The 60,948-nt window shown below is 37.1% G+C and overlaps 3 protein-coding genes across 4 annotated transcripts; all 3 read right to left on the bottom strand.

Moving 5' to 3' along the window:
* Positions 1 to 9,850: 9,850 nt before the first annotated feature.
* On the bottom strand, positions 9,851 to 13,602 carry LOC142636776 (tyrosine-sulfated glycopeptide receptor 1). Its single transcript, XM_075811072.1, has one exon. The coding sequence runs from the start codon at positions 13,174 to 13,176 to the stop codon at positions 9,952 to 9,954; it is 3,225 nt and encodes a 1,074-aa protein (XP_075667187.1). The 5' UTR covers positions 13,177 to 13,602; the 3' UTR covers positions 9,851 to 9,951.
* Positions 13,603 to 16,247: 2,645 nt separating this feature from the next.
* On the bottom strand, positions 16,248 to 23,432 carry LOC142633890 (uncharacterized). Of its 2 annotated transcripts, none has more exons than XM_075808146.1 (8): positions 22,873 to 23,432; positions 22,704 to 22,756; positions 20,492 to 20,551; positions 20,306 to 20,383; positions 18,885 to 19,014; positions 18,464 to 18,516; positions 18,000 to 18,185; positions 16,248 to 16,763 (listed from the first exon to the last, which is right to left on the bottom strand). In XM_075808146.1, exons 1-8 carry the CDS (start codon positions 23,267 to 23,269, stop codon positions 16,614 to 16,616), a joined length of 1,107 nt encoding a protein of 368 aa, XP_075664261.1. In that variant the 5' UTR covers positions 23,270 to 23,432; the 3' UTR covers positions 16,248 to 16,613. The 2 variants fall into 2 exon arrangements, with proteins under 2 accessions (XP_075664261.1, XP_075664262.1); XM_075808147.1 differs by having other exon boundaries at positions 16,594 to 16,758.
* A 4,721-nt stretch (positions 23,433 to 28,153) lies between these two features.
* LOC142636511 (protein RETICULATA-RELATED 6, chloroplastic-like) lies at positions 28,154 to 38,610 on the bottom strand. Its single transcript, XM_075810763.1, has 8 exons — positions 38,053 to 38,610; positions 34,498 to 34,662; positions 34,302 to 34,394; positions 34,111 to 34,226; positions 30,205 to 30,303; positions 29,814 to 30,119; positions 29,526 to 29,690; positions 28,154 to 28,813 (listed from the first exon to the last, which is right to left on the bottom strand). Exons 1-8 carry the CDS (start codon positions 38,428 to 38,430, stop codon positions 28,531 to 28,533), a joined length of 1,605 nt encoding a protein of 534 aa, XP_075666878.1. The 5' UTR covers positions 38,431 to 38,610; the 3' UTR covers positions 28,154 to 28,530.
* Between the last annotated feature and the right edge of the window lie 22,338 nt (positions 38,611 to 60,948).

Raw genomic sequence — 60,948 nt, 5'->3', positions numbered from 1 at the left:
GGCAAGAGCAAGGTGCTTACTGCTACATTAAGTGACACCGAACCTAAGGATGATTCCGAAAATGAGGATGGCGGAATCCTGAATGCCTTCACCACCACTGTCAATCCTACTGAAGGGATTGTAGAAGATGTGGAAGAAGAAGAAAACTTGGTGGAGTCAAAATTTAAGAAGATGGATGAGCAAGATAACATCCACACTGCCTATGCAAAGTTATACAAGATCTCGGAGAAACATGAAAAGTTGTATAGGTTGACCACCAAGAAGCTTAGTGATGTGGAGCTTGAACGTGAAGAACTCTCCACAAAGTTTGATGAAGCCAATCAGACTATAGGAGCACTGAGGTTTAAATACAATTTCCTAGCTGAGAAGACCAAGAAGGTTGAGGCAAAACAGTTCCAAGTTAGAGCTCAGCTGGAAAGAACTTCAAGTGCTAAGCTCAATGAGATGCTCAGTCTTCAGAAATTAGCTTCTGATCGAACCAGTTTAGGGTATGATTTCTCTTCTTCTAATATTGCTTCTACTAGTATTACTATTTTTGTTCCTCCTAGTAATAATGTTGATATTGAAAATACTAATATCAAAACTGATTTAGCTAGTAAGAACATAGACAATGATAAATCTATCTTAGGAGTGCCCCTAAGTAGGATAAGAAAGAGGCTAAAAACCCTAGGGCTAAGAAGGCTAACTCTCAAAAGCCTAAACAGAAGAAACAACATCTTTGTCATCACTGTGGAGTAGCCAGTCATATTCGAACTAATTGCTGTAAGTGGTTAGCCACTCAATAGAGCAACGACATGATCGCATCGGGAAACCAGAATCAGTTTCCATCATCTTTTGCTTCTTTTGGAGATCTTCTCAAAGCTCTCATGTTCCTTTCAAACTTGAACGGTTTTAATTCTTCCCCCTTTCTGCCAGTTCAAGGCTTTGCTCAAAGGAAAGGTTCTTCCAAGGTGTGGAAGGAAAAGGGCTCCAAGTGATTTTGTCACTTCTTCTCTCTTTCCCTTTCTTGTTTTTGCATTACTTGTGTGTTTTACTTTAGTGTTTTTGAGTCAGTCTACTTTTATGCTTTGCTTTGATTTGTTTGACATGTTTTTGTTTGATTTTGTTTTCAATTTTGCTTTGTTTTATTTTTCATATAAAAATAAAAATAAAAATAAAAATTGAAAAATCAGAAAAATACAAAAACAGTGTGTGTTTGTGTACATTGGTGCTTGTGTACCTTGGATGGCCATTGAAACAAAGTTCTTTGAACTTTGTACCTCTTGTAGCTTAGATTAGCATCTCTATGCACAACTAAGCAAGTGAGTTTTATGGCTCGTGTTTGTGATGAGTAAGGTTAAGCAATCTCTTGTACTTAACACTCTTATCACTCTTTTTGACGGGAAGGACTAGAAAATCCTAAGAGAAAGGCATAAATAACCATCTCGCCATTGTTGCCCGTCAATCATGAAATGACATCTATATGCTTCAGCGTAGCAAAAGTGCAATGTCAAATGCTTAACATAATTGGGTATTTCTTTTCTATCTCTTATATGCTCATGCATGGTTTTCTTAAAAGAAAAATATGCAAAGAAAAATAAAAGCAAAAAATCAAAATGCTTTACAAATGATTGCAAGCGTGTATTCTAGGAGATGTGAGAGTTATAGGATGTACCTCGAAAGTGATAGTCCCCATCAAACAATTATGATTGTGTGTGAGTTAAAGTGATTTTCTCATATTTTAAATCGTCGTAACATGTATACACTTATGCAATCTTGCGATGTTTTTCACACACAACACGCAATATTCTTTGCTACTTTTGATACATGTGCAGATACAATGTGGTTTGGCAATCACATGGTTTACATGTGTTAATGTATGCTCACTAAACTGTTTTGACTTGTTTTTGAAATATAAAATTGGTTAGACTTGTTTAGTGTGTGTGCGTGTGTGTGTATTTTGGGATCTATGTGCTTACCAATTTTTTGGTGAGAGATGTATTTAAGAGGTTAAAATGTTGTTTGGATATCTGGTTGAGTAGCATGCTTGATTGCATTCATATCTGTGTTTTTCTCCTCCTTGAAAAACTGTTTTTAAGCAGTCTTGATAGTTCCTCGATAGCTCTCGACAGATAGGCTATCTATTGAGACTCTTCAGCTTTTCTTTATCGTAATCTCGATAGCTATCTCAATCTATTGAGAAACTTTCTGTCTCCTCAATAACTTCTTTATAGCTACCTCGATCCATCGAGCTTCTTTGTTGACAAACCTCTCATTTGATCCTCGGTAGCTAGTTCGACAGCTGAAAAGCGCCTCTTTAAAGCTCGATTGCTCTCGATCGATCGAGCTTTATGAGGATGCTATATAAGGAGTCTTCGCGATTTCAGATCTCACTCCCTCGATCTCTCTCAACAGACTTCAAGCTCTTCACCTCCCAAAATCTCTTTTCTCTCTCTAAACCTTCACTCCACGTGATTTTTAGCCTATCCTTGCTTCTAATCACTTTGTATGATCTCTCTATCTCTCATTCTTCATGCATTTCATGCATTTAGATCTAGGTTTTGAGTTGTTTGAAAAATTTTGGGGTTTTTCAAAATTGATGAAGGTTATGTGCAATTTTTGGGATGAGTATTGCTTAAATAAGTTTAAAACCTCATGCATTGCATCACACTAGCATTATAACAATGTTTCATGCATTTAGATGTGTGTTTACTTTGCTGCTATATAGTGTGTTGGTAGGTTTGGATTGGGCTGAACCCATGGTGTTTTAATTTGTGCATGTCACATGTTCATGTATTCTTATGCATACGTACCTTCAATTCTATATATTTGGATATATGTGTTGCTTAGTACTTTTCTGATTGTCTCTCTCTTTCTCTCTCCCTCTTACGATAGTTGCATCATGGCACCTAAGCGTAAATCTGTTTCGTCTCGGAACCCTCTACGTTCCGGGGCATCTTCATCTTCTTCTCCTTTTGACCTTACTCCTTTTCACGTACGGTTTCGTGATGAGAAGGCCTAATCGAACTTCTTTGAGAACTTTTCATGACGAGGCATTCATTCGGAACGCCAAGTCATTCTGTTCGATTTTTCAAACATTAACCTACCCACTGTCATTCACAGTAGGGGTTGGGAGTCTCTTTGTGGCATTCCTGTCACATGTCCTTCTGTGATCATATAGGAGTTCTACTCCAATATGCATGAATTTGACACCTCTATACCCCAGTTTGTCACTTGTGTTTGGGGTATACGCATGGTAGTTACTCCGGGTATTGTATTCGAGGTACTACACATTCCTAGGGTAGAGTTTCTTGACTATCCTGGTTGTAAGCGTCTGAGGACTGTGTCCAAAGATGAACTCTCGTCTCGAATTTGTGAGACACCTTCTTTTTGGGGTGATTGTCAGTTCACCCATTGCACAACCTTTGCTAAAGGTCCACGGTTTCTTAACATGGTTATGACTTTTGTTTTTCATCATCTCTCTCATTATAACACTATCATAGAGCCTTGTGCTTGCCTTTTGCTTTCCCTCATTAAGGACCTTACCATAGATTTCCCCTCTCACTTCATTCTATCCCTTATAGATGTTTATAAGGATACGACGACCCATGATAAGCTCATCTTCCCTTCAGCTATCATGTGATTCCTTCACCATTTCTCTGTCTCCTATCCTAAGTCTCCCCACTTCTCTTACATGTGTGCCATTGATGCCGCTGTCGTTAAACAGAGTTTTGCATAGCTTCGCTTGAGGCAGACTCAGACTGAAACGACTGCTCTTCCAGCTTCTACCGCTCCATCCACCTCCGCTCCTTTGTCTTTCGCAGGTGGAGTGATTCTTGAGGCCATCATGGCACAGCTTGTGCGCATGGATAGTCGCCTCGACACACTTAGTGATGAGTTGTGTTAGGTGAACACTCGTGTGCGTCGTATTGCATGACGACAGGCTGTGATGGGTGGTTTCACTGTTGCTTCTTCTCCATCTCCACTGGCGTCTGAGGATGAGAGTGACGATGGCTCTAGCAGTGATGAGGATGAGGATGCTGGCTCGCCTAGTGATGATGAGATGTCTACTTGATGTACTTACTCCTTTGTCACCCGTGACAAAAAGGGGGAGTATTTTTGAGATGAGAGTAGTCATACTCATAGGGGGAGGGTTAGTTAGGAGATAGGGGGAGTGTTCTTGAGTATTTATGAGGGATGTAGTGAGGTTTTTTATGTATCTTTTTCCTTTCTCTCTACTTTAGATACATTCTTCTTGTACCTTAGGTCTTGTGACCATTTGACATACATTGTACTTATATTTTCTTTATTTATATATTGATGTATGTTGTTCACCTACCCTTACATGTGATGTTTCTTTTCTCTCTTTATGCACATGCTTCTTATATCTTGTATGAAATATATTATTTCTGTTTCACACAAAGATGCCTTGATGAGTTTTATTTAAATGTTTTAGAAATATAGGTTGTCAAAGTCTTTCTTGCCATGAACTCTCTTCTTGCAAAGTTTTTCAAGAGTTTGTGTTAGGATAGATTTGATTGTACTTAACAAGTGAGTATGAGTTGAGTGATTTATGACTCCTTCATATGTTCATTTGTTTGTTGTGGTTTTGTCACGGATTGCCAAATAGGGAGATTGTTAGGACATATGTGATTTAATATTAGGAACATATGTCACTATTTTATGTAGTTGGCGAATCCTTTGACAAAACGCACTTTACTTATAATTGGGTAGATCTAGGATGTGTTTGATGCTTCAAGAAATCTTGTTTCAAGTTTAAGTGTTAAAGCCATGCAAGTTTGTCCAATATTCAAGTGTGAAAAGTGTTGTTCATTAAAGCTTGACAACAACTCGACAGATAGGGTATCTGTCGAGGTTTATGAAACTCAGAATTTTTGGTCTGTTTTTCATCTAATCCGTGATTGTATGTTTGGGCTTTCTTTTCTCACAAACCTAGATATAGAAAAGGATTATTTTAAGGGCCGTCAAAGGTGACACAAGTTGCACAAATGTTGAGCAAAGTTTGTTCATGCAAATTTTGACCGAAGACAGAATTTGCCCTAGTTCATCTTTCTTGTGAAGAAGCTACTGTGTTTGTACACTGTAAGGTTTTGTAACCAAGGAGCTTCTCCCTCTTCATCGTGTGATGAACTGAAGAACTTTGCAGCCAACAACCTTCTCTAGTTGGTGATTGAAGTCATGTACTGGGATCTGCGCAATTGGTTAGTCACGTACTAGGAGCCGTGCATTAAAGGAGAGATTGTCACTATAGAACAAGTCCAATTGGGTATTAGGGTAAGGGTTCAACTTTAAGTTGGTATAAGGTACTGGGATTCTTTTACTTGTAACCGCTTGTTGTGATAATAGTGAATTCTCAGGAGTGGTGACCTTAAAATCACCCAGTGGGGTTTTTGCTATGTAGGTTTTCCCCATTCGTAAACAAATCACCATGTAAATTTAATTTCCACTGCATACTTTAGTTAATTGGTGATTTGTTTGTGCTACCACGCGTTTGCATGTTAATTTGATTAATTAATAAACTTGGCTAATTAATTAATTAATTCATCACAAGGGGTCAATAAATTCTTGGCCTATCAAATGTACTCAAAGCCCATTTTAGGTAATGGCATGGATTATAAGTTGGTAGGATGAACTTCGGAAAGTCTTGGCCCAAATTGAGCCTCCACTTTCCCACTCATCACCAACCATGGCAAAGAGACAAAAGAACCAAGTGAAAGTGCGTGCAAAAACATATTAACAAGCCTTTATCAAGATTAAGAAATGGAGCACATAGGAATAAAACTCTCTATCCCCATCGGAGTCTCCATTATGGGCGTAAGTGCCTATGACCGTCCTTTTTGGGATGTACACCTTGGCCTAGGGTGGACCATCACGGAGGGTGTAAATGGAGTCGTCACTTAGTTTAGGTTTAAGAACCATAAATATAGCGCTCTTTGTGGAAGGAGTGATCTTTACTAGAGCACGTGTCTGAAGTTTAGGTATGGGGATGGGAAGGTGTTAGACACCCAACCCTCAACCCTTGGGTCTGCTTCTACTCATTGTGTTCCAAGTCTTAATCTTATTAAAGGCATATTTAACATGTTATTCTAATTCACTCACACTCTAACATGCATCTAAAAGCAAATAATCATGGCATAATCATCCCAAGCCTAGCATTCATCTATCATGGCATTGAGCATACATTACCAAGGGCAAAAACATCACAAGGCAGATCTGGATAGGCACATTTAAACATTCAAATCAACAAAGCTCATGGCATTAACCAAGTACATTCATGTTCATCAACCATATCTTATTCACCATTCAAATCAAATGCATGTTCATGTGATTATGTATGACTTACCTCATTGCACCACAACACCTATGCATCAATGCATGTTCATGGTATATGCATGTTCATTGTATTCAAATAGTTTAAAACCCTAATAAACATCAAAGAGATAAAAAAATGAAAAAAAACAAAACATAAAGACAGAGACTTAAAGATATGAAAACTAGGTTAACTAGAGACTAGACATGTAAGGAAAACAAGAAAAGATCAAACAGGAACGAATTAAGGTTTTTGGTCATGAGTGTGCGTGCGCATCCCAACTGTATGCATACGCACACTTCGAGTATGCGTACGCATGCATGAAGCATGCGCACACATACACACCTGAAACTCAGAACTAAAAAACACAGAAAACAAGAAATCTAACAACCTAGCATGCTTTAGACATAAACGCTATGCAAATCTAACTAAACAAATATATTAAAGCATTAAAACATATATACAAACAACAACAAACAAAGAAAAGCAAAGAAAAATGAAGAGCCAAAGATAGACCCTTTACCTCAACACTAGAACTCTTTAGAGATTTTGACCGTTCCCCTCAGTCAGTTTATTCACAACCAAATCAAAATGTATTAGTAAACTTTAGAACTCAAAGATTAAGACCAGAAAATGTCCCATTCAAGTAAAATTTGACTTGAGGATGTTTTGTTAAAAACTCCCTCTTTGATTCACTATTTTCTAGTGAATCTTGTGTGTTTTGCCACTGTTTTTGTCCTCCTTTGAGAAAGTGCCTTCTATGTCTTTATATAGTCGAAAAATAGGGGTTTGGGGCAGCTCTTAGACAATATAATATTCAATCCAAACCAGAGAAAGAGATCAACTAATTCTCAAATTCTTAATGATTAAGGGTAGCATCAATATATATTACTGTAATATTTGGTTGCATTAATTTTAGTATGCAAGCGTCAGTTGTTTGTAAAAATTTGTATTTTGTTAGTACAAATAAGTATATGAAAGAAGCTAAATTTTACTGAACCAGGGGTCTTCACAAATAACATCAAATTATTTACACATTCGTGTAGTAAAGCATGTTGTAGCAAACTTCATATTATTTGTAAAGTTCAAGCAATTTAACAAACCATGACACTTTTAAGAGAAAATTTTATATTTGTAAGTTTTACAAAAAATGGGAAGATAACAAGGCCACTAAAATATACAAGTGATGTCCACACATCCATGTACCACAAATTCAGAAAAACTCTTTTAACGTGAGACAAGAAACTGTATTATTGAATTAGAATGATGATAGCAAACAATTGTGTTAGGGACATATTTTATGTAATTAGCTAATCCTTTGACATAATGCATTTTACTTATAATTGAGTAGATCTAGGATGGGTTTAAGACTTCAAGAAACATGTTGTTCAAGTCAAGTGTTAAAGCCATAAAAATCTGACCAAGAAACAAGTGAAGAAGAGCTGTTTATTAAAACTCGACAAAAGTCTCGATAGAATCCTTTCTATTGAGATTTAATGTTGAAGCTCAACAGAAGCTCGGCACAAGTTGTTTTTGTCAAGACTTACGAAATTAGAATTTCCAAATCTGATTTTTGGCCTATAATGAAATATTTGTATAGGGTTTCTTTTTTCACAACCCTAGACATATATAAGGCTTATTTTAAAGGTCATCGCACAAGAGAAGCACAAGGGTTTTGTGAAGCTAGTTCATTATTCTCTCTGTAGAAGCTACTGCGTCTTTACGTCAAGGGTTTTGTGACTAAGGAGCTTCCTGATCTTCATTGTTGATGAACTGAAGAACTTTGCAGCCAACAATCTTCTTCAAGTTGGTGAGTTAGTCAAGTACTGGGATCTGTGCGTCATTGGTTAGTTACGTACTAGGATTTATGCATTGAACGGAAAGATTGCCGCTATAATATAAGTCCAATTGGGTATTGGGGTAAGGGTTCAACTGTAAGTTGGTATTTTGGGATAGGCCAAAGGGTTTGATAAAATTCCTTATACTTGTAATCACATGTGATTGATAATAGTGGATTCTTGGAAGTGGTGACCTTAAATTCACCCGGTGGAGTTTTGTCTTGGTGGTTTTCCTTATTCGTAAACAAATCACCTGTGTCAAATTTATTTTCCGCTGCATTTAGTTTAGTTGGTGATTTGTTTGTGTTACCATGCCATTGCATGTAATTTAATCTAATTAATTAACTTGGGTAATTAATTAATTTGCAAGGGACAATATATTTTTGCCTGGGACAATATATTTTTGCCTTAACAAATTGGATTTTACTCAGATCCTCATAGATTTATTAGAATCATAGTGGGATCCATTGCATAGTTACTTCATTGGAGAACATGCAGTACTGTTCAGGAATGCTTTTTATTTTACGATTACAGTCAAGAAACATATTAGAAAAACACTGATATTCATTAATTAGGCCACAATTTAGTCTCTTGGGCCTCGCTTTGCACATCCAGCGGGGCCCGTGACCATCTCTTCTGGTGAGATCTCACAAGGTATACCACTCCCCCCCCCCCCCCAAAAAAAACCAGATTCGTTTTTTCCCTTTTGTTGTATTATGTATTATTGTTTTGTTTTTGTGTTGTTTATTGACTGTTTTTTAGCAAAAAAGGGGGAAAAAAATCCAGTAGTCAGATAGAGAAGATATAAAATCTGCAACAATGCAGTTACTTGGATAGTCTCCACAATTAGAAAGCAAAGAAATTTGGGAGACCCAATTCAGAGTGTTGTACCCAAAATATCAGACCTGGGAATCCAGAAGGAAAAAATTAATCATGTCATTGTTTACTTCAATGTAGGTAGCATACTTGGTTCTTTAACTGACAGGTTATTAGAACAGTAGCAAAACTCTAAAATGGACATCGTATCCTAGAGGCCGAAAGCTACCATTTTAAGAATGAATAGGTCACTGCTTTATCATTACACACATTTGACAAGTTCTTACAATTCACAATTGTAATCTAGTTATTACAATTTACAGTTGTGATCATATATCTACAGTTTCTACTTCAGGGTTCCTAAGGAGTGTAGCACGTAATAATAGTTTCTTAATACATCTTTGAAGCAACATGACAGAAAAACTCATTTCAACAGGTAAACTAAGATAAAATCTGCATTAATAAATGTAAATTTTTTTTTGGTAAGTATATACGTTCAGGGGATGTGTTTAAGTGCAATATATACTAATCCTTATTTTGTTCTTGGGGGGCTGCCCCTACATTGTTCAGCCAATCAACAACTTCCTGAATGGTTGGTCTCTTGAAAGGATTTGGATTGACACACATACAGGCCACATCAAGCACCTGTAGCATTTCTTCCTCATAACCCTTCCCTCCAAGGAGAGGATCGAAGATTTCATCTTGTTTGCCCACTGCTTTATCATTACACACATTTGACAAGTTCTTACAATTCACAATTGTAATCTAGTTATTAAAATTTACAGTTGTGATCATATATCTACAGTTTCTACTTCAGGGTTCCTAAGGAGTGTAGCACGTAATAATAGTTTCTTAATACATCTTTGAAGCAACATGACAGAAAAACTCATTTCAACAGGTAAACTAAGATAAAATCTGCATTAATAAATGTAAAATTTTTTTTGGTAAGTATATACGTTCAGGGGATGTGTTTAAGTGCAATATATACTAATCCTTATTTCGTTCTTGGGGGGCTGCCCCTACATTGTTCAGCCAATCAACAACTTCCTGAATGGTTGGTCTCTTGAAAGGATTTGGATTGACACACATACAGGCCACATCAAGCACCTGTAGCATTTCTTCCTCATAACCCTTCCCTCCAAGGAGAGGATCGAAGATTTCATCTTGTTTGCCCTCTCTCCTCATTTGCTGCACCCAGATAACCAACTCTCTTGACATCTTTGGTTTGAATACCTCCATAGGCCTCTTCCCGGTGAGCAGCTCAAGCATGACAACCCCAAAGCTGTAAACATCTCCCCTCAAAGTGGCTACCCATGATTGCCCGTACTCTGGGGGAATGTAACCCAAGGTACCAACAAGCTCAGTAGTAACATGAGTCTGATAAGGATCAATCAATCGGGACAATCCGAAATCTGCAACATGTGCTTCAAAATTGTCATTAAGGAGGATGTTACTGGACTTGATGTCACGATGCACAATATGTGGCTCACATATCAGGTGCATGTATGATACCCCACAGCTTGCTCCCTGTGCAATTTTCAGCCGAGTTGGCCAATCCAGTTGAGATGCACCATCAGCCTTCTCATGCAACCAGTAATCTAGACTTCCATTCTCCATGTAGGTATACATTAGTAGCCGAGAGCCCTCAAGCATGCAATAACCTTGCAGGGAAACCAGGTTCTGGTGTTGGGCTGTGGAGAGAGCCTCTACCTCAGCTTTGAATTCCCTTTCCATCAGTCCCAAGTCTCCTGAGAGTTTTTTAATAGCCAGCTTGGTGCCGTTTGCTAATGTTGCTTTATAAACCAAACCAAAACCCCCACAGCCTATGATGTTTGCTTGACTAAAATTGTCTGTGGCTTTCAGGATTTCAGATATGGTAAGATCTTTGATTTCGTTGGCCTTGTTTGGGAACAATACCACTACGCTGGTATCCTTGTCAACCTCAATAGGAACCAGTGGATTAGAGTTGCTAGAAATTGAATCCAAATCAGTCTTGTCAGTGTCCCCTTTCGGAATAATCCTCCTCTTGGACATTATCCACAGTGCTAGCATGGTGATGATAAAACCAGTGCCAAAAATGATTGCAATGATGACTCCAGCAATAAGCTTTCTGTTTGAGCCTTTATGAGTTTCAATTCCTTGTTGACTTTGACAAGAGCGCAGCATGACTGTGCCACACAACCCTGGATTCCCTTCAAAACTGGAAATGGTGAAGGTATCAAACTGACCACTGGTTGGAATTGGTCCTTGAAGATCATTGTATGCAACACTGAATGAAGATAAGAAATTTAGACCTGTAAGTGAAGCAGGGATTTCACCAGATAGATGGTTTCTTTCGAGAATCAATCTCTCCAAGTTAGAGAGATTAGAAATTTGATCCGGAATGTTGCCAGAGAAGTTGTTGTAGCTGAGATCCAACACATGAAGAACCTTCAATTGGCCAATACAAAAAGGAATATTGCCACTTAGGCTGTTGCTTTTAAGGTATATAGCCGGAGGAAGGTTGGAGAACTGATTGTACTGTTGAAGGGTAGCATTGCTGGGCATGACAAAGACAGGCAATCCTAGAAAAGGCTTTTCCACTTGATCATAAGCCTGTTGTGACACAAGAGCTGGAAATTGGCAGAGCTCCTGGGGAAATTCTCCTACAAGTAGATTAAAAGACAAGTCTATGTAGAAAAGATGAGGCAGGCTACTCAACCAACCAGGAATTGTACCTGTGAGATTATTTAAAGACAAATCCAAGACCTCGATTTTCTTAAGCTTAGCAATCCAGTTGGGCACTTGACCAGTGAATTGGCAACCACCCAAACCTAAAATTTGGAGATTTTGGAATCCATATGCATCCATGGTGTTGTCATCATAAAAAGGTATTGGTTCACCGAAGAAATTATCAGTGAATATGAGAGTACTGAGATTCTTGCAGCCCATCAGATTCCTCATGGCCCCAGTGATGTTTGTTAGGCTATTGATTGAAATTGAGAAGAAAGTCAGAGATTGCAGGGCAGATATGTCAGGCAAGAGCTGTCCTGTTAGCTGGTTACTGGCCATTCTAATTGCTGTCAGTGACTTGCATAAGTAGAGGCTTGGTGGGAAGTTACCAGTGAAGTTGTTGTTGCCGAGGTCCAGGGTGGTGAGGCGGACAAATGGGGAGAAATCGAAGGTGGAGAGATTACCTGCCAAATGGTTGACTCGTAAAATCAATGTGGTGAGATTGGTGCAATTCCCCAGAGATGAGGGCAGAAAACCAGTGAGGTTATTGATGTGAAGTTGCAGATTTTCCATGTTGTAGAGCTGGCCAATATCAGGAGGAATTGGGCCCTCGAATAGGTTGGAGTAGAGTTCAAGGCTTCTGAGGTTGGTGAGGCGGAGGATGCGAGAGTCAATGTTTCCAGAAAGTTTATTACGAGGTAAAGACAATTCTTGGAGTCCAGCAACATCATAAATGTCAGATGGGAGCTGACCTGGGAGAGAATTGAAACCCGCCCGGAAAATCTCTAGCTTGGAACACAATCCTAGTCCATTCGAAATTTGACCATCGAAATTATTGAAGGAGAAATCCAAGAACCTGAGGGAGGAAGTAAAAGAGTTGCTGTTGTTGTTAATGCACAAAGTAGAGGTGGGGATAGAGCCCTTGATGTTGTTGTGGCTAAGATTGAAACTAGTCAAGAAAGTCCCCACAACTGAGTGCAGGAATGAAGATGGGATAGTTCCATTGAAAAGATTGCTTGATAAATCAAGTGTATGCAGGGGAGGGACAGTGGTTTCGTTATAGGATGATGGTAGTTCCCCGGAGAAATGGTTGTAGCTCAAATCAAGGAATCGGAGGTGATTAAAGGAAGAGAAGAACCCAGAAAGGAGAGGACCGTAGAGGGTATTGTGGGAGAGATTGAGGTTAGAGAGATAGGTAAGGTTTGTGATAGACAGGGAGAGGGTCCCCGTGAGGCCTCTGGAGGGTAGAAGAAGAGAGATGACCCGAGAAGAATTATCATCGCAATGGATCCCTTCCCAAAGACAGCAATCCACAGACTGAGACCAGTTGAGACGAGGATGGGGAGGTGCTACTAATATGTTGAGGGACAAAAGAGAGTCACCATCATCTGGGTTGCAGGTTAAGGCGGAGGAAACAACAAAGAAGCAAAATAAAACTACAACTGTGAAGAGAGGTATTACCAACTGGACCACAACCATATATGGCCGAGTCTTTCTCATCGGAGCAATAGCAAAATAGGATCAGAAGAAACAACAACAACAACAACAACAACAACAAATGGTAACAGTAACAGTGATTGAGAAAAAGAGCAGTTTTGGTTGTAGTACCTGCCACTGCTACTGCTTCTGCTGTGTTGTAATAGTGACAAACAAGGGTCATAAAATAATAATCTTTGTACCACCACATCTGAGATGGAGATGATGGGAGCGCAATTCGCAACTAGTAGTGAACACCCCGTTGACCCTTGCAAAAGGGACGGATGAAGATTGAAGGGAGAGAGTGAGTTCAGTGACGTTGACGTTGACGTTGGCAGATGAGATGAGATGAGATTAATATATACTAAACTTTCCTTTTGATAATCTTTTTCTACTATTATCATGCGTTTACTTTTGGGACGGCTACTCCTGGTGGTGGCTGTTATTGGACTTTTTCTAATCATCATCATCACTACCATTATTCATTATTCGCTATAACATTTCACGATATAACGTGTAGAGCAGATATGAGATACCACACTCCACAAACGCAAAGACGCATCTCTGCCTCTTATTTATTTATTTATTTTTCTCCTACTAAATTCAGAATTGAATTGAATGACTTTCTTTTTTTTTTCTTTTTTAATAATGGGCTGGGCGCCTATGCTACGGAGTTGTCTGATACAGACAAAATCAAGTCTATATTAGTAATATTACATTTTTATTTTATATATTAAATATCCATCTCTCTATAATGTAGAATTTCTTTCAAAAAGAAGTTCTAGAAAATATAGTAGTGGTACTGTGGAATTAGGAGTGGATGGGATGGACTGAGAACAGATCAGTGTTCATGAGAGCAGTCACACTCATTTCATTGTTGCAACTTACTATTTCTTTTGTTTTCTATTTTAGGATAAAATTTTACTTTATTTTTATATTTTAGCTAACTGTCTTTTCAAATCATTCCATCAAATTTTCTAATTTACACCCAATTTAATTTTAGAAATAACTAGTTGCAAACTCGTACGTACACCTACTTGTTTGTGTGGTAGACTTATTTGACTACAATTTGTGTTACAATTTGATAAAAAAGTCATTGTTTGAACATGTAATGACTTACAAAAAATAACTAAAAAATTTAAATATTAAAACTTCTGAAAGGACATCTTAAAAATTATTTAAACAAAACAAAATATATATGATTATACAGTAAAAAAATATAAAAGAAAGAATGGTTCAATTCAAAAGAATAATCCATAACTATAACTATTGAAATCTACTAATAGTTTCAAATATTGCAAAAATATGAATCTGAAAAATATTGATGTTAAAAAATTCCAAAAGGTATAAATTTAAAAAAAAAAAAATTAGAGCTTACAAATTCTAGACAAAAAAAAAAAAAAAGTATTATGTGACTACACAATAGGAAAATATAAGAGAAATATGTGTTATCCTCAAAAGAATAATTCATGGCTATAGTTATTGAAATTTGTCAACTAATTTTAGATATTGCAAGAAAATAACTAAAAAAATCCAGATCTTAAGACTTTTGAAAGGCCAAAGAATCATAAGATTCACTTCCTATAGATTATTGAAATAAATAAATAAAAATATATATATATATATATGACTACATAATAGAGAAATATAAGAGAAAAATTGATTGTTAAAATCTACCAATCATGTTCAAATATTGCAAAAACTAAAGCAAAATTCAGATGCTACAACTTTTAAAACGCCACACACACACACAATTAAAGAATTAGAAGATTTAGAGCCTAGAAGTTATTGAAACAATTCCAAATATATATATATATATGACTATTTAAAAGAGAAATAAATGTTCCCATAAAAGGAAAATAATTTTTAATGGGTTTAAACTTTAAACAATGAAAAAAATGGAATCATAAATAATTATAGGTTTAGGGTTTGGTGATTCATAGTTGTATAAAAGGTCATACCAAGATCACTTTTTGAAAAATACATGAAAAACCATAAAATAAAATTTTTTTTTCTCACTGGTTATATATATATATATATATATATATATATATATATATATATATATATATATATATATATATATATAAATAAAAGTTTGAGAAATCATAACATGAAAATGTAAATTAAAAAAAAGGTATAGGCCTAAATTAAACTTGCCATTATATAATTCAAAATCAAGGTTTCACAAGCAATAGTATTAGAAATTCTATAAAATTCACAAGCAAAATAAACAAATGTCATAAGATTGCAACAAAGTTTTTGCTAAATAAAATCTTGTTGCATGTCTTAAAATTTTGAATATTAAAAAAAGGCAAATTTCAAACTAAATAAACAAAAGAAGAGAAAAAAGGGTTAAAGGCTTAGAGAGGGTTTGGATACACGTCTGCGTCTGCGTCCAAACCCTTTCCGCGTTTTTTTTTTTTTTTTTAATAGACCAGCGCTTAGTGCACTGTTCATGAGACATGAACAGTGCACTAAGGCATATGAACAGTAAAAAAGAGTAAACAGTAATTTTTTACACATTTAAAATTATTTTGCTACAGTGTTTTCAGTTTTCAGTTTTCAGCAATAAGTTCTATCCAAACAAACCCTTAATCTAAAAGCAATAAACAAATAAAGCACAAAAAAAAGTAAACAAAAGAAGACAAAAAATAAAAAAAAAGTTTAAGCAATAAACTATATAACATATACTCATATACTTATACCTACGTGCTAATTGGCTACATAAAACTAAAAAGTGCATTTTTTTTTTTTAAAATTTGTAAGGTTTTCTCTTATTTAAACTATCATATATCATACATTAAATAATAAAATATTCAATAGAGTGGACCTATTAATATAATTTTACACAATTCACAAACTCAATTGAGTTATTAAAACCTAGCCGAGTCACACAGTTTGCTTAAAACCTGTTAGGTTTTACCGATTTTGACCAGGTCTTATGCACATCCGATCCAATTGATGACCCAAACCAGTCAATGTGCCGGGTTACAGGGTAACTAGTCTAACCGGCCGGGCTGGGTTTAATAACATGGGCTGTGATCCTCTGTATTAGAAAAGTAAAGTACAACATAGCACTTTGGTAACTTGTATTAGAATTATAATAATGTAAAATATAATTACTATAGGTACAGGTAATATATAATATATACACACATGTATAAGTATAGAATACAACATCTCAAAAGAGGAAGTTATTGAGCTACAACCTACTACTTATTGCAGTTAAAATTCATCTCCTTAATAACTGGAACAGTGGACTTCTAAGCAGAGGATGTGTACAGAAAGAAAACAGTATAACCATTGAATAGAATCTCAGAACACACAACTCTCTTTATGTCACATGATTCATTGTGGTTTAGTGAAATGACTCCAAAAACAGCTCAAGGAGGTGTCAATGCAACTTTGATTGTGAAAGGTTTTTATTCTCACATTTATCACAAGCCTAGAGCAGGCTTTCATGAAAAGGTTCCACAAGGCTTCCATTGCTTTACTGCTGTCCTCAGCGGATCTGGGACTATAGCAGACCATGAAATCAAATCTGGCAAAGGACCTGTGAGTGCAAGATAATTTTCACCTTCTCTTTTTGGCATTCTCTTCCAGCTTAACTGTCATTCAAATTTCAAACTGTTAGTTTTCTTCTGTCTTAGGGGCACTGGACAATACTAACAAGAAACTCCAAACTTACAGAAAAGGAAAAGCACATCATAATTTAATACATGCTCCTATATAATCAATGTTTACAATCTATTGGATGATTAGTCAGATTATGCAAGCTAGGAATGTCTCACTGACACCAGCTTGAGCAAGAAGCTGCAAGCATTACTCCTCTGTCACAATTGGATTAAATTCATTACTTCAACAATATGATATGAGAATTATGAGTAATGAAGAACCCTACAAAAATCTTATTATGTCCGTCCCTGTCCACATGCCTAGCCCACTGAAGCTTGATATTCTTATTTGAACAGTCCTGAGTCCTATTAGTATAAATTACTTAAGGTGTGTTCAAGAATCCTATTCTTCTGTGCTGCATCATTTTTATCCCTAAATCCACTCCATTACCATCCTTAATGAGACAAAAATTCTACAAGTAGTGTCATCTCTGATCCACCCTTGACAGTCATCAAGCAAACCACCAAAGGTTCAGTTTTGATTACTAGCCATCAGCTAACCATTGATTCTCCATTCTCTATAATTTCTCTACTGTTCTAATCAAGTATCAACCTTTTATTCGCTTCTTAAATGAAATTATGCTATTATCAAACAATGCATAAGATGGTCCACAATTAGAGTATATGAGTCATATCTACGGCCACTACAAAGATCACCTTTTCTTTTAATTCTTGGCCCGCAGCAAAGGGCCTTTTTGAGTGTCCAATGAAAATTAAAATGTTTTATTGTGTTTTGCATACAATTTTATGAAAGGATTAAGATTTTCAACCATCAAAGATTACCTTTTCTACTATTTCTTAACACTAAATTGGCTAGGCAGCAAAGGGCCTGTTTGAATGTCCATTGAAATCAAAATGTTTTATTGTGTTTTGCATACAATTTTATGAAAGGTTTAAGAGTTTCAACCATCACTAAGTGCAACAGTTGGAAAAAAAAAAAAAAAATCTGTAACAGGGGCTATTTGTGTTTGCAAAATATGATTGGAACCATTGAACAACACTAGACAAATAAACATGTCCTAAATTCCTTTCTGAACTTTCTCTTCAATGCACTATTAAAGTCGCTCATCCTTTTGGATTTATTTTGTAATACTACTATGTATTTCTTGAAAAAGATGCAGCCACGTTGGTTCACACTTGAACATAATATTTTCATGAAAGAATCCCTACTTTTCCAGGAAATGCTTTGGATAGTGCCTTGATGGTATAATTTTGCACCCAGGTACCATCAATAGAAGAACTTTTGGGATGAACTACCCCATCTATCACATCAGCTGCTTCATCAATGCCACCGCAGTTCACCATGAGACGACCATTTGGCATCAATCTATCATTCAATTCTAACCAGGTTTGAACCTGCCAAAGATCAGAAAGCAAGGAAAAATCAAGAAAGAAATAATCAAGCGGTGTTTGTGGATGACAGCAGAGAGTGTGTAGAACCTTGGCTCAAAGGACAAGATGATTACAGTGAAGTGCATTAACAATTGAAGAGATGATTGAAACTTTTAACAAATTTAAATTTAAAACAGCACTTATACTGTGTTGGAGAACTTTTGAACAGGAAATATCAAAGACCATGGCACCATGTCAAAAGCCAAGTCCCAACCCTTCATGTAAAAAAGTGAGATACAAACCTTTTGCAACTGTGGCAATACTTTTCCACCAGAAAACAAGTCAACGACAATGCCTGATATCATTTCAAGCACAACTTAGTGAGACAAAGGGGAGCGAAGCACAAATAAAAGCCATCCTTGTGAAAAAGAAGAAATGAGTTAGTAAAAGGAGGCATTTCCTAGAGATTGAAGGGCAATTAAATTAGATGACAAAAACTATAAGAATTGAAACAATAATCATGCTACACCTTTTTATTTATTTATTTATTTAAAAAAAAAAGATGAGTAGAGAAGTCCACTAAACTAACAAGACCCACAACCAATCCAAAAGTACCTCAAAACATAAATCTAGTTCCAAAATTCAAACCATCCAAAAAGTCCTAAAAAGAAACAGAAGGAGATGAAATAGGGAATACAAAAGCAATGCAGAAAGGAAACTCACCGGCAAACCCTCCAGAAGCATTAACTGACTGTGAAAGGGCATCACCAATATGAACATTAAGAATGCCACCAGCTACAGTGCGTTTCTCAAGATCCGAAAGCCCAAGATATTCTCTCGATTTCTCAATCAACTAGAATAGAAAAATTATGAGCTAAGGATGCAGTCAACTCGGGAACCAAAAGCTTTCAAGCATTTAACTAATGCAGATATGCTATCAGTGTAAGAAACAATTGGATTAAAACCACTGAAATAACATCCCATGTAAGTATTATTGCTAATATGTTTTTTAAACCATGTTACTTAGTAGGAAAGCAGCATATAGTGCTCCTATAGTGCTCCTATTTTGATCCTATAGCTAGGAGAAAAAACGTTTCTTCAAAGCTGATAGAAAGCTAGAAAATCCAAACCATTATAAGCCTCTGAGATGATTATAAATTTTCTTCCACCGCTACTGTGCTTCATAATTGCAATATAATAGCTGATATTATACTTGCACCTTTACTAAATGTTTATCAATAAATAGAGGGCCCTATAAAATCTCAACGTTCTTGAACAATGTGTTTTCATATCCTACGGTAAATAAATTCCCATGGAATATAAATTTCAAATTAAGATTGCTACTTGAAATAGGCTCATTAATCTTTCTTCTTACTTCTTAGACATTGCTGCAGTAGACTATGAAATAGTGAAGTTGCAATAGTACATGTTAAAAATGATCAATTGTCCCAAAAGCTTAAGCAATGGGATATGATAAATTTAATCATTTATTTCTAACAGTCCCCCTCACATGTGGGCTCAAAATACCTTTTAATAGGTGAGGCCAACACATGAGAATTTAAATGAGAGGTAGAGTAAAGGGGACAATGATCAAACTTAGGACCTCTTGCTCTGATACCATTTAAATTACTTATTATCCTAAAAGCTTAAGTTATTAGGAATCCCAATACATCTAACAATACAGAAGCAGCTTCAAACAGCGTGCATAAAAAGTCAACACTGCATATATTCTTGAGAGAAGTTCTATGATATATTGTTCATTTCATTATTTTAAAGAAATACCCTAGTAGGAAGAACTAGGTGATTCCCTCTTAGTACTAGCTTCTTCAGCTTTTCATATGACAATAGATCAAGAGACCAATAAGTTTTAGAGGTTCATAGATATATGGTGTATGTCAGTGGATGCACTTTATTAAGATATTGACATTTTAAGAGAATCCAGGCCAATGCTTCTCAAATCAGGATTTCTGGGTGGTATAACTAGCACATTGTGAGAGGTTTTTTGTGGGCTTCCTTTAAAAGATTAGTTGATCAATGTAATTTCTGGGATCTTTGAGCTTGAAGTTGGTCCCAGATCTTTATAATATATATAGCCTTAAGAAATTTAAATTATTAAGTTGGACAAGATACTTAGTGTACCCTACAATTTCATCAATCTCCCAGCCTTCAAGTTGCAATGCTGGCCACAAGTCAAGCATTAGACGAGCAGTAGTTCCGCCACCCTGACAGAATTAGAATAATCTTTCATTCAAGAAATAACAAGTTTGGTTCAGAAAGATATATATTACAATAATCTCAAAGCACATATCCACATTATTTAAAAGAGTTACCAAACCAAAGATAGCAATGGGACCTTTTGGGACAATAGCCGGCAAGCTAGCAAACTCATCCTGTATTATGCAACACATTCAAAGAACCCATCAATGGAAAGGAATTTTATTTTTCAATTAAAAGACGTGCACACACACACACACACACAAAAACACACATAAATGTTTGCACAGAGAGTGAGGGTAAACGAGCAGGATGTAACTTCCTCATGGCTGTATTCTTTATTTCTCCAAATACAAAGAATTTGAGAAAAATAATCAGGTAGTGATAGCCTTGACATAAAATTAAACACTTGAATGATTTTTAACACTGAATGGACAGCTGAGATTGGTAATATAATATAATATTTTTTTTTTGGTAGGTGGAGTCGTGTATCTGTGGTTTACTTATAGGGATGGGTCCAAGGGGCCCTGCCTTGGTGAGGTTCCATTTCATTAAAAAAAAAAATTTAAATCCATTGCCCTCTAGAAAGTTGTAAAAAGCTTAGCATACATTTTTTTGTTACGAGAATTCTTAGCGTCTTATCAGATGAATAGATCCCAAAGATCATAAAATACAATATTCTTCTAGAAATTTTGAGGCTACTCCAAAGGATGCATGGAGTGACAACAAACACCAGAAAAAAGTTTTTTTTTTTCTTCCTCAACTTCCCAAGGAAAACACATCAGTTAAGGTAGAAAACCATGTAAATGTACCAGTCACTTATTGTCTACATGGCAAAGTTAAAGACTCTTCCACAACATACAACACCAGGAAAACTTCAGGACAAGGAAAGCAGGACTCAGAGCATGTGGTGTCAAGAGGAAACATAAGTAGTAGGAACTCTATAACTTAAGATAATTAATTAGTCATTATGGATTCTCTCTCTCACATCCTATACTCTTTTTCCCCCTTTTTATTTATTAGTAGGTTTGAAGTATGAAATTTACACAATTCTCTTTTCACCCACTCTTCATGACCTTCATGAGATATTGTATCAACTGAAAGGGGATCTATCTTTGTGCAGACAACGAAGCATGGTTGCCTTGTGACAGTAGTTGACTAGTTTCTGGTTATTATTTAGTGTACACTACTATCTACTTTGTTGGGCAGATAACACCTTGGGAAGATTCCAATTGAAGAGTTAATATAACATATCGGGGTACCACTTGACCCAAAAGCTATAGCCAATGGACCCAATTATGTTATTAACTACTCACTCTTGTCATTATTATCAACATGGGACTTTACTACTTAAACAACCACATCACTCACTTGTGAATATGCCAACATGCTTAATAGCATTATTGGCAAAAAATTAGGTGAATTTCTAATTGGAAAGTCAAAAAACAATAGAAACAAGTACATTGTCCACTCCCTTCCACCTTCTCAAGTACCAATTTGCTTGAAGCCTAGAAGAGATACGAGAGCTGATTAGTAGTAGACATGCTAAAGAAAAATTACATCAATGGAGACAAAAGTTATCTTAAAGCAGATTTCAATCCTGTTCATCCTCTCTCTCTTGCTGAAGCCTCAAGAAAATCTAGTGAAAGCCTTAGAATCCAGATCATCACTCTTGATACAAATATATTTCAAATAAAAGTACTGAGACCAAGCAGGTTATGAGAGATAAGACAAAAGACAAAATCTACCACAAAAGGTACTCTGGTGCAAGAGAATTATAATGTTCAATTGTGCTCTTCACCGGATGGTACTAAGAACTACTTTCTCCTCTACTATTCAAACTAGAATTTTTGTTCAATTGTGAGATTATGGAACGACATTGGGGAAACAAATGGCGAAACCCATATATCAAATTTGAAAGACAAAATGTGAAGATATTTTATTACAAAATGAGAAAAAAAAAAAGAAAAAAGAAAAAAGGATAAGCAATAACCTCATCAGCACACTACTAAGATGCCAAGAGTACATAGGAAATTGGTAGAAAGCAAAAATATGCATATCCAACTTATTGACATTAGTACTCTCACACTGCCTACTATATGTAAGAGGCTTATGAGTTATGACCACGAAATACCACTTCAAAACCGAGCTCAGAAAAAGGAATATCATGAATATTTTTGTCAACAATAAAACCAAAGGTAGGACACAATCTAATAATTTGCATAATTCATTAAATTAATATGCTTAATTGGCAGCAATTATCTGATTTCAATTATCATATTCAAGCAAATAAAAGAAACAGTAAAGAAAGAGAAAAGCTTGACATACCCAATAGGAACCGGTCCATTTCTGGTCCTTGTAAAGAATGCTATGAACATTATCTGCATGCATCAACATAAAGAAAACACAGAAAGACAACTGGGTCAGAAGTGAACTCAAAGAGTAGGGGTGAGTGAAGTTGTTTTAATAACTAGGCTTTTATTGTGAGAGAGTATACGAGTAGCGTCGAGAAGCAGCATCCTGGAATTTGGAGTATCGAGAATTGAAATGTCGTTGAATTGGCTTCTTATAGCTGTCACTACTTGAAAGTCTTCTTCTTCTTCTTCTTCTTCTTGTTTTTGATTTTGTTGTTGGGGCCATGAAGAAGAAGAACCAGCCTGGGACTTCGTTGCTTGGGTCTTTAGTTTTGGAGTACATGATGATGATGTTGTAGTTATAGTTGTAGAGCTCCATAAAGATAATACTAGTTGTTTTGAAATGGAATTGGAACAGACATAGTTGGAATTGGTGAGTAAAGAGAAGCTTGACACATTTCCCTTTCCTTGGCTGAGGCTGATATTGATGATTGGGTGAAGAAGCTGAAAACCCCCCAAACCCAATACATATCCTGACATTGATTTGTGTATTTACTTTACTTTACTAGGAGTTATTAGGATGTCGACTCTCAACAAAGACTACTAATTACAAGACACGGCAGTAGAATTTGGACATTCCCAACACAAAAGCCCTATCCAGAACTCTGTTATCCATGGCTGCTACTGCCCAAATGCCAAAAACAAGATTGTTTAACGTCACATAATATTTATGTAAGGTAGTTTCTAAAAGCTGAAGAATAGTAGTTAATATTTTGGTCCACTTCGGTCTATTTTAGTCAATTTTGGTCCATTAGGACCAATTCAATTCACTTCAGCTTGTTCAATCTGTTCAGCTCATCTCGGTCTATTTTAACTTAACGTAAAAGCTGAAACGTTTTGCATTTGGATTCTAAACTCCTCATCTGCCCAATAACACAATTGACTAATGTTTCCACATTGAATCCAACCCACTCTTAATTTGCCCCCTCTTCTATTTTATTTCTTTCTTTTTTGTCTATTCCTTTCTTGGAAATTAAAACCAACTGATTGATTCGTCCCAAAGTGTTAACCATAAAAATCATAGCATCTTTTAATTTAATGGAACAAAAAATCCTAGCAATTGTATATCTTAATTTTCTTAATGCAAAAACAAATATCAGAAAGAAAATTAGTCTTTACTAAATAGATTTATTTATATATTTTTATGAAAATATGCTTTGAATGTTCTTAAAGTTAACGAGTGATACGTGGAAAAAATGTGAATATTAATAGAGATAAAAAAAAATTAAAATAAGAATGGAGACTTGTAAAAGATTTATACCTAGTTTAATTTTTTTACTAATAAATTAAGGGGTGTAAAAGAAATTGGAAATGGGGGATTAGGATGATGAATCTGCTCTCCATCGCTTCTCTAATTGCTTTATGGCTAGAGGTTTGTGGTTTGGAAGCAAATGGGGGATTAGGATGAATTTTTTTAAATCTCTCATCTATTTCCCACTTTATGAAGCTCATTCTATGTCCAGCCAATATCTTGAATTTGGAAGTAGAGGAAAATGAGTTCTTGCTGTTTGGAGCCCTCTTGCGTGATCAAATTTGGAAATACAGAAATAAAGTGGTGTTTGAGGAAAGGTCTCCTTGCTTTGTGGAGATCAAATCCTCATTGGAAAAAGCTCTTATTGGGCACACTAGTTTGAGGCAGCAGGTAGCTTCAGAGGAGAGAAATGAACCTTTGAGAAGTGTTTTCAGCTGGACCAAACCAGTTAGAGGCACCATCAAAATTAATATAGATGCAGCAGTAGGCCATTCTTATTCCGTTTTAGCTGTCGTGGCCAGAGACTGGAGAGGGACTTCATATTTGCTTGCTCAAATAAAGCAAACACCAACTCCCCTCTCCAAGCTGAAGCTGAGGCGTTGAGATGGGCTGTATCTCCTGCTAACCAGATGAATTCATTAGCTATCACCTTTGAAGGAGATTGTCAAATTTGCCTTAACACTGTTTCTAAGCATTGCTAGGAGGTTTCGTGGAGGATCAAAACAATCAATCAAGAGACTATTGCAGCACTAGAGTCTCTACCTAATCCAACAGTTTGTTGGGTCCCTAGAAGGCAAATATAGCAGCTTATACTCTGGCAAGATGGTTCCTTCTTAATAATTTTACAGGTTCCTTTGATGTTACAAACTGCCCCTAGTGGAAGCTAATTTTCTTTCTGCTGTATAATCTCCTTTCTTTTTGCTGTGTTTTCTTTGTTTGGAGTTTTTTTTTTATTTGTAATAAAATTTGATGTTCATAAAAATTTTTTAAAAAAAAAAAGGGAAAAAAAAAGAAAAAAGACATTGGAAAAGCTCTCCCCGCCTCTCCCACCGCTCTTGATTAGAAGTTCATGTTAGAATAAGCAATAACTCTAATATTCTAGTGATAATAAAGCTACGAACGAGTGAATATGCAGTGTGTAAATTAACAATTGTATTCTTAACCAAAACGAAGTTACATTTTTTTTTTTTTTTTATTATTATTATTATGAAAGTGTAAGTCTTTTAAAAAAAATTATGAAAGTATAAGTAAGAAAGTAAGTTGGAAAGGGAACCACAATCGAAGGAGTTGTTAATTTGAGGACTTGCAAAGGGGAACAAGACTACTAATTAGACCAAAGATCAACCTGTGGGATTGAATAATCTCCAATAACTCCAAACGTATGAGAGCCAAGAAATTCTATGTATTTTGAAAAGGAGGGAGCATGGTGCTTATATAGTAGTATAGAGTTGACCAAGATCCTGTGAATGTAGGCTCTTTCCTTATAAGAAGAGTATGAAGCTAATGCTCCGAGATCCTTGGGCCTAACTTTCCATCTTTGGAGGATATGAATGTGTAGAAAGATCTTTGGGTGTGATGTGAAAGTTTTTTTCCATATGAAGATACTAGAGTGTAGAACACGTAAACGGTGGAGCTAAGTATAAAGGGTCGTTAGTCATGCATTGCTTCATCTACCATGTTTTGTATCTGACAAGTAAACTTAACTATTGTCATAGATGTTGGTGAGCACTCAAGGGGCTTGAAGATCTTTGGGGTGCCTGATGAACATTGGGGATACCTGAAGGTAGACACATAAGGCTTGACAATGCTCATGGGACCTAATGATCGTTTATTTTCTGACGATGTTATTGGGTCTAACAATGCCTTGGTACATGTTAGCCAAATTTTGGAATGGTGAAAATATTCTTTATCAATAAACATTTCCCCTTATTGTTAAGAAAGAGTCCTAACATTATGTCATCCTCCATTTCCCCTTATTGTTAGGAAAGAGTACTAACATTATGCCATCCTCCAAGGTTCGTGAAGGGAAGTGATCTCAGGGCACCTTTTCCAATGTTATAACTAGAGGGAAGATCCATGTCGTGTAGCATTAAAGACACAATCATAGTTGAGCCACAATAAATACAAATATGAGAGGTGATAGTCTTTTATGGAGAAATTATTGTGTACTCCCAGAGTACCATAAATGCATACTCTATCCTCTCACATAAATATTGGATCCTATTAATTAAATTTATGGTAGGACCTACCATTCATGTGAGAGGAAAGAATACGCATTTATGGTACTCCAGGAGTACCTAATAATTTTTCTTTTTTATGACAGTCTTTTTTAGACACAGGTGATTAATTGCCACCTTCAAGTAGACTTTTTCAAACTATATATACTTTAGGTGAGGAAAATATAATGCGACAAAATAGTTTTATTGCTTAGATATATTAGGCGACGAAAATGATGACAAACATTAGCCGGCAAAAGGTGTTTCATTGCCATATGTAGCAATAAATTTTTTTGTTGCCATAGACCTTGTTTTCCGATTGCACTCGCAAGCCTACCATGTGCTACAAGTTTTGACCCTTGTATTAGGGATAGACGACACATAAAATAATATCCATCCACTTGCAAAAGATAATTAAAAAAAAGAAAGAAGGGGTGATCCACCAACTAAGATTAACGAATTAAATTGAAATCCCACCTGTTGGGCTGTAACAAATTAACAAATTTATCACACCCACAAGGGGATGTGAAATATGATCATATCACAACTATAAGCTATACAAAAGGTTGCAAAAATAAAGCTAGTATATCATGTATCCGATACATATAATTAGCTAGGAGAGAGCGTGGTTTCTTGTATCCTTTTTCAAGGATAAGAGACCATCCTTGTAAACAAGGCTTACTTGAATTGAATTCTGACTCAATTGGGGTGAAATTACAGAAGTTCATTACAAATATTTGCAGTTGGATCATTTGATTATAGAATAGATTAACATTCACAACTAACGACAATGATGGCAATAATTCAAAATCATTGAATTGTTTGGGACATGACAAACAGGTTTTGTGAAATCTTGCAAGTTTGAGAGCCCAAAAGAAATGTTTAGAAGTTATTTTTCAAAACAATGTAATCTCCCCATTAGAAAAAAAGGTGCAATATCACAACTAAGGTTGCGTTTGTTTCGGCTGAAAATGCTTTCAAGAAATTATTTTCCAACTTTTTGTGTGTTTGGTAGCTACAGAAAATTCGGTCAAACGGAAATTCAAATCCACGTTGACCGGAAAATAACCCCTCTTACCTGTAAATCCATTTCCATTCTTATTTTACCTTCAATGAATTTCCAAAAAATACACACCCGAAGAGAGAAAGCTCAAGCACACTCCACTTGAAGAACCCAGGCACATCCTCACCAATCAGATCACCGCCCTTGTTCAAACCCATTCTCGCCAGTGATGCCTAGAACTACCCCTCTACACACAGCCTCGTCGTCGCATGCAAGCCACTTCGCTGACCCATCCTTTGTCCTCGTCCACCATCGACCCATCCCTCATCCTCGTCCTCACTGACCCATCCCTCATCCTCGTCCTCACCGACCCACCTCCATCGACCCATCCCTCTTTCGAACCAACCCATACCTTCAAATCAAGTTTTATGCTTTGAAACCAGACACGAGAGAGAGAGAGCTTGAAGGGAAAGTGAAACCAAAGAAAGAGAGAGAGAGCTTGAACCTGAGAGAATCAGATCGCTGCCGTTGACTCATAGTCGCCGCCTGAAGCTCGTCGTCACCGCCAAACACAGATCGGAACCTTGTCATCTCGTTCTCGTCGCCGCTGAAGTTCGTCAGCAATGCCAACACACAAATCAGAGCCTTGACCCGATTTCAACCTCTCTCGATCTCTCACTCTTTCTTCCTCCCCCTCTCTATTTGATCGAGTTAATGGTTTTATTTTGATTTTTGTTTCTTTAAAAAGTTTACATCTTGCAATTTTCTATTATAAATTTATTTGGAAGCTGAGAAAATATGAGAAACCAGTAGAAAATTTGTATTTTTTAGAATGTTACCAAACACTTGAAGATATTTTCTAATACAATTTTCAAAATGCAACCAAACACTAAAAATATATTTTCCTTTCCCGAAAATATTCTCACCTGAAAATATTTTACATTCAACCAAACGCAGCCTAAACCTTCAATCTATAAGAAAATTTCAAGAACAATCAATTCTGAATACAGCATTGTTATACATGCCAATTTAGGTTAAGTGCAAGTACTTTAAAAAGAAAAAAAAAAAAAATTAAGAAGGCCTCCCCAAAAATATTATTCTTGTACCAGTCATTAAATTTTCTCTCAGCTGCCCCACTGCAGAAGCAGCCATCAATCATTATGAATACCTCCCACCCGCTCTTTCTCTAAAGTTTGGCGAGCAAGCTCTCAATGTTTTCATCATATGGCAAAATTGGCCAGTGATAGTGATTAGATCAACAGAACTATGCTCAACTTGTAGTCACCTTCTTCCGGACAATCCTCTTTCTCCGTGCCTTGGGAGCTGCTGGTTCCCCATCAGCAACAGAGTCAACAGTCCCCTGTTTGATGCCAAGAAGCCCAAGCCCAGAAACAATGGCATTCTTTGATATAAACCATTTTGAAGATGGCCTATTAACATCCTCAGAAGGTCTGCTGTAAACCTTCAAGAGACTATCTGATTGAACCAGTGGATCTGCCTCTACACCTAACCATGCCAGCCTCGATCTCTCTCCTAATTGAACATTCAAAATCCTGCATACAATGATTACTAACAAAAGTTAAACAGCTCTGATGAAAGTATCCAAAGGCAGGGACAATTATTTTAGGTACATGAAGTTTGGACACCAATACTGATCAAACAAATAAGCTTTCATAATCTATGATTACAGATTTCAATATAATGAATATGTGGATGCATATTAACAAGTTCTGACAAAGATTGCAAGTCTATTACTTACAGAAGGAATTTATCAAGGAAGAAACCTTAATGAATAATATGGCATCAAATGTAAATGGGTCCTTTGACATAGAAGCAAGGAGACAGAGAATGCTAATGCCACCAGATGGAATTCTCAGAGCATATGAGGCAAACATAAGATATATATTGACAAATGACCAGAATATAAACCCAACGGAATAGCACATACTTTGTTGTAAATAAATAAATAAAAGAATAGTATAGAATAGAATAAGAAGCACTTTCCTAGAAATGAATAAGCTACAATAATGGAAGAGAAGCCACTACGGTTAGAAGACTACACAACTAAGTGAACACATTGATTATATCAACAATGAAGAAAATCCCCAACAATATCATATCAATTTAATAAATTAGAATGAGAGACAGGTTTGAAAATATCCCTTCCTTTAGCATGGGAAAATGCAAAAACTACGTAAGTCAGTAAGTCTGAACCAGCACTATTGTCAGGTTTACATGAATGACTTGGTAGAGTAAGAAACAGACCTCAAAGCTGTGCTAAAAAACAATGCCACTCCAATAACATCAAAGTGGCTGATCATTGCTCTATCAAATCCACTTAACAACTGATATCTGAGGTTTGCATAGAGACCGAGGAATGCACCATAACCAAGTGCATTGGTACTCACAGTTGGAATTGTCACTGACAACCTGCCCAACAATTAAAGGTCACCCAAAATAAATTTGTCTGAATACTTCACCCCATCACAGGCAGAGATATTTACTTTCCTACTTTTAAGGTGAAAAGAAAATAGATTAACAAAAGACATTTACCTTCCCTCCTTTTTACTGGCCAAAAAGTTTGATACTGCACCCTGTACTGCTCCAGCACTTAACCCAACCATACACAACTCTGCAGCCTTATAGAAGAACGAGTGGATTCTCTTTTGCAAGTCAAATTCCCGAAGTGGGTAACTCTTTTCAAATATATTGTTTGGGAGCTTCTGTAATGTATTTTGCAAGTCGAATTGGAATGTGTTACCATATGAACGACAAGGAGCAAGAGACCAAACAACAACAGCATTGCAGGCTGCTATGGTAAGGACATTAATAAGTGCCAAATCCCACTCCTGCTTTATCCTACAACCATAGTAAAGAGAATCTAATCAGTTAATTATATTTAATGAGAATAACAGATAAAGTTTTTCATAAATAAAGCACATACCTATCCTTACGGTTCTTCAACTCCCACCAAACTGAACAGCCAATTGTAGCAGCCTGCTCCAAAAGAAGCTTATATAAGAAGGCAGGATCTGCAATCATCCTGTGAAACAGAATAATTTTAGTTGATTACACAAGAATCTGAGGATAGACTCAACTGCTTACTGATTAAATCAGTCAATGCACATAGAAAAGAATCAACCACTAATTTGTTCACAGCATTATTGAGAGGTTGACATAAAGATATTCTGTTATATAATTGTGTTAAAATTTGGGTAAGAAGTTTATCCAGAACATTAAATCCATTTCTAATACTTCATTGCCTATGATTATGTACCTCTGATGGCACAAAACAGCCTCTATGACTCTTCTCCAAAGAGCATCTCTCTAAGTCCCATATCTCCACAGCCATTTGCCTAACAAAGCTTGGTTAACTCTTCTCAAACATCTAATACCTAACCCCCACCTCTACAATGGTTCACAAATCTATGAGCACTTCACTAGGTGGACTTTAGTTTCACCACCAATACGAACCTAGACGTCACCATTTGGGGACACCAATAGGTACCAGCAGAACTAATGGGTCACTGGCGATGATTATAATATTTTGAAATCTCCAATGATATTTCTTTTAAATTTCTTCAAACTTTTAGTAATAGCTTTTCAATTGAAATAGAACTATAAACTTCCAGAACTTTGGCAGTAGAGTTTCACCTAGAATATAATTAGCTTAGTAATTTTAATGTGCTTATAACGTGGTAAGGACTCTTCTGTTTTATGTACTGTTCGTGCAGCATGAGAGAGAGTATAATTAGATTAATAATTTTAATATACTTATAATGCAATGTGTGTGTGTGTGTGTGTGTTTGTGTATATATTATACACTTGAAGCAATCTCAGTGTGTAGGACACAACATATATTATATAGAGCATGATAATATGATATCATGTATGATATTTCATTAAATCTTAGTAAGCACTATGAAACAAAAGATTAGAATGATTGCATTACAGCAGCTGCATGGCTTCAAAGAAAAGAACTCTTTGGAAGACCTCCACTAATGCTTTAAGACTTGCGTCAATTAAAAGGCTCATGCCAATTGAAAAGGGAATTTTAGTTGAGAGTCCATCATAGTTGTTTGGCCCTCATTGGTTTAAGTCTTATTACAATAATTACAAATTTACATGTAGGGTTATAATTTACTTAATCTAAGGATTAGGATTAGTTTGAATTAGAGCTCTCATATTTATAAAAAGGCTCCTAACTCTGTCTTGTTGTGTTAGCACTTAATTAATTGAGATTTATAGCTTTGCTTGTTAAGCATGTGATTTTGTGATTTGGATGTTGTTAGATGGGAATACTCCATTGAATATTCTAAAATTTTTGTATTTGTAAGTTATCTAGGGCAACATTGTTCGTTCGTATATAAACCATAAACCTATATCACTCTCTTTCCTTTTTCTCTAATAAAATATCTTATAAAAAAAATGTAATGTTGCAATTTGTTTATTTTTTCACTGATAAAACATCTTTAAAAAAATATGATATTTCAATTCCTTCTATTCTTTATTTCTTCTTTTTTGTTCTACTGTACCTCTATCATTTTTAAACCTACGAGAGGAGAATCTTAAAAACTTCCTTTTCACAGTAGAAATCATATATTAACGCCCAACCTTTTTCTCATCAAAGAAGAAAATCTAGCAAACTAAAAATACAAAACCTAGGCTCTGTTAGTGTTCATGTCACCAACATTGGAATCCCTGATAACAGCAACCTTATTCCTATTTTCCTTGCTTTGTTCTCAATCACAAATTCAACCCTACCTCCATATCATTACAAAGCCTAAATCCTTATTCTCCACCAAAGTGATAATTCAAAATCCACTTTATAACCCTTGATTTTCTCCTCTCCAAACTTCCCAACAACATGGCAATCAATCTCTTGCAACCTATGACCACTCAAAACCCTTCCAGAAGTCCTCACAAATATAAACCACCACCTTTATTTATTTATTTTTGATAAGTAACAAATATTTATTTCTTTTTAATTTTATTTTTATAGGTAAGTAACAAATCTTTATTAAATAAAAAACTTGCAAGTTTAGCATACAAAAAAGGAAAACAAAATCATTCTCTCAAATTATACTGCTCAATCATCTCTAACAAAGAAAAAGAAGAATCTAATTGGAGAACTCTAGTCCAATCCATCAAGGAGTAAAAGAAAAACGACTTAAGCACTGCTAGAATGTTCACATCCCTCAAAATTACTAGCATCTCTCCCGCCAAATACACCATATCAAGCAATGCAGCAACATCTTCCATATAATGGCATTACGATTCCAGCCAAAACTGCCCTCCCAAGATGTTAACAAATCCATGACCTACCGTGGCATAACCCAAAGTATACTAAACCACGGACTACAACTCAAATGCTATAGGACAATGTAGGAGCAAATGGTCCACATTTTCCCCATTCCATTTGCACCTAACACACCAATGAATAACAATAATACCTTACATACTTAATCATTATTCAAAATCTTCCCCTTTGCAGCAGTCCAGGAAAAGAAAGAAACCCTAGGGGAGATCTTAGACCTACTGATAATTTTCCACGGAAATGGGGCTGGGGTAGACATACCCCAAAACCTCTACATTTTCCCCATTCCATTTACACAACTCACCACCTTTAATACATAAGACAGTAGTTAGATAAATCCATACTACAGCTGTCCTACATCAGAGTATACTTATAACCCAAATGACACATGTCCAAGCTTGAGTCACATTATAACTTGATTGCCTTAACAAATCATTACCTATTATCTCATACACTGCATATTCTAAACCCAGGGTCCCCTCATGTGACAGAAATCAACATAAAATACTTTACTGCATCTCAAGGGGTTCATCAGGTCTTTAATCTTACACTTCTGCAAGGGTTCGAATCCAGTGCTAAAGAACTGAATAAAATTAGGATAGATTTTTCCTCCAAAAGCCTCCTCCAACCCATTACGTGGTGATTCATGCAACCATCCACTTGTATTACTTAAACAAGTCACATGACTTAGTAAATAGATCGTGTGACTAAAAGATAACATGGACGGTTTTATCAATCGCCACGTAGTGGGTTGGAGGAATTTTCCGCCACACTAGTTTAAAGGTAAACTTTTTTTTTGAGAATAAGGTGATGATATCCTGCAAGAACCCTGCATTCTCCTCACTTTTCTCTTTTCATTCTTGGATTTTATTTTATTTTATTTTATTTTTTTTTGAAAGGGGTGAGGGGGTGGGAGAGAGAGAGAGATGGAGCAACAATAAAAAAATGCCATATCATAGAATAGGAACAGGAATCTATTAAAAGAAGCCCAAATTTCAAGGGAATCAGTTTAAGTTGTAGGCTAATTGCAACCTTGTATCACGCAAAAAGTTTCAATGTCATGAAACAGTTTTTTATATTCACATTTCATGCCAAATGTACGTGTGAAGCTTTGTTTCTTTATATTCAGAAATTATGATAAATGCACACAGGTAGCTTAGTTTTTTTAAATCCAATTATCATGGTGAATGCACATGTAAAGCTTTGTCATTCTTGAAAAAAGATAAGCCTGATGCCAGAAACTCAATTCCTTGAGCTATTTCTACTGTATCAGCATCTAAGGAAGCAAAAAGTGAAACCTTAAGAATATAATTAGGATCCTTTTTTTTATTGGAAATGAACATATGAGGGATTTTATCACAATATATTGTTTCAAGTGCCAAAATCAAAACAATCCCAAAAATGTTGCAGATATGAACAGTTAAGACCAAAAACACACAGAGAGAGAGATTAATATGTAAATGTAGCATAGGATTATATGGGGACTCTACAACTTTGACAGCCGATGATGTGAATTAAAGGAAGCATATTCACCTGCCAATAAATGCCCTCGACATTCCTTCAGGAAGTGCTCGGGAGACAAATCTAGTAGTAGTTGGCCGGGCATTGATTGCTAGGAATTTTACCATTTGAGCAGAGCTAACCAGACCCTGGAGGCAAAATTTGAGTTGGCATATGGAGAGATAATTCTTTGCCAAAAGCATGTAGTTAGAGAAATACCATACCATTTCATAAGCCTGTCGGAATCCAGCAGGCAAATCCATCATTGTCTTCTGCCACTCGTTTAACACCGCATCTACGAATTTACGGTCAAAAAGCTGATAAAAGGCACAAAATTATTACTGCAATAGAAAACACTAATTAACAGCACTCACAGGCAAAACATTTAATCTACTCAAGAGCATGTAAAAGAATTTTCACCTCCTCAAGAAATTTACGTCTCCTAAATAGGCCTCCCTCATCCCCTTCATCACCATCATCAAAGTCATCAAAGTAATCGTCGTCATCGCCATCATCATCACCACCATCACCACCACCATGATTTATTTTCTTTCCTATATCTCCACCACCTCCCCCGATTGCAGTCTGCAATTCCAGAAGTATCAGTCATGTTGCCCAAGACAATGAACAATTTTCATCACAACATGTTTAAACCAAATCAAAGCAGTAAAATTCAGTTCATTGGTTAAAGGAATGCAGAAACTCGATTCTGAGTACTTAGACCTAGATCAGCACCCAAGTCCAAATCTATAAATATGTTGGTTACCCCTAAAATAATATTTGCATAATTTTTTGATAAGTAATACATTTATTGATATAAAAAAAAAAGGGAAACACCCTAGTACACAGGGAGTGTACAAAGGTTAAACAATCAAGAACAAAAATTACAAGAATCTAGGAAATTAAGAAAAGATAAAAATGATTGGTTCTGCAAAGCAGCCAACCAATCTATTAAGCTTCTAAAGAAAAATAGCTTCAAGTCTGAGATTGATCTCTCCTTATCTTCAAAGCACCTGCTATTTCTCTCTCTCCAAAGACACCACAATAAGTAATGTGGAACAATCATCCATATATACTCATTTCGATGATAACCAAATCTGCCTTGCCAACATGCTAAAAGCCCCACTACAGATTATGGCATAACCCAGCTCATTCCAAACAATCCAAACACCATTGCCCACATATCCATTGCAACCGGACAATGGAGAAAAAGATGATCAACCGATTCACCATTGCACTTGCACATGTAGCACCAATCCAATATCCAAACCTTCCTTTTTCGTAAATTGTCAATTGTTAAGCACTTCCCCAAAGCAGCAGTCCAAACAAAGAAAGCAACTCGAGAAGGAATTTTCTATTTCCAAATACTTTTCCAAGGAAAGCAACAGTCATTAGAGCCCACTAAGAGACTCTAATAATCCTTAACCAAGAAGCCCTTCGCTCTATCAAGCTTCCAGCACATCTTATCCTCGCAAAACCCTTTCACCGAAGCACCATAAATGGTATCCATGAAACTGGCCAATGCCTCTGATTCCCCAGCATGCACACCCCTAAAGAAACTTACATCCCCAAAAAGGACCCCATTATCAAGCTTCATAAGCTCAACCACACTAGCCTCCTTGTCTCGGCAAAATCTATACAATTTTGGATAGTTGACTACCGATTTCACCAATTTCAAACACAACCAGAAGTCCACTTTATCTCAGAAGGCTATATAAGAGTTACAAGACCTATTAAGTCAAAGAAAAAAGTGTAATAAGGCTGATACAAGGTCAACTATGCTCTATGGTACTAAATGTTAGGCTATTGAGACGAAACATATTCAATAAAAGAGTCAAACTAAAATAAGAACATTAAGATAGATAAATATAAATATAAGGAAAGATAGGTTACGAAACAAATAAATTTGTTTAAGGACAAGGCCAAGGGTAGCTCAAATTGATGAAAAGATGTGGAGAGTCACTTGATATGGTTTGATCATGAGCAAAAGGAGAACAATTAATGCACTAGTGAGAAAGTCATTTGATTCAAGTTGACGAAACAAAAGAGGTATAAGAACACCTAAACTAATATTGTTACTAATAATAAAAGAAATGTTGATTAAGAAGGTGTTAGGAAGTATCTGCGGCAACTGGGGTCGTGTATCAGTGATTTACTAACTAGGGGTTTTGTCCAAAGGGCTCTGTCTTTGGTATGAAGCTGGTTAAATAGGATTGAATGGACCAACCTCGGTTGATCTGTGGGGATCCAAAGATCCATGGCCAACCCAAAAGTTCATTTTTATAAATGACCCTACAAGAATACAACAAATGAAATGTACATAATTGGAGAACAAAGGAATTTAGTTCAAATTGTCCACATCATACAATTGACTGTTGATGTTTGGATAGAGACTAATTTTTTAGTTGGGATTCAAACCCAAAAACTGGTTTTATAGACCAGCTCCTATCCATTAGGAACGGAGTTAGATTTGTTTGTATAATATTCTTATACATCAAATACATTAGATTGGAACCCTATATGTAAAATAACAATATTTAGAATTTGGTGCCTCGCTTCACTTGGGCTAGCGCCTTTTTGGTGCCTCGTCACCTTGGGTGATACAAGGCCTTGGTGCCTTAAGGGTGCCTTTGCCTTTGACTACCTTGGGTAAGTATTCATCGAACATTTGGAATTTAGTTCCACTATGTTTGATGTGGACAATTTGAAGGGAACAAAATCATCATATGTTTGAGAATCCAAAAACAAAAGGAACTCAATTGTTAGCTTTGTATAGTGGTTCTTTATTTGATTGGTCTCATGGTACATAATTTGATTGGTCTCTCAATTTACTCATATCATTTCCCTTCCAAAATTCATATAGCCATTGTCTCTTGGTACATAATTTTGTTCTTTTGTATTCTTTAGACTCCTCTGTGTCCATTGCACATGGAGTAGTCTCTTTGCCAAAAAAAAAAAAAATCATCTTACTTACAAATAAAAAAGGATCTAATAATGACATTCTTTTAAAGAAAAATTCTAATGAAACCATTTATGTACTAAAAGGATAACTACAAATTGAAGAATTATATCTGAGAGAGAAAGGCATCCTAAAACAATTCTGGCTCATTTATTTTGGAATGGAATCTAAGACATGCCCACTGAAGTTGAAATTTATTGAAACACCAAAATTCAAAACTTAAAATGACATACTATAGGTCATGCATCACTGATTACATAGATAATAATATAAATGTTACAAATCTACTACAAAGCATTTAAATTGGTCAAGAATCTTTTTTTTTTTTTTGGTGTGGATAAGTAATAAAAGTTTTATTGAAGACAAAAAATACTTTACGTTTGCAATGATGAATAGAGAGTATCTTTAAAAAATTACAACAAGGTCATACATAAGATCTAAATGGGTTTTGGAACTCAAAAAAAGAGGTAAAATGTGTAAAACCCCATGCCCAAGAGCAATCAAACAAGGTATGAATCAACAGGGATTTCATTTGATTGAGAGACCCCCCCAACATCCTCGAACATACGACTATTCTGTTACTTCCACACTATCCACATCAAGAATGTCGGCACCAGATTCCATACATCCATTGACGAAATGGTAAACAAATTTGATTTGGCAGCAAAAGGTGATGGCAAGCCAATACGGGTTCCTCCAAGTAAGAAAAGCCTTATAGAAATTCAAACAGGAAACTTAAGCAGAATCTCAAGAATTCTATTCTTGAAGTAAACATTTAGTCCTCAAATCTTAGCCTATCCTAGCTTGGAAATGATGATTCATTCTAGTTCTTGATAATTTTAAGTTTGTGCAAAAAAGGTCCTACAGTTAACTCTAACAGAAAATTTTCTTTTTATCTCCAAATAATTCTGAAACATAGACTAAATGTGTAGTGTAATGTCTCAAATAATTCTGAAAAACTCTGAGCAACCAAACACTAAAAGATGTTAGAAAGAAAGAAAGAGAGAAAGAAGTACCTCGGGGCTAGACTGGGATTGCTTCTGGGACGTATCAAGCTTGCCTTTCTCCAAGGTAACCGCACCAAACGCACCGTACTGCCCTTTCATAACCGGACTCTGCATAGAAGATGAAGAAACAGCCGGTGGCGCTACCAAGCAACGCTCCAATAAACTCACGGAGGAGGAGGAGTCTCCTTCCACCACTGCCGACGACGACGACGACGAAGAAGAAAAGGCTTTGAGTACCAGAACTCCCCTCCTACTGCGAGCAAGTTTCTTACCGGCTACCGGCGGCAAGTAGGGACCACCAGCAACTACCTTCGATGATGACGACGACGATGATGATAAGGTCTTTATCGGCATAATTTGCGCCGTTTGGAACACCGCGTGCGACATTTTTATTTTTTTCCTGTTTGGATACCAAGAAAATTACATAGGATAGGGGTTCTTTATTTTTATTTTTGTCTCTCTCTAAGAAGGGGGAGTGTATTAGCGAGAGAGAGAGAGAGAGAGAGATGTGAAGATGTTAAGGGGGGTTTTGATGTAGGTGCGAAGCTCACGCTATCAGATAGAGAGGAACCCAATCCGAATGTTAGTCAGGTGAGTTGACTCGGGCGTGTTTCAGTGAGTCAAGGACGGGTTTGATTTTTGGTTCTAATGGGCTGGGCTGGGCTGGCCTAACTAACCATCACCAAATGGTCTTCGCTCTTCTCCTGCCCTAACTAACCATCACCTGTTGGTCGTTTCTTCCAGGCCTCAAATTACTATTACGCCCCCCAAAACCCTCTTTAGAACAAGAATAAACCGTTCATCCAACCAATTAAAAGTATTCAACTATTCATAAGTTAATAGGGTTTTAAAAAAAATTTGAAAGGGATAATGATAAGTTAATGAATAATAATCATAACCCAAAAAAAAAAAAAGGCAAAAATTAATGGATTTTGTATGGAAAATGCGATGAATAATTTCATTCCAAATTACATAAATTTGATAAATTTCAAGACTAACAAAAAATTTTGATAAATTTCAAATTAATTAAATTTTATAAAAAAATGTTATGATTTAAAAAATATAGCAGTTGGGAATTTGAAAAATGTAATTGTTGGGAATGAATAAATGAAGAAAATAGAAAAATTTTAAAAAAAAATAATAAATGAAATTAAAGAAAGAATGAAAAAACAATATTTAAATTGGATAAAAAAAATTATAAAGTATGCTGGAAAGTGTATTTGAAAAAGTAGATAGATAAAAGACAAAATGTACTGTTTACTCTCCAAACATTACAAAAATATAGAGAGTTTGTTAGAGATTTTTTTTTTATAAAAAAATACAAAATAAAATTTCTACGCTATAGATGTTCTTAGGATAGTTATCTCATTATGAGTACTATTTATGTACTATGAAGGTCCTGAAGTAAGGAATGGAACTTAAACAAAAAATTAACTAAAAGAAGTCTATTATCCTTGTAAGTTCAGGAGGCTAGTCATCTCGAATTGATTAATTTATCTTTTAATTATCCCACCTCACAACATTTGGTATAAGAGCGTTTCGATTTGCATCTCCATCAAAAAAGCCACAATAAATAAATAAATAAATAAAAAGCTCTGTCAAAGCCACCCTTGTTATCATTAAAACTTGCATCCCACCGGTGTCGTCAATAATGCACAACCAAAAAAAAATATCACCATGTTTCCACTTTCCATTATGTCATTTCGCTCAAACCAACCTTTTTTTTCCTAACTTGACCCATTACTCAAAACGTCACCCATCCCACTTGCCAAAAAAAAAAAAAAAACCCTTTGTAGAAATCAGTTTTTGCACCATGCTCAAAGTTCTTCATGACTAGCCCATATCAAAGCTTCAATCTTGAAGTACAACAAACAATGCGAGAGCATGTCAACCGAATGTTAGAGATTCTCAAGGACATGTCCAAAAGCATACCAAGGATGGAAGCAAAGATGCAAGATTCATGATATCAAATTATAGAGGTTTAAGATAAACAATCCAATATCATTTTGTAAATCAAAGAACAATCAAAAGTACAAGGATCTCATGAAATTTCAAAGAATCAAAGTGATGTACTCCAAGCATCATCAATAATTCTAGAGTTGTAATATGTTGGAGGATGCACTTGATATACAAATTGGAATGCTGTTTTGAATTTGAATAATAAATTAGCAATAGTAGATTAGGTTGTTATTATTTCAAATTTGTATTTGATAGGAGTTAGTTCTTATTTGTTAAGATAGTTATCTCATTACAAGTATTATTTATGTACAGTGAATGAAGGAATAGGATCTAAATAAAAAATTAACTAAAAAAGTTTATTCTTCCTTTAAGTTCATGACGAGGCTAATCACCTCAAATCAATTAATCTAACTTGTAAGTTGTCCCAGTTCACAACAACCATACCCACCAAGATTTAAATATTACAAAATTGATCTTGTTAACTTTTAAGTTATTTTGTAAAAGTTACGTGTTACACTTTGTTCATATCGTTTTCTAGCTAATATAATAATGTGCAGATCAATATATATACATAATTATTATTAATATAATATTTAGCTAGAAAAATAATAAGTATTATTATATATTATATAATGTAATTCACTTTAAATGAGACTCTATTATCAAGGAATTCCAGCGGGTCAGGCAGTGTCCATCAAGGAAGGTGCACCCAGGGAGACCATGGTGGAAACTTCTAGATGCGGGCTATGTTAAGACTAATTTTGATGGGGCCATTGAGGATTTACATGCAGCAGGTATAGGCGTGATGATTCGGGTCGAGCATGGCAAGGTGATCGCTGCATTGGCTGAAAAAATTTCCATACCAAAATCAGTATTGACCCTTGAGACTTAGGAAGCTAGACGAGCAGTTCAATTTGTTCAAGATCTTGGCCTTCGTAACTCCATCTTTGAGGGCGACTGTGAGACTTCCATTAATGCTATTAGTAAAGGACAGTTATTACATTCATTATTGTTAAAAACATGTTGTTGTCTTCTAACTCTCTTCAAAACTTTTCTTTTTCTCATATTTGTAAGCAAGGTAATGCTTTAACTGATGTTTTTGTCAAAAGAGCAAAGTTTTCTTTTCAGTTGTTGGATTGCATAGAGTGTGTTCCACTAAATCTTTATAATTGTTATTTGTCGGATTTTTCAGCTAATGAATAAATTGGCTTCTCTAGCCTATTTCTCAAAAAAAAAAAAAAAAAAAAAGCTTTTAAGAAATTCTGAAAAAAGAAATCCAATTAAAATTCTAATATCTAAAGCTTCAAGAAATTTTTCAAAAAATCATGATTTATTTAAAAGAATTGCAATCATATAACATAATTGTTTTTTGCTATAATAGAAATTCAATTAAATGCTTCAATAATGTAACTTAAACTAATTTTATTGTTGAATTTTGGTTATATTATAGAATATTTTCTTACTGCTAATTGTTATCATACATTAATAAAATTTGAATTTTACACAGTACTTTTTTTTTAAAAAAATCTTTAATTTAAAGGATTGACTTGATCTCCTAGAGTCCCACTTAAGTAATTTAAGATTGACTTGATCTCCTACAGATCCACGTGTAGCATGATCTACTTCTTACTCTTCTTCTCTTTTGAAGAGTGTTTATCTTTCTCTCTTTTTTTTTTTTTTTTTGTGGCAGAAAAGAAAGATTTTATTGATGAGTAAGTCTGGTACCACAACTAATTTTATAACTTTATTACAACTTTGCCACATGGACTCACATGGACCCCTCATGTTATTTCCACCATTGACAACTCGTCACATAGGCAAGTTGTGACAAAAGTAGTGGAAATTATTGTAATACTAGACTTACTCTTTAAGGAAAGCAAGAAACAAGGCTCCAAACAAAAAGGTTAACATGCCTCAACTCTTATGTGGCGTTTGATATGAGGGAATCCACATTATTCCTGGCATTTAGATTCCTAGGAATCACGTTCCTAGCAATGTAACTATTCCTATGTTTGGTTTTATTGAGAATCTCTTAAGATTTCTAAGAATGTGAGATGATAATATTTGGTTTATTTCTAGGAATCTTAAATGAATTATTTATTTTTCCCATTCTAACCTTAGATTTGAATGCGAACTACTAAGTTCTTTAATAAAAAATGTTCTTCTAAATAAATAATGAAAAACCAAATATAAAATATTAATTATGACAAATTCATTAAAATTGTAGTCTAACATTTCAAAATGGCAAGTATAATACAAAAATAACAATTTAAATAGAGAGCAACATGCACACAAAACAGCAAAAGTGAATACTTGGCAATAATAGAGAGTCCCCTTCAAACTTTTTTTTTCCCACACGTGAAACTTAAATAAAACTTTGTTAAAGAATGTATCAACAGAGTTGTCTATCCTGTTTATGTTATTTTGGCAGGAAAAGATAAAGACAAGAGAAAAAATATTGATGATTTGTTTTATATTTTATCTTAATTGCTTAAATGATAAAGAAAAATGGTTAAAATTGTCAATTTATAAAAAATACAATTTCCTTTAAGCTGGGGAATCTGAATTCCCACTTGTTTTAAAGGGAATCTACATTCCTACTGAGAGGGGTTTAAGGGGAGAATCCAGATTCTCCTAACATCTGATTTTCTTGCGTGATTTGCAATCAAATATGGAAATCTTTAAACATTCATGGGAATCCTAAAATATTGCCTTGTACCAAACGCCACATTAGAATATCACTAACATAGTGAGGGCAGTTGCACAAGTCAAAGGAACTTACAAATCTATTCTTAAGAGACCATTTGGCTAGAGAGGTTGTAGCACCGTTGGCTTCTCTAGGAACCCAGCATAAGGAAGCATGAGGTGCTACCCTTGTCAGAGCAATGATTTCTTGAATTACATTCTTAATTCTCCATGTCACATTAGTACCCTTGCTCAGAACAGCTGTGATGCAGGTTAAGGAATCGCCTTCAAAAATGACAACTTGGTAATTGGATTGGGATGCAATGTACACAGCCCATACCTTAGCTTTGTCTTGGAGGGGGTTGTTAGAGTTTATTGCTTTTGAACACGCAAGTGACAATATCCCTTTCCAGTCCCTTACCACTATCGCTATTGGTGCTCTAGATTGCCCTTTTTCTGCATCCACACTAAATTTGATTGTACTCATTGCCGGTTTAGACCGAGAGTAAGGTCTCCTAACCTGCACTGAAGAGTTAGAGATTGTTCTAACATTACAGTGCTCCACAAAGTTTTTTAAAAGGCACGACTTTAGAGTCTCAAAATTTGGAACTTTGCCTTCAAACACCTTATTTCTAAGGTTCCATATTTTTTCACAAAGTATTGCTCCAAATAAAAGGAACTCATCTCCTCTCTAGCTTTTTTCTCTTCTTCTTTCTTTTTTCCACGTAACTTTCCTTGGATATCTCTCTATGTGGCACCTCTTTCTTTAGCACTTTGCAACATCAAACAAAGTTTCACAAATTCTCATTGATTTGTGTGCTTTACAAAAAAACATTGTTGACACATGTTGTGGACATATTTTTATGTAATTGGCATATTTTTTGACAAAACGCACTTTACTTATATTTTGGTATATCTAAGTAGATTCAAGATGATCATTACAAGTGGTTAAATTGAAGATATGAAGATTATTCAAGAACTGCTCAAGAAAAGTGCAAATCTGCGAGTCTCGACAAAAGCTCGATCTGTCGAGATTCATTAAAGCTCGACAGATGTCTCAATCTGTCGAGCTTACGGGATTCAGTTTATAGCCAATAATATTTTTATTCTAAAAAGCTATTTGTTTATGGGTTTGTATAATTTTTATTGGACTAGGAAAGCCCAAGGTTTGTGTAAATCTATTTGGAATAGAAGAGCTCATTAAGCTCCTATTTAAAGGAGGTGGAAAAAGAAAAACCTTACCCTAGAAAAGCTTCATAAGGTTTTCTTTTTTGAAACCCTAGCCTTTTCTTATAGAAGAAAGAGTTTTTGCTGCGTTTCTTGTAAGCTTTTGGGTTCTATAACCAAACAAAGTCTCTTGCACCAATATTGAAGATCTTATTGGTGTTTCTATGTGAAGTTGCTGCAAATCAACCACAACAATCAAATGGTTGCTGTGGAGTTAGTCACGTACTGGGATTCGTGCAAAGGAGTAAGCCGCATACTGGGATCCGCGCAATTGGTTAGTTACGTATTGAGAGCCGTGCATCAAAAGAAGAGATTGTCATTACAGAATAAGTCCAATTGAGTATTGGGGTAAAGGTTCAACTACAGGTTGGTATAAAGTACTAGGATTCCTTTACTTGTAACTGCTTGTTGTGATAATAGTGGATTCTTGGAAGCGATGACCTTAAAATCACTTGGTGGGGTTTTTGCCTTAGAGGTTTTCTCCATTCTTAAACAAATCACCGTGTCAATTTATTTTCAGCTGCACTTTAGTTTATTGGTAATTTATCTGTGCTACCACGCATTTGCATGTTAAATTGGTTAATTAATTAAACTTGACTAATTAATCAATTAATCCATCACTAGGGGTCAATACGTTTTTGGCCTATCAACACAAAACCCAAACCTTGTTGTCTCTCTCCTTGCATTACCTCACAATCGAAAATCCCTTTTTTGATCTCTTAGTTTCACGCTTTATTTTCCCTCTCTCCAGAGGAAGGACCTTTTGGTCCAAGCCATCAAATTCTTTGTAGTATTGTCTATTTATAAGTCTTTTTTTCTATTTCCTTTTGGACAAAGAATACATTAATCTACACAAAAAATCGTCAACTAAATCAACCAAGCTCTAATAGTTGTGTCCTTCGATTTGGGTTGGCGGTGGGTTTAAATTTGGTAGCATGTCCTTCGATTTTGGGGTTTTGTTTTGAGATTCTATATGCTTTTGGTTTGGTGATAGTTGGTGACTACTGTAATGTTAATCTTAGCATTTTTGTAGTTGTGTTTGTTGGTTGTTCGTGGTGGTTTTTGCCATGGTTGTAGAGGTGGTTCTATGTTATGGAGGTAGATTTTTGGGATGTTGCTGTGATATGTTTTTATTGAATTATTTTATTTTATTTTTTTAATGTGTTGTATTATTATTTCTAATCTTAAAATAGAAAATGTGATGTAGAGCTTGTTGTTAAATTTTCTAAAAAAAGAAAAGAAAAGAAAAAAGTTGGTAACGTTTAGATGTATTAAAATCAAGGTTGGCCCTTCCACTAGGCCAATTAGGCCATTGTCTAAGGCCCCCAAGTGGAAGGGGGCCCCCAAAGTTTTGAAAAAGAAGGGGTAGTAGAAACAAAAAACAAAAAATTTAGTTTCAAATGAAACTCCAAAAAATATGATATATCTTTGTGACCAAAGAACAAAAAATTTGGAACATCCTTGTAAACATTGGTACCCAAAAAATTCTTTGGTCTAAACAAAATCAATTATCCCAAAAAAAATCATCATTAACCTCTAGACAAATCAAAAATCAACTTGATAAAATGCAAATCCGGTCAAAAAAATTACCCACAAAACAATCTCAAATAAAAAACAAATCAAAAATCTCGAATCTCTAAAATTTACTCATACCTTTTCTCTCTCTCACTCTTGCTCTCCGCCTCCCTCTCTCTAAGCTAGATGATGATAGTTTACAAAAATACTGTCTTAAACTTGAATCTTTTCTCAAACATGATGTTTATTATGATATTGATGGTTTAGATTTATTTTTAGAGTTAAAAGTTTTAAAGAAATTTTATAGATAAGAGAATATACTCCAATCCCACAAAACAATCTCAAATCCCTAAAATTTACTCATACATTTTCTCTCTCTCACTCTTGCTCTCCGCCTCCCTCTCTCTTAGCTAGATGATGATAGTTTACAAAAATATTGTCTTAAACTTGAATATTTTCTCAAAGATGATGTTTATTATGATATTGATGGTTTAGATTTATTTTTAGAGTTAAAAGCTTTAAAGAAATTTTATAGATAAAAGAATATACTCCAATTGACATACTAAATTATATAAAAATGTTAGATTTATTTCCAAATACATTCATTACTTATAGAATTTTACTAAAAATACATGTTACAGTTGCTTCTGTAGAAAGAAGTTTTTCAAAATTAAAATTAATAAAATCATATCTAAGATTGACAATATCTCAAGAAAGATTAAGTGGATTAGCTATACTATCGATTGAAAATGAGATGTTAGAAAAACTTGAATACAAAATTTTAATTAGTCAATTTGCATCTTAAAAAGTAAAAAAAATAAATAAATTTTAACTGAAATGTATTATAATATAAAAATATTAAATAAATATTAATTTAATTAATACATAAATATGGAAAGGCTTTATTTTAGTGCCCAAAATGTCTAGGGCCGGCCCTGCTGAAAATAATATTTCATACGGCAATTTCACTAGCATATGATTACGCATACTTCTGTTTACTGTATCCCAATTTAATTGAGTTAATACTAAACTCTTGTCAATAATAAAATGGCGTACAACCAGATATCCGTACTTATTGGAAGTAGTAAATAGATGAATATTAGGTGGATAGTCGTAGGTACAAGGGTATGTAATTCACTGGATTTGGCATTGAATCCAACACTAAGAATCCACTTGAACATGTCATCCATTTCCTCGTCATTTCAGGGAAATGCCGATCAATCACATCCTTCAAAGTCTCAGTCTTGTTAACCCATTCTAGGCCTTTTTGTGTGTATGTTTTGGAGTTGAAATTGGTCGTGAAAAAGCAATCAGCTTCTAGCCTCCTGAACAACATCATCGTACAAAATGAAGCATTAGTACACTCTAAAAAAAAACAAAATTTTCATCTTATTCTTAGTATGCACTTAGCATACCTTGAAGCAATTAGTAGGAAGAGAAAGCAAGCAGTCTCACTGATTGCAAAGCCTTTGATCTTCTTCTCTGCCTGTAAGCCAACTTGCAAGTCCAGCTTCTCCACATCATCTCCATACACATCATAGAGAGCTTCAATGACTTCTTCATCATCCGTCAAATCTTCCCACCTGCTAATAGGAATCATCATCAAGTTCCTCCGGAACTCATTGTACCTAGGAACTTCCCTCTGTCTATCTCTATAAACTAATGGTCCAGCACTGTAAAATTAGAATTGGACTATGAAAGTGGAAATAAAATGATTGTTGTAAATAGAAATTGAAGAATAAGATGATATACTTTCCAAGCTGGCCATATCAACAGGATCTGGTCTATCTTCTCCATTAATATCATGGGCTACAAGGTTCCTCATCCATGATGGATAGTTCCATGATGTGAGGGCCCCACAAGACTGATGACCCAATGATACCAGCATTTGCTCCATTCCAATAGTTGACAGTTTTCTCTCTCCTTCAATGCCCACCAATTCCCTCATAGGCTAGTATCTCAAAAAACTTTCCTTTTGAAAATTAATTCTAAAGTCTAAACATTATTCTGTTGCAATGAAAAAAATTGCAATGTTGCTTCCTAAGTGCAGATTGGAGTAACTCAGTGCAGATTTTTAATCATAAATAAAAAATATATTTAATAATAGTATTATACCGCAGATTCTGTATCCGAGACCAAACAAGCAACCTAAAAAAACTTATATATAATACTAAATTCTCACCTGTTCAAGAAATATTATTGTCTTGAACGCCTTCTATTTAGGTTAAAGTGTAGCATCCTGAGTCAGGAAAAATTTTCAACACAAGAAAACTTGGTAGAACACAGCAAAAGTATGCAAGAAATAGGCGATTAGTTTGATGCTACATAGTTTTCAAATATAGATCAGTATTACAATCAATATCTACTATGACCAACAATAGATGTGCAAAAACCATTGAATTGTTGGACACAGAAAAGCAACAATGGGAATGAATCATACTTTGTACTTGTCCTTGATGTCAGAAAGTGAGAAGGCTATTTCTAGGTTGGGTTCCCCATGAGATGTTGAGATCTACAAGCAATTGTGTGAAAAGTAAAGATAAAAAAAACTTAATTACAACTGAACAATTAAAAGGTAATTAAAGAAGGTAGAGAAACAGTGTACAAGATGAACTGTTCTAAAAGAAATGATCCATAATTGTCAATAATCCACCTAAAGTTACAGCAACAACCCATGTGATTAAATGCTTTTTACATGTGGTCACATTCGCCAGGAATTAAGTGCAAACATATGACCTAGCAAGCGACAGCTTTCATGGGTAGAATCGTACCCACACCCACCAGAAGAAAATATGGAATGGCTGTAGTAGAATTGTAAATGGTGCACTAAACTTATTCCATAGACCATCGAGATCCATGTCAAAATTGTTATTAATGTACTTATGAGATGTATATATAATGTGTAAGCGTACAATTATACCCGAACCTAAAAGCAGGTGATGGACTCAGGCCCACTGAGCCTTATATAATTAAATTTGTAGAGTATAGATTTGAAACCTAGGTTCGGGATGTTGGAAGTTCAATTAACAGGCTAGAGTGCCACAATCTGTGCAAATGATAAACATGTATGACAAAAAGACCTCCTCAGACGTAAGCCGAGAACGATTTGTATAAATATTCTTCTTCTATGCCAAAGTTCACAATTCTTAGTTCTTTTTTAGCTAAGGGGCTGGTTTCCTTCTCTTTCCTTTCTCGTCTCCTTATATACTTCTTCTCCTTCATTGATTCATCCACGTGTCATACTAATTTTCCCCCTTAGATACTTGTCCCATCCACCACCTTCTTGAAATCTTCAAATAATAGTTGGAAGGTTGAATTATACTGTTCAGAGGTCATTTCCCCATTAATGCGGTCAAGGAGGTAGATGTAGGGCCTTTAATGTGGTGGTAGCAGCTTTTTTCCCAGATATTTCTCACACATCCTTACTTCTAAAGGGTGCTTGGGTCACCCCTTTACCCATCAGTTTTTCCAAAATCTTGCCTCTAACCCATTTAGCAAGTCCCAGGGTCACTGCCGAGCTTGTTCGAGGAAACACTCCTCCTCGGACAACTTCTTGAACCTCCACAGTGCGGACTGACTTGTGGGCCTAGAGACTCTGATCAAAACAAATTGATACCAGCCAATCAGGCCCAAAGCCCAAATGTTCATTCAAGAGCTTTTACCCCCTACAATAGCCCCTTAAAAATTTATTTTTCCCCTCCTATCCGAGGAGAGAAATAGAGTTTTGAACCAAATAGCACATCTTCCACACACTTTGTAAACCGCCACATGTGAGGGGTCCTTTCGTTCCTTGAAAACGCCTCTGATGCTTCGAAACCCGAAACACACGCATTTATGACCGCAAGTTACATCCTGTTCCCCACGTTCGACGGTGGGATGGGCATCCAACGGCCAAGATTAGCTCTAAAAATTTGAGTGGGACAATTTTAATTTAGAGGCCGCCTCCCGCACGTCAAAATGCCTGAAAATCCGCACCTTCATTCATTTCTTCAGAAATCAATTGTATCTAAGTGTCAATCATTACCTTTTCTCCCTAGAAACTCGTGAAGAATCGTATAACCAACTCTCGTAAGTTCTTACTTTCTTTACTCATTCCTTCTCGGCTTCTGTCCTCGGCCACCATCTAAACCTCTTTTCTTCTTTAAACTCTCATTTTCGCTTCTCCCAAATGGGTAGATTTAAGTGTCTGGTAGATACCGATGCCGGTATGGAGGGTTTTAGGGCCAAGTACCAAATTTCCAATGACATAGGCTTAAGATATTGCCCAGTAGAAGCCGTAGGTAACACTAGGAGAGAGGGAGAAGTCATCATTCCCATGATTGCCTTCATAGAAGGTGAGATGACCCTCCCCATAAAAAACGTGACCAGTGAATACCCTTGCAACCATAGAATATGCCCAGATCAATGCACACCAAACGTGTTTAGAGTCTTAGGTAGTGTCGATGCTCTAAATGAGCAAATGGGTTTGAACCTCACATGGCACGACGTTGCCTATATGTATGAGTGCCATAAACTCAAAAATGTAGGATATGACATTATATCCCGGTCTAGCATGGTTAGGTTGATTTCCTGTCTTCCTAAATCCAACAAAGGCATGAAGGACGACTACCTCATCGACTTAGGAAACTTGTATGACGGTTCTCACTGCCCAGTTGAATGGGGAGAGCCAGATGTGACTCCTTAGGAGTTAGATATCTTAACTCATGATTCAATCCTATGCCTTTACCATTTTTAATTTTTATTGCACATTATTACTTCTTGTCTTGATGTTTATTACTATTCTGACCATGCTCGTCTTCTCGGATGCTTTTTCTCACAAATAAACAACACGTTTGCCCACGCCTCAGCCTTTGCAACGTTGCTGACTTCAACCGTGTCCTCTGCTCCGAAGTATTTATCAGTGAGGACCTACAAGTGAGAGCTGCCCACCTGATACTGAGATACGACCCCATATTAGTGGACTTCTAAGAAATTGACAACGCGATCATTGCGGGAGATAAGCGACACAGAAGGATAGACGTGGCAAGACCCAGCTTCCTTTCCAACCGCGAACTCCCCGACGATCCCTCCATCATTCTGTACACACGCCCTATCGCTGCGATTCCTCTCTCAGCACACTCCTAGACAACCGCCATCCGAGAAGAGCAAGCGTCCTCGCAACAATCGTTGGACGAGGAGATAGACCAATTTCAATTCAAGGACGCTGAAAGGCCTCGAGGAGATCCACTTGTCATTCTCTCGGACGAGGAACACGCGCCCGCCGAGACTTCGGGGATACAAGGTCTGGTGATTGCATAGCCTGACTCCAGCTCCGCAGAAGAAGAAGAAATGGACACTTTACAGCAGCTGATGCACAAGAGGGGCGCGAGGGTCTCTCAAAAGGGAACAAGTGGGTTGCAGGTCCTTCCGTCCCTGCCCCCACCCCCTCCTCCCTCCGATCCTAAGCCTCCCGTTGCGGAGCCTAAGAAGAAGAGGAAGAGTGAGTCCGAGGAGACAGATGAGGAGAGGCAGAAAAAGTTGAAACAACAACAACAACAACAACAACAACATAAACCTAGCAAGGGCAAGGGATATGCCTCCTCAGTGGAAAGTGGGGAGAACAGGGACCTTGCCGAGGTACGACGTGCACCGGCTAACTGGTCTCTCAAGCTTAAACTGGACGGGGCACTGATCTCCTCCCAGTCTAGTATCAGGGCGTTCCAGCAAGGCCATGCTCTCCACCTAGCCAACGCCTTGGATCGTCCCCTTCTTCTGCCCAAGGACATGGACGCCCTGGACAAAATGAACCAACTGCATCTGTTCCTTTCACTAAAAAGGGACTTGACCCTAGTGAGTATTTGAGTCTTATCCTCATCTTATTTTTTCATTACACCTTATGGTAAGAAACATTCTTATGTACTTGAGACTTGCGTTACTAATAGTGCATTCATTTTGATATTTCATCACAGGCCATCCAAGAAGTCTTTGCTGCAGAGAAATGGGTGGAAGATTCTTAAAAAAAGGCTGGACTTGAACTGGAGCTTAGGCAGGAGACCGAGAAGTCCTTAGACCAAGCTCTTGCGCAAAATGAGAAGCTAACCACACAGCTAGTGGAGCTAAAAAGGGAAAAGGATGGTGCCGAGGCCAGCCTGAAGACAATGAGGACCCAGGTGGAGGGGCAACGCAAGCTTTTTCGTCAAAAGGATGAAGAGTTATCCAAAACTCAACAGGAAAACTCTGACCTGAAGAAGGAGCTTGCTAGGATGAAGGACGAGGCTCATACCTTCAAGGACTAGGCTCGTTCCTTCAAGGACTCCATGGAGGCCGCGAAGAAGGTTGCTTACAAGGAAAGGGTAGTGGCGACAGAAAACCAACTAACTGAGGAGTTCACCGGGCTGTGCCGAGAGTATTGCTAACAAGTTTGGGAGGAAGCCTTAAATGTGGCAGGGATTCCCTTAACTTCCGAGCTGAGGAAGCCCGAAAACATCTGGCTTTCCCTAGACATCCAGGTGATAGAAGAACTTCCTCCTGTCGCCCTTGCCCCTAAGACAGCATCTTTTATGCTCCCTCCTATGATCCCAAAGCCCATTCCAACTCCTACAGAACCTAAGAGTTCCAACAAAGAAAAGGAATAGGGTGATAGGGCCGAGAAGACTACGAGCCAAAGCGCTGAGCCCAATGTCCCTCCACTGGTAGCAATAGATAAGGGAAAACAAGCTCAGTCCTCATTCAAAATAGAGCTGAAACGCACAAAGGCTGCCAGCACTTCTGAGCAGAGCCCCCCTTCTAAGGCTTAGGCTCTAGGCTAGTTAGGACTTCTCTTTTTGTTATGTAATAAATTTTTAAATTTTTGCCTTGAATGTACATTAACAAAAATTAATGAAAAATTGTCTGGTTTGATTTTCATTTGACTTCTAATTTTTTAGTATAAAAATACTCATCAGCACAAAAATGAATGAATGGAACAATTAACTTTACTTGCAAGATTTCAATTTGTCATGACTTTAAATAAAAGTAAACATACTTAGCTTACACCTTGCAAATCATGCCTCAAGAGCATAACATATGTAACACAGCAATATACAATAAAAAACTTAACTTAGAATTTAATTTGGGGTATAAAGCAATCCAAGTGTTTCATCAATTCCTTAACACTAATGTGATATGGTTTTTGCTAATGTTCTCAAAGTTGAGGGTTTAAGGACCTGACATAACCAAACTTCCTTTCTACAGCAAGTAGGATGTCAATTTTTTACAAGGCATGTGGTCCGAGGACCATGCATGTCCAAGCTTTTATCTAATACTTAGAAATTGAAATTTGAAATGTTAATTTTCCCAAAGCAGAAAGTCTGTGGACCCAACATAACTAAGGTTCTGTTTAACACATGATAAGACATCAATTTCCACAAGGCATGTGGTCTGAGGACCATGCATGTCCGAATTTCTGTTTGATACTTAAAAATTGTAACTTGAAATGTTAATTTTTCCAAAGTAGAAGGTCTGTGGACCCGACATAATTAAAGTTATGTTTGACACATGATAAGACATCAATTTTCACAAGGCATGTAGTCCGAGGACCATGCATGTCCAAGTTTCTGTTTGATATTTAGAAATTGTAACTTGAAATGTTAATTTCTCCAAAGTAGAAGGTCTGTGGACTCGACATAACTAAGGTTCTGTATAACACATGATAAAACATCAATTTCCACAAGGCATGTGGTCCGAGGACCATGCATGTCCAAGTTTCTGTTTGATACTTAGAAATTGTAACTTGAAATGTTAATTTTCCCAAAGTAGAAGGTCTGTGGACTTGACATAACTAAGGTTCTGTTTAACACATGATAAGACATTAATTTCCATAAGGCATGTGGTCTGAGGACCATGCATGTCCAAGTTTCTGTTTGTTACTTAGAAATAGTAAGAGATAATCCTAAGTACATATCGAAAATTTGAACAACTAACGATAAGAGTACTTTTTATTAATAATAATACCTTCGTAGGTTGTTTACATTCCAGGGGCGTTGTACAATTTTTTTATCTAGATCAGCTAATCGATATGATCCTATGCCAGTTACAGAGATGATCCGATAGGGTCCTTCCCAATTTGGTGCTAGTTTTTCCTATGCTGGGTTTTTGGCAATACCCACAGCTTTCCTCAACACCAGATCCCAAGGCGCTAGGGGCCTTAGCTTCACATGGGCGTCATACCCTCGTTTAAGCTTTTGTTGATAATAAGCCATTTGGACTATAGTGGCCTCTCGCTGCTCCTTAACCAGATCCAGGCTTTTTTCAAGGAGGCCAGCGTTATTTTTCGGGCTAAAAGAACTCGTCCTTAGCGTGGGAAAACCAAATTCTAAATGTATTGCCGCCTCGGCCCCATAAGTCATAGAGAATGGTGTTTCTGTAGTGGATCTGCGCGGCGTAGTCCAATACATCCATAAAACATGTGGTAGCTCTTCTACCCATCTACCCTTCGCGTCATCCTGCCTCTTCTTGAGTCCACTGACTATGACTTTGTTAACGACCTCGGCCTGCCTATTTCCCTGAGGATAAGCTGGGGTGGAGTATCTGTTTGTGATGCCCATGTCACTACAATATTTTCTAAAAGCTCTACTATCAAATTGGACGCCATTATCTGAAATAAGTGTGTGAGGTACCCTAAACCTAGTGATAATATTCTTCTAGATAAACTTCTTGGAGTCGATATCCCTAATATTTGCTAAGGGCTCAACTTCAACCTATTTGGTGAAGTAATCGATTCCCACGAGTAGCCATCTTTTGCTTCCCACAGCCCTCGAAAAAAGCCCAACTATATCTAGTCCCCATTGAGCGAAAGGCCAAGGATTGGACAAAGGATTAAGGACACCCCCAGGCTGATGAATGTTGGGAGCGAACTTTTGGCATTGGTCACACTTTCTCACATAGTCTTGAGCTTCCCTTTGTATATTGGGCCACCAATATCCCTGAGTCGGAGCCCTATGGGCTAAGGACCTTCCTCCAGTATGACTTCTGCAAATTCCCTCATGCAATTTTTCCAAAAGTGCCTCCGTTGCCTCAGGATGTACACATAGCAAGTACGGTCTAGAAAAGGAGCGTTTATACAACTTCTGGTCCTCGGACAACCAGAAACGAGGTGCCTTTCTATGGATCTTATCTGCTTCAGACTTGTCCTTGGGAAGAATATCGCTTTTTAGAAAAGAGACCACATGGTCAATCCAGCTTAGTCCAGGCTTTATGAGATGGATACGGACGGCACTTGCAGTGGTCAGAGTTGATTTTAGCAAGTCTTCAATGAGAATAATCCTAGGCAAACATTGGGCTGAGGATGTCGCCAAAGTGACCAACGAGTCCGCATGTGTGTTTCCACTTCTAGAAAACATGAGAAAGGATGAAAGAGTCAAACTTGGATTGTAAACATTTGACTTGGGTCAGGTACTCTTGCATTCTTGAATTCCTAGCCTCCATGATCCCTATCATTTGGCCCACAACTAACTGAGAATCCAAGAACATATGAACTTCCTTTCCCCCTATTTTTCATACCATATTCATACCAACCAAGACCGTTTTGTACTCGGCCTCATTATTAGTGGCCGAAAACGCTAATCTCAATGATTTTTCAAAAAAAATTCTCTCAGGGGATACCAAAACAAGTCCAACACCAGACCCCCTCTGGTTGGCTGCCTCATCAACAGACACTTTCCAAATCGGAGGTCCTTTGTCCGTGATCATGCCAATTGATTTTTCATTCATGCGTGATTCCTTCGCAGTTTCTTCTAACGATGGTTCAGTAAACTCTGCCACTAAATCCGCGAGAACCTGGCTCTTCACCGAGGTGTGTGGCATGTATTTGATATCAAAAGCTCCCAAAATAGTTCCCCACTTGGCTACCCTCCTCGAATAGTCAGCACTTCGCAACACCGACTTGAAAGACAGTTGAGTCAAAACCACTACGGTGTGGGATTGAAAATAGTGAGGAAGCTTCCGCGTGGCATGGACTACAGCCAGGATTGCCTTCTCTAAAGGCAAATAACGCACCTCAGCTTCATTTAAAGATTTGCTAACATAATAAATCGGTCTTTGTACCCCACTGTCGTCCCTTATAAGAACCAGGCTGATTGCATGAATGGCTATGGCTAGGTATGCAAACAGGATTTCATCGACCTCCAGCCGAGACATGATGGGCGGCCAGGAAAGATATTCCTTAAATTGCTGGAAAGCCAAAGCACACTCCTCGGACCATTGGAATCCTTTCCATTTATTTAATAGTTGGAAAAAAGGTCTACACCTGTCAGCTGACCGAAAGATGAATCTACTAAGAGCAGCAGTCATCCCGGTCAATTTTTGAACTTCCTTTGGATTTCGAGGGGGTTGCAAGCCCTAAATAGCTTTGACTTGCGTTGGATTTACCTCTATCCTTCTATGAGTCACCATGTAGCCTAGGAACTTTTGGAACCCACCCCAAAAGAACATTTTGAGGCGTTAAGGCGCAGCTTGTATCTCCTAAGTATTTGAAAGGTGTCATCCAAATCTCTTACATGCATAGGTATTGCTTTACTCTTTACTACCAAATCATCCACATATACCTCAATGGTCTTTCCAAGTTGCGATTCAAAAATTCTGGTCATCATCCTTTGATAAGTAGCCCTGGCGTTTTTCAATCCAAACGACATCACTTTATAGTGGTAATTCCCTGTTGGAGTTATGAAAGCAGTTTTCTCCTTGTCACTCGACGCCAATGGTATTTGGTGATAACCCTAGAAAGTATCTAAAAAGCTCATTCGAGGATGCCCGACCGTAGCATCCACAAGCTAATCGATGCCTGGCATCGGGAACGAGTCCTTTGAGCAGGCTTTGTTTAGGTTTGTGAAGTCCACACACACTCTTTACTTTCCGTTCTTCTTTTTCACCACAACTGTGTGCGCCAACTACTCCGGGTAGAAAACCTCTTTAATAGTACCAACCCTTTTGAGCCTAAGCACCTCTTCTTTAACAGCCTTGGAATGCTCTTTGGAGGAACGCCGAAGTGGTTGCTTCCTAGGAATAACGGCAGGGTTGACATTCAAATGATGACAAATGAAGCTTGGGTCAACCCCTGGAGCCTCATAGGAATCCCAAGCAAAGACATCGATATTGTTTTTCAAAAACTTCACCAATTCGATCTTCTCTTGGTGTGGTAACCGTATCCCAATTTGAAAGAACCTCTCGGGGTCATCGGCTATTAGAAACCTCTCCAAATCTTCACACATGGCCTCCTCTGCTGTCACCACATCGGGCGCATCCAGAGTTATTAATTGCTAAGGTCCTTCCCAGCCAAGGCCGAGGACTCTGATTTGGCTTGATGCAGTATTGCAGCCGATATGCATTGCCTGGCCACTGATTGGCTGTCAAGAATTTCTTCGATGAATCCCCCCGAAGGGAATTTTACTTTAACATGCAAAGTCGAGAAGACAACACCCAAAGCGTGCAGCCAGGGCTTGGCAAGGATGGCTGTGTATGGGGAATATGCATTAACCACAATAAAATCCATCTCGACCGTTTTCGAGCCAGACTGTACAGGCAATCGAATCTGTCCCTTTGGTATAACAGTCTTCCCTTCAAAACTTATTAATGGCGAGTCATAAGGAGTGAGATCCTCCAATTTCAACTTAAGCCCCTTGAATAAGTCAGGATACATAATATCCACACCGCTACCTTGATCGATCATCACCCTTTTGACGTCGTAATTCCCTATCCTCAACGTGACCACCAAGGCTTCATCATGGGGTTGGATAGACCCAACCTTATCCTCATCAGAGAATCCCAAGACAGGCGCGCTCCCTTTGATCCTTTTCGGCTTCGAGCCTAACTCCTCGGCCTGGGAGTGTGACACTGCCATCACCCTGGTAGGACAGGAACCGATTCTGCTAGGTACAGCAAAGATGACGTTAATCATCCCCAAGGGCGGCCGAAACGAGTTGTTCTTATGATTATTTGAACCTGATTGGCTGCCCTGCCCGTTTGGTTGATACAGGTGTTGCTTCAATTTTTCCTTGCTAACAAGCTGCTCCAAATGGTTCTAGAGGGTCTGGCAATTCTCGGTGGTATGACCCACATCTTGATGGTACTAGCAAAAAAGATTTTGATTCTGTTTCGTAGGGTCCCCTGACATCTTGCTGGGCCATTTGAAGTAGGGTTCCTTATGGACTTTCTCTAGCAGTTGGTGCACTGGTTCTCGGAATACAGTATTAACTGCTTGAGGAGTGGCTGAGCTAGACTACCCAGAGTAATCTCTCCCCGGCTTACTGTTATGGTATCTGTCCGACCTGAAATTTCTTCTTTCCTGCGGGATAACCTTCGCCTTACCCTTACCTTGCTGTTGATCTTCCTCAACCCTTTTGTACTCGTCAATGCGGTCCATGAGGCAACGTACACTCCGTACGGGCTTTTTGGTCAGGGATTTACTTAAATCATGATTAGTGGGAAGACCCACTTTAAAAGTATTAATCGCCACTTCGTCAAAATCTCCATCTATCTCATTGAACATCTCCCACTACCTGTTGGAGTATGCTTTTAATGTCTCCCCCTCCCTTATGGCCATAGATAATAGCGAGTCCAACGGCCGAGGAACTCTGCTGCATGTAATGAACCGAAATGCAAATGCCCTGGTAAGTTCCATGAACGAATTGACAGACCCTGACTTTAGTCCATTAAACCATCTCATAGCAACAGGTCCCAGACTAGAAGGAAATACTTTACACATCAATGTTTTGTTCTGAGAATGAACCGCCATCCTCTAATTAAAGTGACTCACATGTTCCACCAGGTCTGTTCTGCCATTATAAATGGTGAAGGTGGGCTGGGTGAACCGTCTAGGGAGCCTTCCCTTCTCAATCCTGCGTGAGAATGGCGATTTTGACAGTTGGTGTAATGCTCGGCTCATAGCATCGCTCCCTAAGCCCTTGGAGGGAAGCTTCTTATGCTTACGACCTGGTAGGTCATCCCCTTCGCAAGAGAAGGTTTCGCTAGGGGGAGTCCTAGACCTTGAACTGTAACTGCTTCCCCGGGATTCCCCTAAAGAAGGATTAGATGAGACTGAAGCCCGCCTTCGTCTGACACGGCGTAGCTTTCTCTTGAGGTGATCAATCTCCCTCTGCATGGCCCTGGCATCGTCTTCATAGGTGGCACTGCTTCCGCCACGCGTATGACTCGCACTAGGATATACAGTATGAACACTCCCCTTTCAGTACTTTCGGAACTCAAGACGCTCAAAAAGATCTTCGGGCTGGGATCCCTGAGACTTTGCATGATGCGGACCTGAGCCTGCCATGATGTTCCAATTCCTTCAATGCTAGATTTCTCACAGACGGTGCCAATTGTACCCAGACCCAAAAGCAGGTGATGGGCTCAGGCCCATTGAGCCTTATACAATTAAATTTGTAGAGTATGGATTTGAAACCTAGGTTCGGGATGTTGGAAGTTCAATTAATAGGCTAGAGTGCCACAATTTGTGCAAATGATAAACAGGTATGACAAAAAGACCTCCTCGGACGTAAGCCGAGAACGATTTGTATAAATATTCTCCTTCTATGCCAAAGTTTACAATTCTTAGTTCTTTTTTAGCTAAGGGGCCGGTCTCCTTCTCTTTCCTCTCTCGTCTCCTTATATACTTCTTCTCCTTCACTGATTCATCCACGTGTCATACTAATTTTCCCCCTTAGATACCTGTCCCATCCACCACCTTCTTGAAGTCTTCAAATAATAGCAGGAAGGTTGAATTCTACTGTTCATAGGTCATTTCTCTATTAATGCGGCCAAGGAGGTAGATGCAGGGTCTTTAATGTGGTGGTAGCAGCTTTTTTTTCAGATATTTCTCACACATCCTTGCTTCTAAAGGGTGCTTGGGTCACCCTTTTACCCATCAGTTTTTCTAAAATCCTGCCTCTAACCCATTTAGCAAGTCCCAGGGTCATTATTGAGCCTGTCCAAGGAGACACTCTTTCTCGGACAACTTCTCGGACCTCTATAGTGCGGATTGACTTATGGGCCTAGAGACCCTGATCAAAAAAAACTGGTACCAGCCAATCAGGCCCAAAGCCCAAATGTTCATTCAAGAGCTTTTACCCCCCACATAATGCATTATTGTGCATGGGTTACAACAAGACAGATAAATGCACAGGTGAACTCATTTCAATCCACACTTTCAACTTGAATACACATTGATAGCATGATCATATTCTTATGAAACTAAATAATGTTGAGAAATATCAAAACAAATTGATTCTAAGATCATCTGGCTCAGGCATATTCTAATGTTCGGAACCTAACTTACTTCAATAATTATGAAAACTGCACACTAGAATAGTTGTTTAAAGTTTTCTCAAAAAAAAGAAAAGAAAAAAGAATAGTTGTTTAAAGTTCCTTTGTTCAACTATTAGACGTCAAGTTTTAAAAATTTTAAATACATAAATAAATAAAATAAAATAAAAACATAAATTCCACACAAAAAAAGTATTGTATCTTTACCCATGTCCCATACCAGTAATCAATACTTGATAGGATTGCTGCACAATCCTGAAACTCTCAATCTCTTAAAGAACCTATTAATTAGTAGATTATATTATTATCATAAAACCAATTGAGAGAATGAAACAGATTTGGCTACCTTGGCTTTTTTCGAATTCCCGGATTCTTCTACTTCATCCTTGTCTCTTTTGCGAACCTGTTAATGAAAAAAAAAAAGTATGTGTGTGTTCTATTACACCTTTCCATCTTCTACAGACTTATCCAGGAGTTTCTTGAGCGCTTCTTGATCACTAGTCTACAGTGAATCAAAGCCCTTAATGGAGTGGAGCGAAAGAGAGGGTGAGGGTGAGGGTGAGTGTTAACCACTGGTTCTTGGAACACCATGTTACCCACTTAAGCAGCAGTAACCCCGGATTGCCCAGAAAAATCCCTTCGATGACGATTATTGTTGTACTTGTCCGATCTGAAGTCCCTTCTATCCTAAGGGACCAGCTTAGTGCCTTTACCCAATTGTTGGTCCTCCTCGACCCGCTTATATTTATCAATGCGATCCATGAGCTAATACACATTACTAACTGGTTTCCCTGTCAATGATTTCCTTAAATTGTGCTTAGTAAGCAGGCTAACCTTAAACGTCCTTACAGCTATGTCATCAAAATCCCCATCAATTTCATTAAACATCTCCCAGTATCGGTCAGAATACATCTTTAAGGTTTCCCCCTCTCGCATGGCTATAGACAACAAAGAATCCAAAGGCCGAGGAACCCTACTACAAGTTATAAACCGAGAACCAAAGGCCCTCATAAGCTCCTTAAAAGAGCCAATATAACCCTGTTTTAGGCCATTAAACCATCACATCGCCACAGGCCCTAAGCTGCATGGAAACACTTTGCACATCAAAGTTTTGTTCTTGGAGTGCACAACCATTCTTTGGTTGAAATGGCTCACGTGCTCCATGGGGTCCGTCCTACCATTGTAGATGGTAAACGTTGGCTGAGTAAATCGTCAGGGGAGCCTTCCTCAATTCTTCAAGTAAAA

The sequence above is a fragment of the Castanea sativa genome, chromosome 5, assembly GCF_040712315.1.
Source record: "Castanea sativa cultivar Marrone di Chiusa Pesio chromosome 5, ASM4071231v1".
NCBI classification, from domain to species: domain Eukaryota; kingdom Viridiplantae; phylum Streptophyta; class Magnoliopsida; order Fagales; family Fagaceae; genus Castanea; species Castanea sativa.
This window is presented reverse-complemented; position numbering and strand designations above follow the sequence as displayed.

Bases quoted from the DNA above. Each gene is read 5' to 3' on its own strand.
- LOC142636776 (XM_075811072.1), bottom strand. From the start codon at position 13,176: ATGAGAAAGACTCGGCCATATATGGTTGTGGTCCAGTTGGTAATACCT.
- LOC142633890 (XM_075808146.1), bottom strand. From the start codon at position 23,269: ATGTCAGGATATGTATTGGGTTTGGGGGGTTTTCAGCTTCTTCACCCA. The intron at 22,757-22,872 runs GTATACTCTCTC...TGATGCATGCAG, and splicing joins GCTGCTTCTCGACGCTACTC to ATAATGTTCATAGCATTCTT. The intron at 20,384-20,491 runs GTAACTCTTTTA...TAATTCTGTCAG, and splicing joins CCATTGCTATCTTTGGTTTG to GGTGGCGGAACTACTGCTCG.
- LOC142636511 (XM_075810763.1), bottom strand. From the start codon at position 38,430: ATGTCGCACGCGGTGTTCCAAACGGCGCAAATTATGCCGATAAAGACC. The intron at 34,395-34,497 runs GTGAAAATTCTT...GCCTTTTATCAG, and splicing joins GACGTAAATTTCTTGAGGAG to CTTTTTGACCGTAAATTCGT. The intron at 29,691-29,813 runs GTAAATGTCTTT...ATTGTTGGGCAG, and splicing joins GCCAGTAAAAAGGAGGGAAG to GTTGTCAGTGACAATTCCAA.